Source organism: Thalassophryne amazonica, chromosome 6 (genome assembly GCF_902500255.1).
Source record: "Thalassophryne amazonica chromosome 6, fThaAma1.1, whole genome shotgun sequence".
Classification (NCBI taxonomy): Eukaryota; Metazoa; Chordata; class Actinopteri; order Batrachoidiformes; family Batrachoididae; genus Thalassophryne; species Thalassophryne amazonica.
Window position 1 is genome coordinate 99045554 of NC_047108.1, and position 69533 is coordinate 99115086.

A 69533-nucleotide genomic window follows, 5' to 3' on the forward strand; every position below is an offset into this window, starting at 1 on the left:
TATCTGTTAACTGGTCATACAACTTCTGAGAGTGTTTTAAACAGCTCAGTACACTTGCACACTTGTTGGAGACCGATGGACCGTGATGGAGAGTGCTGGCAACCAAGAGGGATCTTTTTTCTGTCCATGGAGACCCCATTGTGACCTGCCTGCGATTATAGTGGGAGTTGGTGAGAGTGCCGGCAAGCAGAGGTCATTTTTTGATTGCAACTCGGCAGTGGAGTCGGTGTAAACAGGGTGTTATGCTCATTGTTAAATATGGATGTGGACATGGATGGAGTTTCTAAAAAGCATTTGTCCTATCAACTTTCCATTTTTGTAGCGTTCATCCTTGACCCAAAATACATAAGCATACCAAACGGCAAATGTCAGCTCTCCCCAGTCACACGCACGCAGAGCTTTTTGTTATTTCTGCATTCTGCTGTAAGTAGGTGCTTTTCATTTTTAGACACATAAACAGAGCCATGGCAGAAGAAATCAAAAGTAATACTCTTTTCACTCATGGTAATGATAACATGATACTTAATTAAACTGACTAAACCAACTGAACTACATAAACACAATAAATCAATAACACTAACAACAATGTTAAACTAGCATGAACCACAATAACAACATTTAAAACCCCAAAACCCAAACTCCCATGGTGCAGCACAATATCCATTGTTTACTGGTTAGCTAAAATTGCTAGTTTCTCCAAAAAAATATTAGTCTTATGAACTTTTCATTTTCGCAGCATTCATCCTTGACCCAAAATACATAAGTATACCAAATGGCAAATGTCAGCTCTCCCCAGTTTTTGTGTGATCAAAGCCAACCACACGCACACACACAGAGGCCACTTGGCTATTGGCACTTGGTTACAAGCTGCATTAGTAAATCATTAGCCAATTCATTGATGCAGCAAGTCATCTCCCACAGCTGACCCCAACCCAGATGGACCTCCAACCCCTTCCCAAGGTGTCTCATCAACCAGCAATGTGAGTTCCAAAGTTCCAGTGTACAGATATGAATGGATGGTTTTAACCGCTCTTGGATGAGATAACCATAATCTCATCTCCAACCTATTCAAAATCCTTAATTCTTCCAATAACGTATATCCAGAGTCATGGTCAGTCACACCCCAGCGACTGACACTCGTGATTTTTTCCAAAGATGGCATCTGTCTTGGCAGTTATCATATGCAGCTCCTCCTGGAGAAGGCTAATATGTGCATTTGTGGTTTCCAATACACTCGGTTGGGGCCTCTGTATCAAAGCCAGCTTGTAGAATAGTGAGTAGTGGGTGGTCGAGGTCATCTGTCAGCATGGGCAGCTGTGAGGTAGACAACAGCAGCTTGATCATGCTCTGGCAAATTGCAGAGGAGATGCAGAGAGAAGGTTCCCCCAGGAACCGAACACAGTTACGCTTGAAAAAACATCACCATTGTAATGTCAGTTTAATGTCTATTTAAGGTTCTTCACAACTGATGTCATCAATTCTATTTTGCAACCTTCTTATGAGATTCAGATCATCAACCTTGAAAGTATTTTAGCATCATTTATGGACAATTCTGTCAAGATTCACTCTGTTAAGGGTCATAGAGGAGCTGGGGAATATCATAGTGGTCATTGGGCGAGAAGCAGGTTTCTTGACAGGCTGCTAGTCTATCGCAAAGCAACACATATAGACAGACAAACACATTCACAGCCACGGTCAGTTTAAATTCAGCAATCCGCCTAACCTGAATGTCTTTGGAAATGGGAAAAAGCCGGAGCACCCAAATGGAACCCACACAAACATGAGGGGAACATACAAACTCCACCCAGAAAGGACCATGTTGGAAGTCAACCTGGGACCTTCTCACGGTGAAGCAACAGTGCTAATCACCGCATTGCCCTATTCCATCAACAATAATGAATCATTCAAATCACTGCTATTCACCATGAGATGCAGTTTGTGGTTTCATTCGTGTGTGTTATTAAATGACCACATCTACTGCTATAAAAATGCAAATGACCTGAGCTATCTAATACGACTATAATGTGTGAAAAAAAATTCCAGTTTTATAGTGGCAGAAATACATTGTTTTTCTTGTTGTCCAAGTTCACTATTGAGTTCACTTGGATTGATATCCTGATCAATCAACTCATTAAAAACTGAACAATTACTATTTTGACGCTACTTGTAATTTGCTATATGTTTTCATGACTCACTATATATATTCTTCATGAATGGAGGGTGGGAATTCTCGTGCATTTATCAAATCCATCTTATCTCTATGGATGGGACAGTTGTTCTAATCTGTTATTTCACAGTAGCATGCTTGCGTAATTTTACAGGGTTATGAAAGCCTTTTGATTGTCTGACAGCATACTCTTGAGTAAATCAGAACATTTTGCAATAATGTATAATTACGCCTTACTGGAACACAGCCTTTGTCCCTGTCATATCACTGACTATAAGAAGGGTGGACCAGAGGCATATTCAGCCACTCCACAAGGACCAGGTAAGTCCTCCTCAGCACTGAAGGACTTAGGACTCCACATTTTAGAAACACGTAACTGTTGATACATTACTGACGAAAAGATTTACACACCTTTACCATGTTGAAAATATTAGAAAGCTCATGGAAATTTGCTTATATTTCTGAATTTAAAGTCAAGTTTTGTCTTTAAAAGTACATTTCTGTCAGGTGGTCTACAAATTGGGGTTGCATTATTTATGTTTTTACAATTTTACGTGATCAACATGGAGCTGTGTTTGTGTTGTGATGTACCAGGTGGTACACCAAATAAGGATTAGTTTCTTTGCTGAACTAGACACAAAAGCAAACAAAATCTGTACAACAATTTGCATTTTTTTTAACTGGAAAGCAACTTCAATATATTCACAAGTTTTTAATGTTACTGTTGCAGAAAACACAGGGAAACACGCGCTTGCTAACATCATGGCGCGACTAACAGTCTTGGCTGGTAAGTTTATCATTTTTGTGGCTATTTGATCTTTCAGGATCCCATAATGCAATGCGCGCTTGCAATAATTCCATCATTGTGGTCTCATTGACAACTGTGTTTATTGCAGTTAACGTTAAAATGAACATTGTTTTAATATAAGTGTTGAAAGATACTTAGGGACCTCATAGTACCATATCACCCCAATAGAGCGCTTCGCTCTCAGACTGCAGGCTTACTTGTAGTTCCTAGGGTTTGTAAGAGTAGAATGGGAGGCAGAGCCTTCAGCTTTCAGGCTCCTCTCCTGTGGAACCAGCTCCCAATTCAGATCAGGGAGACAGACACCCTCTCTACTTTTAAGATTAGGCTTAAAACTTTCCTTTTTGCTAAAGCTTATAGTTAGGGCTGGATCAGGTGACCCTGAACCATCCCTTAGTTATGCTGCTATTGACTTAGACTGCTGGGGGGTTCCCATGATGCACTGAGTGTTTCTTTCTCTTTTTGCTCTGTATGCACCACTCTGCATTTAATCATTAGTGATTGATCTCTGCTCCCCTCCACAGCATGTCTTTTTCCTGGTTCTCTCCCTCAGCCCCAACCAGTCCCAGCAGAAGACTGCCCCTCCCTGAGCCTGGTTCTGCTGGAGGTTTCTTCCTGTTAAAATGGAGTTTTTCCTTCCCACTGTCGCCAAGTGCTTGCTCACAGGGGGTCGTTTTGACCGTTGGGGTTTTTACGTAATTATTGTATGGCCTTGCCTTACAATATAAAGCGCCTTGGGGCAACTGTTTGTTGTGATTTGGCACTATATAAATAAAATTGATTGATTGAATTGATTGAAAGACATAGTTTAAAATTAAGTGATGAGCAGATTTTTGGATGTCAACAAATTTTATAAACTAACTTTCTGAATTTAATTTATTCCAACTCAGCTCCTTAAATATATTTAACTAGTCTTTTCCGCTCTCATTACTGTACACAGTAAAAATTCTGAATACCTGCATTGCTTCAGAAAGCCGTAAGCGACCGATTTTCGCACATCTGTTCACAGCCAAGTGAATATAGGCTGAGATAGGAATTATATCCTACACGCAAGGAATTATGGGCCTGTGAATGATTCCATAATAACCTAAAAGAAATTATCAAATTGCACAAACATCTCTTAAACTTTTTTTTTTTTTTTTTAGGATTGTCACTTCTGATGTGCCTTCAAATGGGTATGGATTTATGTTTAACACTTTAGTGTTGTTGTTATTTGTTTTGTATTAATAAAAGGACCATTAATCTAATTGTTCCTTTATTTTTTCAAAAGCATCTTCTTATAAACTGGTGTGCTACTTCACCAACTGGTCCCAGTACAGACCAAGCATTGGTAGATTTCTGCTGAATAATATAGACGCCAACCTCTGCACACACCTGGTCTATGCTTACTCAAAAATCAGCAAGACTAACGAGCTGGCCAAATATGAGTGGAATGATTATGAGCTCTACAGAACCTTCAATAATCTCAAGTTAAGGTGAGATGTACCAGCCTGTGGTGTCAACCTGCCATTCTCTCTGGTCCTGTCCAACCATGAGGATGGGGCTAGATATTTTTCTTGCCATCAGCTCAATTATCCACAAAACAACTTTGTAAAAATGTAACTGACTGCCTGAACTCATTGTCGATCTGCATGTTTATCCTCATCTCCTTCACAGAAACCCCCACCTGAAGACTCTGTTGGCTGTCGGCGGGTCGACTTTTGGAACCGAGCAGTAAGTTCATAAACACAATATCTTTCTTAATATTGAAGAACCACATAGAGTACTTTTAAATGGTTTCACATACAGATTTACCATCATGTCTGCATCTGCTGCCAACCGGCAGACATTCATACAGTCTGCTATCAGGATCTTGAGACAGTATGACTTTGATGGGTTAAGCCTGGATTGGGCATTTCCTGGAACACAAGGAAGTCCTCCAGAAGACAAGCAGAGGTACACTGTGCTCTGCAAGGTCAGTTTGGGAAAATAAGTCTCCCTCAAGAGTACCAAAGTGAATGCAGCATCATCAAGTAACACAGCCTTTGGTATTCCTGCATGGTTATTTTCAACTATGTCCTCTTTTGATGTAGGAAGTACGTGCTGCTTTTGAACAAGAAGCAGCTCAAACCCAAAAATCACGTCTGCTGCTGATATCTGCAGTGGGTGCAAGGAAGGATATAATTGACAAAGCCTATGAGATTGGTGAACTGAGTAGGTGAGTTGTGCAACAATTTTGTATATTAACTTTATTTTTGTCTTATTCTAAGCATTGCACAAATTGTAAACTCCTGCACATATAAAACACCCACCATAATTAGGGGTAGGAGGAAATTAAATTTTTAGATGCAGAACAACGTGGACGTGGATAATTTGCATCAGTTCACAAATGTCAATAATCGGTTACTATAATAAAAATCTCTTAGTTTTAGTTAATACTGTAGCAGCTGGATTATGAATGATTTGAAGAAAACTTGTATTCTTATGTGGAAGACCAGAAAATAACATTATTGTAATCCGTTCTGGAGGAGACAAAAGCATGAAACGTCTGTCATAAAACTCTGCTTTTTGTCAAACAGGGTCTTGGACTTCATCAATGTCATGACCTATGACTTCCACGGGTTGTGGGAGCCAGTCACTGGTCACAACAGTCCTTTATATCGCAGTAACATTGATCAGGCCAACAGCACTGACCTCAATGTGGTAAGTAAGATCTTGACCGAAGTGTTACCCAACAGGAGCCAAACACCAGACAACATGAATGAATTTGATTTAATCACACAGGATTTTGCCATGAAATACTGGCGAGACAATGGCGCTCCTGCAGGAAAACTCATTGTTGGTTTCGCAACATACGGACGCCCATTTCGCTTAGCTTCAGCAGCTAATGAACTTGGATCACCAGCTCAGGGATTACCCTCACTTGGCATCTACACCGGTAATCGCGGATATTGGTCCTACTATGAGGTTAGTGAATTGGATCAAAAATGAGTTTGTAGGCTTAATTAATGTGAGCTTCACCACACGTTCCACAAACATAATTACAGAAATGAAAGATGATGGCATTTATGTTTTGTGTCTACAGATTTGCACCTTCCTACAGGGAGCTGGTATCCATTGGATTGAGGAGCAAAAGGTCCCCTATGCCACAAAGGGAAATGAGTGGGTTGGGTTTGATAACAAGCAAAGCTTTTCTGCCAAGGTAATGAGGTACATATTAGCTCTCACATCTAACTTTATTGAGACTATAAAAAAGAAAAACATTATTACTACTGGATTGCTCCAAACTTGCCAGATTTTGTGACATATTGACTTCAGTTATGAATGACAAAGGATAAAGATGATCGAATTCAAACATAAACACACACATACAGAAAAAAAAAGTTTCTACATTTTCAATTTTTAATGTAATTCTGTAAGAAGGCACCGAGGGGAGCCTTGACACGTGGAGAATGACAATAATGTCACAATAAAAATGAAACTGAAAGTTAAGGCAGTTAACACTTGCAGTAATGTGAAAAAATGATGCAACTGTTGAAAGTCTGTATAAAGTCTGTCAACAATGTTGTCCTGTTACATTTATAACACATCCAGACCTATTAGTTTGTCTCTCTCTAGTACACAATTTGCACACAGTGCAACCAGAAAGAAGTCACAGTGCTGAACTTTTTTCATATTTTTTAAATGTTACAGCCTTATTCCAAAGTGGATTAAATTAATTTTTTTCCTCAAAAATCTACACACAGTACCCCATAATGACAATGCAAAAAAGTTTTTTTTTTGCACATTTATTAGTTATTTTTTTTTTATTTTTAATAAATTTGCAAAAACAATTAAAAAATTTTTCCTGTTGTCTTGGCACACACACACACAGACACATCTACATCAAAAAATGAGGTGGGCTTCATAGATAATTGACAAAGCTTCTGGGGAAAACCTGGTCTTGTTAGGAGAGACGGCATCCATCCCACTTTGGATGGAGCAGCTCTCATTTCTAGAAATCTGGCCAATTTTCTTAAATCCTCCAAACCGTGACTATCCAGGGTTGGGACCAGGAAGCAGAGTTGTAGTCTTACACACCTCTCTGCAGCTTCTCTCCCCCTGCCATCCCCTCATTACCCCATCCCCGTAGAGACGGTGCCTGCTCCCAGACTACCAATAACCAGCAAAAATCTATTTAAGCATAAAAATTCAAAAAGAAAAAATAATATAGCACCTTCAACTGCACCACAGACTAAAACAGTTAAATGTGGTCTATTAAACATTAGGTCTCTCTCTTCTAAGTCCCTGTTGGTAAATGATATAATAATTGATCAACATATTGATTTATTCTGCCTTACAGAAACCTGGTTACAGCAGGATGAATATGTTAGCTTAAATGAGTCAACACCCCCGAGTCACACTAACTGTCAGAATGCTCGTAGTACGGGCCGAGGCAGAGGATTAGCAGCAATCTTCCATTCCAGCTTATTAATTAATCAAAAACCCAGACAGAGCTTTAATTCATTTGAAAGCTTGACTCTTAGTCTTGTCCATCCAAATTGGAAGTCCCAAAAACCAGTTTTATTTGTTATTATCTATCGTCCACCTGGTCGTTACTGTGAGTTTCTCTGTGAATTTTCAGACCTTTTGTCTGACTTAGTGCTTAGCTCAGATAAGATAATTATAGTGGGCGATTTTAACATCCACACAGATGCTGAGAATGACAGCCTCAACACTGCATTTAATCTATTATTAGACTCTATTGGCTTTGCTCAAAAAGTAAATGAGTCCACCCACCACTTTAATCATATCTTAGATCTTGTTCTGACTTATGGTATGGAAATAGAAGACTTAACAGTATTCCCTGAAAACTCCGTTCTGTCTGATCATTTCTTAATAACATTTACATTTACTCTGATGGACTACCCAGCAGTGGGGAATAAGTTTCATTACACTAGAAGTCTTTCAGAAAGCGCTGTAATTAGGTTTAAGGATATGATTCCTTCTTTATGTTCTCTAATGCCATATACCAACACAGTGCAGAGTAGCTACCTAAACTCTGTAAGTGAGATAGAGTATCTCGTCAATAGTTTTACATCCTCATTGAAGACAACTTTGGATGCTGTAGCTCCTCTAAAAAAGAGAGCTTTAAATCAGAAGTGCCTGACTCCGTGGTATAACTCACAAACTCGTAGCTTAAAGCAGATAACCCGTAAGTTGGAGAGGAAATGGCGTCTCACTAATTTAGAAGATCTTCACTTAGCCTGGAAAAAGAGTCTGTTGCTCTATAAAAAAGCCCTCCGTAAAGCTAGGACATCTTTCTACTCATCACTAATTGAAGAAAATAAGAACAACCCCAGGTTTCTTTTCAGCACTGTAGCCAGGCTGACAAAGAGTCAGAGCTCTATTGAGCTGAGTATTCCATTAACTTTAACTAGTAATGACTTCATGACTTTCTTTGCTAACAAAATTTTAACTATTAGAGAAAAAATTACTCATAACCATCCCAAAGACGTATCGTTATCTTTGGCTGCTTTCAGTGATGCCGGTATTTGGTTAGACTCTTTCTCTCCGATTGTTCTGTCTGAGTTATTTTCATTAGTTACTTCCTCCAAACCATCAACATGTTTATTAGACCCCATTCCTACCAGGCTGCTCAAGGAAGCCCTACCATTATTTAATGCTTCGATCTTAAATATGATCAATCTATCTTTGTTAGCTGGCTATGTACCACAGGCTTTTAAGGTGGCAGTAATTAAACCATTACTTAAAAAGCCATCACTTGACCCAGCTATCTTAGCTAATTATAGGCCAATCTCCAACCTTCCTTTTCTCTCAAAAATTCTTGAAAGGGTAGTTGTAAAACAGCTAACTGATCATCTGCAGAGGAATGGTCTATTTGAAGAGTTTCAGTCAGGTTTTAGAATTCATCATAGTACAGAAACAGCATTAGTGAAGGTTACAAATGATCTTCTTATGGCCTCGGACAGTGGACTCATCTCTGTGCTTGTTCTGTTAGACCTCAGTGCTGCTTTTGATACTGTTGACCATAAAATTTTATTACAGAGATTAGAGCATGCCATAGGTATTAAAGGCACTGCGCTGCGGTGGTTTGAATCATATTTGTCTAATAGATTACAATTTGTTCATGTAAATGGGGAATCTTCTTCACAGACTAAAGTTAATTATGGAGTTCCACAAGGTTCTGTGCTAGGACCAATTTTATTCACTTTATACATGCTTCCCTTAGGCAGTATTATTAGACGGTATTGCTTAAATTTTCATTGTTACGCAGATGATACCCAGCTTTATCTATCCATGAAGCCAGAGGACACACACCAATTAGCTAAACTGCAGGATTGTCTTACAGACATAAAGACATGGATGACCTCTAATTTCCTGCTTTTAAACTCAGATAAAACTGAAGTTATTGTACTTGGCCCCACAAATCTTAGAAACATGGTGTCTAACCAGATCGTTACTCTGGATGGCATTTCCCTGATCTCTAGTAATACTGTGAGAAATCTTGGAGTCATTTTTGATCAGGATATGTCATTCAAAGCGCATATTAAACAAATATGTAGGACTGCTTTTTTGCATTTACGCAATATCTCTAAAATCAGAAAGGTCTTGTCTCAGAGTGATGCTGAAAAACTAATTCATGCATTTATTTCCTCTAGGCTGGACTATTGTAATTCATTATTATCAGGTTGTCCTAAAAGTTCCCTAAAAAGCCTTCAGTTAATTCAAAATGCTGCAGCTAGAGTACTGACGGGGACTAGAAGGAGAGAGCATATCTCACCCATATTGGCCTCTCTTCATTGGCTTCCTGTTAATTCTAGAATAGAATTTAAAATTCTTCTTCTTACTTATAAGGTTTTGAATAATCAGGTCCCATCTTATCTTAGGGACCTCGTAGTACCATATCACCCCAATAGAGCGCTTCGCTCTCAGACTGCAGGCTTACTTGTAGTTCCTAGGGTTTGTAAGAGTAGAATGGAAGGCAGAGCCTTCAGCTTTCAGGCTCCTCTCCTGTGGAACCAGCTCCCAATTCAGATCAGGGAGACAGACACCCTCTCTACTTTTAAGATTAGGCTTAAAACTTTCCTTTTTGCTAAAGCTCATAGTTAGGGCTGGATCAGGTGACCCTGAACCATCCCTTAGTTATGCTGCTATAGACGTAGACTGCTGGGGGGTTCCCATGATGCACTGTTTCTTTCTCTTTTTGCTCTGTATGCACCACTCTGCATTTAATCATTAGTGATCGATCTCTGCTCCCCTCCACAGCATGTCTTTTTCCTGGTTCTCTCCCTCAGCCCCAACCAGTCCCAGCAGAAGACTGCCCCTCCCTGAGCCTGGTTCTGCTGGAGGTTTCTTCCTGTTAAAAGGGAGTTTTTCCTTCCCACTGTCGCCAAGTGCTTGCTCACAGGGGGTCGTTTTGACCGTTGGGGTTTTACATAATTATTGTATGGCCTTGCCTTACAATATAAAGTGCCTTGGGGCAACTGTTTGTTGTGATTTGGCGCTATATAAATAAAATTGATTGATTGATTGATCTATCTATCTCTCTCTCTCTCTCTCTCTCTCTATATATATATATATATATATAGAGAGAGAGAGAGAGAGAGAGAGAGAGAGAGAGAGAGAGAGACATATATATATATATATATAGAGAGAGAGAGAGAGAGAGAGAGAGAGAGAGAGAGAGAGAGAGAGAGAGAGAGAGAGAGAGAGAGAGAGAGAGAGAATTTATATAAATATAGAAATATAGATAGATAGATAGATAGATAGATAGATAGATAGATAGATAGATAGATAGATAGATAGATAGATAGATAGATAGATAGATAGATAGATATAAATATATATATATAGAAATTTGCAATGCCAATCCTGGCATTGCAAATTTCTGGAGGGACTGACTAACGTCTTGCAGAAAGTTCTTGACCTTACTCAGGTACTCAGGTGGTCGGACGGATTATGGATTAACAGAACAGTCAGTGGGTTCGATCTATGAAGGCTCCTGATCGCCAGAGTGTTGAATATCAGACTTTTAAACCTTTTAAAAAGGGTCAAATCAGGAATCATTTCACCTGGAGGTGTAACAGTATAACCAAAATGTTTGATTTCCACATGGCAAGTGTTTTTTAAATTCTTTTTACCTCCGCCAAGGAGGTTATGTTTTCGGTCAAGTTTGTTTGTTTGTTTGTTTGTCTGTCTGTCTGTCAGCAGGATAACTCAAAAAGTTTTGAATGGATTTTGATGAAATTTTGTGGAGTGGTTGGAAATGACAAGAGGAACAAGTGATTAAATTTTAGCGGTGATCCAGATCACGATCTGGATCCAGGATTTTTTTAAATGATTCTTCACCATTGCGGGATAGAGGGAATTTTGACATTCTAGTTTCTAACTCCACAAAAACAAGGCAGAAAGGCTTGAAAAAAAATTAGGGTGTAACATAGTTAAATGTTCTATCAAATAACAAAGTTTGGTGATGATCGGATCCGGATTCCGGATCTGGTGATCCAGAATATGCAAAAATAAAGGGAAAATAGAAAATGTGTCAGTGTGAGGTGACAAATGAAGCTAGAGATGCACAACTAACACCAAATTGTAGCTGAATCTGTACTGATTCAGTAAGGTGTCAACAGATTTGATGTAGCTTCAAATGTTATGGAGCTAGATCCAGAAGAAAACCACCATTACCGAAAAATCATTTTTATACAATAACTTTTGAACTAATAATGACATCAAAGTGATTCCAAGTTCTAGTGGTATGTTTTCATGGTCAAGGATGTCAAATATAAAGGAAAGAAAAGTGCATGTATCATAGTTTTGGTTGTAACACTGAATTGTTGAATAGATCACTGTGCCAAAGAGGGAATCTCTTTAGGGTCAGTGACCCTATGGCCTTGTTAGTAAACGATGTCAAATACAACACACTGCAAAGAGGAAATCCCTCATGACAAACTATACAGGGCTGGGGAGCACAATGAATTTATTAGAGAAGGACTATCATTTGGCATTATTATGTTTTAGTGGCAGTGAATATCACTATCCAGATTACTTCACTTAGCAAAAGCAAAGTGATGAGTCAGCAGTATACTCAGCAGTGGTTAAGTTCTGGTTCAGTGCACATTACTGAACAAAGTACACAAGGTGCAAAACCCACTCCCGGGTGTTGATGAATCATGCCTAGGATCCAGAAAACCCAGAGGCTGACATCAGCACCTTACTGTCGCATATATTCTGCTTCGGTGCACTTCACTGAATATATAGAAGGTGCACTTCATTATGTAGCACATGCTTTATTTAGAGAAGTGTTTCATAAATGTTAAAAAATTCATATATTTGCAGTTTAGTTGAATAATAAATTGAATTTTGTCTCTTATTTGTTTTTGTCTATAAGCACATGCAATATCAATATCAGTGCTCAGATGACAGTAGCTTCTGGGAAAGGTGCAAGTTGCAATAAACTGTGATGCCAAGCGCTAAGGATACATGCTATTTAGTCACAGCAGATGAAACTTTTTTTACTACTGAGCAAACATCATTGTTAGACTTTTTTAGGTTCAATGATTCCACGGCGTGTAGATGTTATGGCGTCAGTGACCCCATGGCCTTGGCGGAGGTTTGCACTCTCTGAGTGCTTCTAGTTTTATTATTATTATTCATTCAGTTAGTTGCATCTTTAACAAAGCTGTGTGAAACTGATGCTAATTCTGATGCTCTGTAGGTCAAGTATCTGAAAGAAAACGGGTTTGGAGGAGCTCTTGTTTGGTCGCTGGATTTGGATGACTTTTATGGGCAGCTTTGCGGGCAGGGAAGTTACCCGCTCATTAGACACGTGCGCAGTCTTCTGGATCCAGGTGAACACAAATTCCAACATGAATGTAGAATTTTGAACTTGTCCCATTTATCATCTCACTAACTCAAATGTGTCTCATACTTCCAGGTTTTCCAACTCCACCTCCTGGCGTCAATTTCTGTTCTGGAAAACCTGACGGTCTCTATGTAAATCCGAATGATGCACACACCTTTTATCAGTGCTCTAACGGGTACACTTACATCCAGAGATGCCCAGCTGATCTTGTTTATAACGACAGATGCAAATGCTGTGTGTACAAATCACTTCCAGGTTTTCCAACTCCACCCCCTGGCGTCAATTTCTGTTCTGGAAAACCTGACGGTCTCTATGTAAATCCGAATGATACACAAACCTTTTATCATTGTTCCAACGGGTACACTTACATCCAGAGATGCCCAGCTGATCTTGTTTATAACGACAGATGCAAATGCTGTGTGTACAAATCACTTCCAGGTTTTCCAACTCCACCCCCTGGCGTCAATTTCTGTTCTGGAAAACCTGACGGTCTCTATGCAAATCCGAATGATACACACACCTTTTATCATTGTTCCAACGGGTACACTTACATCCAGAGATGCCCAGCTGATCTTGTTTATAACAACAGATGCAAATGCTGTGTGTACAAATCACTTCCAGGTTTTCCAACTCCACCTCCTGGCGTCAATTTCTGTTCTGGAAAACCTGACGGTCTCTATGTAAATCCGAATGATGCACACACCTTTTATCAGTGCTCCAATGGATACACTTTCATCCAGAGATGCCCAGCTGATCTTGTTTATAACGACAGATGCAAATGCTGTGTGTACAAATCACTTCCAGGTTTTCCAACTCCACCCCCTGGCGTCAATTTCTGTTCTGGAAAACCTGACGGTCTCTATGTAAATCCGAATGATACACACACTTTTTATCAGTGCTCCAATGGGTACACTTACATCCAGAGATGCCCAGCTGATCTTGTTTATAACGACAGATGCAAATGCTGTGTGTACAAATCACTTCCAGGTTTTCCAACTCCACCCCCTGGCGTCAATTTCTGTTCTGGAAAACCTGACGGTCTCTATGTAAATCCGAATGATACACACACCTTTTATCATTGTTCCAACGGGTACACTTACATCCAGAGATGCCCAGCTGATCTTGTTTATAACGACAGATGCAAATGCTGTGTGTACAAATCACTTCCAGGTTTTCCAACTCCACCTCCTGGCGTCAATTTCTGTTCTGGAAAACCTGACGGTCTCTATGTAAATCCGAATGATGCACACACCTTTTATCAGTGCTCCAACGGATACACTTTCATCCAGAGATGCCCAGCTGATCTTGTTTATAACGACAGATGCAAATGCTGTGTGTACAAATCACTTCCAGGTTTTCCAACTCCACCCCCTGGCGTCAATTTCTGTTCTGGAAAACCTGACGGTCTCTATGTAAATCCGAATGATACACACACCTTTTATCAGTGCTCCAATGGGTACACTTACATCCAGAGATGCCCAGCTGATCTTGTTTATAACGACAGATGCAAATGCTGTGTGTACAAATCACTTCCAGGTTTTCCAACTCCACCCCCTGGCGTCAATTTCTGTTCTGGAAAACCTGACGGTCTCTATGTAAATCCGAATGATGCACACACCTTTTATCAGTGCTCTAACGGGTACACTTACATCCAGAGATGCCCAGCTGATCTTGTTTATAACGACAGATGCAAATGCTGTGTGTACAAATCACTTCCAGGTTTTCCAACTCCACCCCCTGGCGTCAATTTCTGTTCTGGAAAACCTGACGGTCTCTATGTAAATCCGAATGATACACACACCTTTTATCATTGTTCCAACGGGTACACTTACATCCAGAGATGCCCAGCTGATCTTGTTTATAACGACAGATGCAAATGCTGTGTGTACTAATCACTTCCAGGTTTTCCAACTCCACCTCCTGGCGTCAATTTCTGTTCTGGAAAACCTGACGGTCTCTATGTAAATCCGAATGATGCACACACCTTTTATCAGTGCTCCAACGGATACACTTTCATCCAGAGATGCCCAGCTGATCTTGTTTATAACGACAGATGCAAATGCTGTGTGTACAAATCACTTCCAGGTTTTCCAACTCCACCCCCTGGCGTCAATTTCTGTTCTGGAAAACCTGACGGTCTCTATGTAAATCCGAATGATACACACACTTTTTATCAGTGCTCCAATGGGTACACTTACATCCAGAGATGCCCAGCTGATCTTGTTTATAACGACAGATGCAAATGCTGTGTGTACAAATCACTTCCAGGTTTTCCAACTCCACCCCCTGGCGTCAATTTCTGTTCTGGAAAACCTAACGGTCTCTATGTAAATCCGAATGATGCACACACCTTTTATCAGTGCTCCAACGGGTACACTTACATCCAGAGATGCCCAGCTGATCTTGTTTATAACGACAGATGCAAATGCTGTGTGTACAAATCACTTCCAGGTTTTCCAACTCCACCCCCTGGCGTCAATTTCTGTTCTGGAAAACCTGACGGTCTCTATGTAAATCCGAATGATACACACACCTTTTATCATTGTTCCAACGGGTACACTTACATCCAGAGATGCCCAGCTGATCTTGTTTATAACGACAGATGCAAATGCTGTGTGTACAAATCACTTCCAGGTTTTCCAACTCCACCTCCTGGCGTCAATTTCTGTTCTGGAAAACCTGACGGTCTCTATGTAAATCCGAATGATGCACACACCTTTTATCAGTGCTCCAACAGATACACTTTCATCCAGAGATGCCCAGCTGATCTTGTTTATAACGACAGATGCAAATGCTGTGTGTACAAATCACTTCCAGGTTTTCCAACTCCACCCCCTGGCGTCAATTTCTGTTCTGGAAAACCTGACGGTCTCTATGTAAATCCGAATGATGCACACACCTTTTATCAGTGCTCTAACGGGTACACTTACATCCAGAGATGCCCAGCTGATCTTGTTTATAACGACAGATGCAAATGCTGTGTGTACAAATCACTTCCAGGTTTTCCAACTCCACCCCCTGGCGTCAATTTCTGTTCTGGAAAACCTGACGGTCTCTATGTAAATCCGAATGATACACACACCTTTTATCATTGTTCCAACGGGTACACTTACATCCAGAGATGCCCAGCTGATCTTGTTTATAACGACAGATGCAAATGCTGTGTGTACAAATCACTTCCAGGTTTTCCAACTCCACCTCCTGGCGTCAATTTCTGTTCTGGAAAACCTGACGGTCTCTATGTAAATCCGAATGATGCACACACCTTTTATCAGTGCTCCAACGGATACACTTTCATCCAGAGATGCCCAGCTGATCTTGTTTATAACGACAGATGCAAATGCTGTGTGTACAAATCACTTCCAGGTTTTCCAACTCCACCCCCTGGCGTCAATTTCTGTTCTGGAAAACCTGACGGTCTCTATGTAAATCCGAATGATACACACACTTTTTATCAGTGCTCCAATGGGTACACTTACATCCAGAGATGCCCAGCTGATCTTGTTTATAACGACAGATGCAAATGCTGTGTGTACAAATCACTTCCAGGTTTTCCAACTCCACCCCCTGGCGTCAATTTCTGTTCTGGAAAACCTGACGGTCTCTATGTAAATCCGAATGATACACACACCTTTTATCAGTGCTCCAATGGGTACACTTACATCCAGAGATGCCCAGCTGATCTTGTTTATAACGACAGATGCAAATGCTGTGTGTACAAATCACTTCCAGGTTTTCCAACTCCACCCCCTGGCGTCAATTTCTGTTCTGGAAAACCTGACGGTCTCTATGTAAATCCGAATGATGCACACACCTTTTATCAGTGCTCTAACGGGTACACTTACATCCAGAGATGCCCAGCTGATCTTGTTTATAACGACAGATGCAAATGCTGTGTGTACAAATCACTTCCAGGTTTTCCAACTCCACCCCCTGGCGTCAATTTCTGTTCTGGAAAACCTGACGGTCTCTATGTAAATCCGAATGATACACACACCTTTTATCATTGTTCCAACGGGTACACTTACATCCAGAGATGCCCAGCTGATCTTGTTTATAACGACAGATGCAAATGCTGTGTGTACTAATCACTTCCAGGTTTTCCAACTCCACCTCCTGGCGTCAATTTCTGTTCTGGAAAACCTGACGGTCTCTATGTAAATCCGAATGATGCACACACCTTTTATCAGTGCTCCAACGGATACACTTTCATCCAGAGATGCCCAGCTGATCTTGTTTATAACGACAGATGCAAATGCTGTGTGTACAAATCACTTCCAGGTTTTCCAACTCCACCCCCTGGCGTCAATTTCTGTTCTGGAAAACCTGACGGTCTCTATGTAAATCCGAATGATACACACACTTTTTATCAGTGCTCCAATGGGTACACTTACATCCAGAGATGCCCAGCTGATCTTGTTTATAACGACAGATGCAAATGCTGTGTGTACAAATCACTTCCAGGTTTTCCAACTCCACCCCCTGGCGTCAATTTCTGTTCTGGAAAACCTAACGGTCTCTATGTAAATCCGAATGATGCACACACCTTTTATCAGTGCTCCAACGGGTACACTTACATCCAGAGATGCCCAGCTGATCTTGTTTATAACGACAGATGCAAATGCTGTGTGTACAAATCACTTCCAGGTTTTCCAACTCCACCCCCTGGCGTCAATTTCTGTTCTGGAAAACCTGACGGTCTCTATGTAAATCCGAATGATACACACACCTTTTATCATTGTTCCAACGGGTACACTTACATCCAGAGATGCCCAGCTGATCTTGTTTATAACGACAGATGCAAATGCTGTGTGTACAAATCACTTCCAGGTTTTCCAACTCCACCTCCTGGCGTCAATTTCTGTTCTGGAAAACCTGACGGTCTCTATGTAAATCCGAATGATGCACACACCTTTTATCAGTGCTCCAACAGATACACTTTCATCCAGAGATGCCCAGCTGATCTTGTTTATAACGACAGATGCAAATGCTGTGTGTACAAATCACTTCCAGGTTTTCCAACTCCACCTCCTGGCGTCAATTTCTGTTCTGGAAAACCTGACGGTCTCTATGTAAATCCGAATGATGCACACACCTTTTATCAGTGCTCCAACAGATACACTTTCATCCAGAGATGCCCAGCTGATCTTGTTTATAACAACAGATGCAAATGCTGTGTGTACTAATTTTGAATGTTTGGAAGGAGTCTGTGATGAAAACACTCTTGCAGATGCCAATTTCTTTGCTTGAAACAATGATGTGTTCTTCTGCAACATGCTACACGCTGAGTCTTATATAAAACCCCCTGAAGAAAAATATTTTTAAACTGTCTGAGCTGGATTTCTATCAACAGATGCACATGCTTCAGTTTGTGTCAAAATGTGTGCATTATGCTACAAGTTACTGTTCCTTCTATTAAAATTACTGGACCATTAATGGATCATAAATGTTTTATACAAATCCAGCTCACATGATGTTATTAATCATGTTCACAATCGAATGTACCTACTGACAACAAAGGAATAAATGAATAAATAAAAATAAATCTTCTGCAGTGATAACAAAGAAACACTTTATTCTTGTCTGTGAATATTTCCTCAAGCATCTTCAAAATCTTAAATAATAATAATAAATTGGGCCATGAAAAAGATTTAAATTTGTGTAGTTTGCTTTAGGAGGTCAAAGGTTTCTCCGATGCTTTATGACGTGATGAAGCAACAGTTCAATGACCTATGTTTTAAATTGTACAATTTGTTCAAAGTTAATGATTATCATGGATGTGGGGAGGCAACTGCACAAGAGAGCAATCATGTTCTGTTTGCCACATAGAAAGAGTTCGGCCAAACACATGCACCATGTCCAAGTTCTTTTTTATAGCAGGTAAGAAACAACCCAATGCTATGAACCACTTTCTTTATCTAACTTACTTTTTTCTTACTTATTATGTCTTACTGACTGTATTTGTAACTTTTAAGGTGTCTGTTTTACACTTGGAAGCTTGGGTGAGTTCTATAAATAAGTCAGTATCTCATATTATTTTAGCAAAACAGGCACATTATGTTAAGTAGCAGTTATTCTCAAATAATTAAGCTCTCGCATTTCAGCCTCGTCCTTTAGACTTGTGTGTTATTTCACCAACTGGGCCCAATACAGACCAAACATTGGGAAGTTCACGCCATCAGATATTGATCCAAACTTGTGCACCCACCTGATTTATGCCTTTTCTGCTATTAATAATGCCTTTGAATTGGTCACTGTAGAATGGAATGATGACCAACTCTACAAATCCTTTAATGGACTCAAAGCGAGGTCAGCTCTTTACCCCCAAATATTCTGGCTTTATATACTGCTTAACATACAGTGTTGTTAAATGTTTGTGCACCCTTGAGTTTTTACATGTCTGAATTTTTTATGACATCAAAAAACAAAACACAAATAAGTAGGTGCACCCTCTAGTTTAACACATGTCAACCATCACTTTACCATCATAACAATCTGTTAGGGCCCCTTCACACAGTACAAATGTTGGTCAAATTGTGCATGAAAGTGTGCATGAAGCAGGAATCGTATGCAATATGTGTAAAATCACCTGTTGCTACAACTATTTGCGCACAGCAGCGGCTAAAAGACAGAGTATGCGCTGTGAGAGCCCATCAAACCCTCTCGGGGCAGGTGTTGGCCAAATTCCAGCTGACACACATGAACATCTGACACCGCTCACTTGGCACTAGGGATGGGTATTGATAAGATTTTATCGATATGATACCATTATCGATTCCGCTTATCAATCCGATTCCTTATCGATTCCCTTATCGATACCTCTTGTGAATTTTCTGTGCACTAAAAGTAGGCTTTACAGGTTTTCTATGTCAGCAACATTTTATTGAATGTTAAAGTAAATAAATATAAAATTGGTCACTGGATCCTTAAACACTGCACATAATAAACTTTACATGGTGGATCCTTGATCTCTGAACATAAATAGAAATAAACAAAATCTGTAGTTTTTGTCAAAAGCATTTCCTTTCAGACATTATTGAAATGAATGTCTTTCCATACATCTGCGCTGAGCTCTTGCAGCTGGCTGTGCTGAACCTCAGGATGTAATTCATAAAGAATGCAGGACATCTCATTTTGGGAGGAAAATACATTTTAGTTGATTGCAGTTTATTGTCTGTATTACAGTGCAGTATTTGGAGCTGTGTGAATGGAACGGAGGATGATTCTCATTTCTTGACTGCAACAAGAGTCCCAGTTAGTGACTTTAATCCACACAAAACTAAGTCACGATTGTCATATTTTAATGGCTTTGAGAGGGGTTAAGAAGCGGACTTGCCACTTTTGAAGAGCAGCGAATCAAAGAACCAACAAAGCAGCAGATCGAAGCAATGCTTCATTGGTTCACGCTTCAAAGTGGAGTCGTGCTGCAGAAGCGGTTGATTACAGACCCGCTGCGGGGTCTGTAATCAACGTAGAGAAATGATCATTTTCCCGACAAACACCCTCAAAAACAACGGCCGCTCAGAAGGACCGATAAGGGAATCGTTAAGCAAAAGACTATTGATATCGGTGCATCGAATCATTTCTTAACGATACCTGAAAAGAACCGGTTCTCAATACCCAACCCTACTTGGCACTTAGAAAATGTGTGGCCATTTGTGCTGTTAGCACAAAAACAGTCAGCAGATGATCATTGTCGCGCTAGATGTGAAATTTGTCTAAGTGGCCCACGAGCATGTCTTTGCAAACAGACACAGTGAGACGTTGGTGTGTGCGCTCAACTAACAGGGGGTGTGTCCACCGACAGGAGTGGCTGTGGAGATCTGTGGTTCTGGACGTCATGTACCATGTTTGTACAGACATAAACTAACAACTGTCCACTGTGACGCGCGTGTCTGCTTGCTGTCCTCACATGGACATACATAAAACATATCGCTGTTGCAATGGGCTGGAACGAGCAAGCGCACACCGCGCACATTGACAGGCTACACCAGATGAAATGGACCATCAGATCATAACACGCAGCAGGCGATCTGAATGTCATGTCACCCACGTGAGCTCTGTTTCACGTGATGACGTGGAACAGAGCTGCATGTCAGGCAGGACACGCGCATGGGGCCAGCAGGACATGCCGCCAGCAGATGTGGACATGATAAGAGCACTCTGTTTCTCATTCATGTCATTTCATGACTGTACGTCTGTGACCATGGGTCATCTACAGAGGAACAGACAGTTCATACTTGTATTGCCCGTTTGATAAGAGGGATTCAATAAAATGCAGTGTTTTTATACGGTGTGTGATTGTATCCTTTTTGATATAAGGCATTTTCCCGCACCTTTTACAGGACAGCGATGGTAGCTCAGTGCTAAAATTTCTGGCTGGCACTCAGAGCTTTTGGAAATTTCAGGTTCAAATCCTGTGGGTGGCAATGTGGTTTACACATGCTGCAGCTGCTTGCACTGTGTTCCCTCATGCACGAAACTGTCACAGCATGTATTTTTTATTTATTTTTCACAGCAGCTGCACAATGTGGTCACACATTGCATAGCTCCTCGCACTGTGTCCCACATGCACGAAACTGTTGCAGCGGCATTGTCCATGCCTGCCCATCGCCTCAATGTTTTTGTGGTTCGCTCATATGAACTGTTCCGCCGTGATTCGCCCTGATCTGTACTTACTCGTACTATGTGTGAAGGGGGCCCTTAACCTTGCACGGTGGATTAGTGGTTAGCACTGTTATCTCACAGCAAGAAGATCATGGGAGCACTTCCCACCTAGGGCCTTTGTGTGTGGAGTTTGCATGTTCTCCGTGGGTTCTCTCCAGGTGCTCCAGATTCCTCCCACATCCAAAGACATGCAGATTAGGTGAATTGGAAACTTTAAATTGACCGTAGGTGTGAGTACGGGTGTGAATGTGTCTACATGTGGCCCTATGGTAGACTGGCGTCCTGTCCATAGTGTACCCTGCCTCACGCCCTATGACTGCTGGGATAGGCTCCAGCCCCCCTGCCCCAATTACCCTTAAAAGGAGTAAGTGGGTATGGAAAATGGATGGATGAGGTGAATGAAATCCAAGACATAGTCAATGTATTGGAAATGTTCATATCCATCACCTGACTTGTCTGAAGAAGACTGAATGTATAAGTGAGGGTTTACATATGTTAATCTAGAGTGTGCACTTAGTTATTCACACCATTGTTTTGGCTTTTAGATTTGTATTTCATTTAAGATGTGTAAGATTACTTTTCACCATGAGTTTCAGGGGCATCATTTTAGAAATTTTAATAGAAAAAGAAATTGGTTTTTGCTTGTTTGTTTTTTGATAATAAATTCAAATTATTTCAAACATGTAAAAGCTCAAGGGTGCACGAACTGCATTCCTACTGGCAACTATTTGTTTGTCCCCACAGCAATCCAAACCTTAAAACACTTTTGGCAGTTGGGGGGTGGAACTTTGGAACACAAAAGTGAGTCATTCACGAATCAAAATAACAATACTTATGATTAAAGCTATGTCTTGATAGGTGTACATTTTTCTCATAGATTCTCTGCAATGGTGTCAAGACAAGCCAACAGAGCAATATTTTCCCAGTCGTCAATTACAGTACTGAGAAAATATGGCTTTGATGGACTTGACCTGGATTGGGAGTATCCTGCTGCAAGAGGCAGTCATCAGGAAGACAAGCAGAGATTCACGGCTTTGTGCAAGGTCAACACTGAAAATGAACCAACTTAAAAAAGCGTTGCAACTGATAATGAATTAAGTTGTTTGAACTTACATTTCTGAGTAATAGTTGATCTAGAGTTGATCTAACTTACAAATTTAAGTTCAAACAAATTAATTCATTCAGGTTTTAGCTATTGTAAGACTTTTTTAAGTTGGGTGAACTATTATCTTTTTTCAGTGTAGATCGTAGAGCTCCCAATATAGAGGATACTGATGTTTAACGTGTAACATTGCTGTCCTGTCTGATTTTGTGTAGGAACTCATGGAGGCTTTTCAGGCTGAGGGCAACGCGACTGGCCGTGCCAGACTAATGCTGACTGCTGCTGTGGCTGCAAGCAAAGAAACCATTGATGCTGGCTATGAAATAGCTGAGATAGCAAAGTACACTGACATTTTACATATAACTCACATCATTTAAAAATGGTGAACACCTGCAGTGCAATGGCTCTTACATCCATAACTGTTACGTCTCTGAGCTAAACACAATGTAATCACCAAAATGCACCTGTTAGGGACATGATAACTAGAACTGAATGAGTCATATGTTGACACCTCTTGTCGTCAAGGAGAATCATATGTTAGATATTCATAAAAGCTTTATACGTATGTTTCAAATGATGTATAACATACAAAACAAAGACATTTTTCATGCAGCACTTCAGGATGTTTCTACTTGTGGATCACTATTATACAACCCCAATTCCAATGAAGTTGGGACATTGTGTAAAATGCAACTAAAAACAGAATACAATGATTTGCAAATCCTCTTCAACCTATATTCAATTGAATACACCACAAAGACAAGATATTTAATGTTCAAACTGATAAACTTTATTGTTTTTGTCCAAATATTTGCTTGAATATAGGTTGAAGAGGATTTGCAAATCATTGTATTCTGTTTTTATTTACATTTCACACAATGTCCCAACTTCATTGAAATTGGGGTTGTATAACATTATAATATAAAAATGCAGGGTTGGTATGTGTGGCTCTGCTATTTTTGTGGGTTTTCCACATTCAAATCCCATTAGAGCCTCATTTGACTGATACGCACTGCTGTGTTTCGAGTGCTTGACTTAGTACGTAGCACAGATCAGCAACCCTTATCTTGTACGAGTATTTTATAGTATATCTCGTATTTTTCATCATAGGTTTGTATAGTCTTCATTATCATCATCTCATTATTTCTTCTCAGGGTTTCATTGTGGAAATTATTTAATCTATTCTGGGATTTGAACCCCTAATGGGGGTTATGAGGATACTTCTTGTACTCTGCTGTATACACTAGGAAAGTATACAATTAAAATACAACATTAATAATACGTTTATTTTTGCTGAGATTTCAAATAAATTAATTAATCAAATATGGATGTTTTCTGAGAACCTCCAGATTTCTAAAAATAGAATGGAGTGCTATTTGTATTTGTTAACATGGAAAGGAAATGGCATCTGTGGCTAACATTAGCAAACAGGATAATGTGGTAGTTATTAGCATTAGCCTATGCATCACATTAACTGTGCATGCTAATGACAGGCAGTTGATGATGACCTCAGTTCCAACCATTAGAACATTCAATTTTACATACTAATGCTAACCACAGTTAGCATGGCCATATATGCTAATGGTAGCTGTTGATCACATTTTAGTTTAATATGGGTAGTCAGGAATTGTGTGCAATTCCAACATAATACTAACATAGTAATTAGCTGTCTGTTGCTTTGATCTTGTTATGGTGGTGTGCAGGAGATAAAATACTCTTATATTCCTATTTATCAGATACTTGGATTTCATCAGTGTGATGACGTATGACTTTCATGGCACCTGGGACACAGTCACGGGGCACCACAGCCCCTTGTACAAAGGGTCCCATGACACCGGGGAACATATTTATTTAAATACTGTGAGTAATGCAATTGATATTTTAACTGTATCATTCATTTCTTTCTCTCTGTCTGGATATGACACTTAAGTTTCGGATGTGGATCCATGGGTTTACTACCGGATCCAGACCACCAGATCCAATGTAGCGGATCCACATTGAGCCGAACTACTTTCTTTCAGCCATCTTTGTTGGCTGAAGGACAAAAGTTCCACATAACATGAATCCCTGATCTTGTTTAACATATCATTTTCGAAAAAAATACAGTAACTGGCTGAGGTATAAAAACAAAACACCCCTTGCCTGGGAAGCAATATGAGCAGAGGTTCCAGTTTGTTGGGGATGGCGGATCACCTACACCTCTGGCTCAGGTGATCCTCCGCCATCCCCAAATCACTGGATCCACTCACATTGCTCCCCACACTCAGGGTGTTTTGTCCTTTTATGCCATGTTTTATTTGTTTTTGGTCTCACTCCTTTATCATATTTTAGGACTATGCCATGAGGCATTGGCGGGACAATGGAACACCTGTAGAAAAGTTAAACCTGGGGTTTGCCACTTTTGGAAGAACATTTCATCTCACCAGTCAATCCAGTGACGTTGGAGCACCAGCTCAAGGTGGCGCTGCTGCAGGCCCCTTTACGAGAGAAGTCGGCATATGGTCCTATTATGAGGTGGAATGATCAACTATGTGTTTATTAATTTTTAACTTTACACAGATTATTTCTGATAAGAGCCAAACAACTTCACCAACCAATAAAGGAGGGAGAGCAGTTATGTTTATATATGCAATCTATGATCAGACTATTTATTTGTGTGTCTGTCTGTCCAAAGGCAGAATATGATTAAACTAGCAGAGGTACCCGTCTTCACCCAGATAAACAATGATTTAAAAATTTTTCATTAAAAAAAAATATATATATATATATATATATATATATATATAAAAAAAAATAGAAGCACACCGCTGGAGCTGGCGGATTAACACAGTGGTTTTTGACTATAAAAAACTACAGCACTTACAGCGTGCTCTTGTTTACTCTTTTTAAAAGTACGTAATGATTTTGTTAAAACTATCAATGTTAGCTTATGCTACCTGCCTGTATCCTTGGACAAGACACTTAATCTATATTATCTCAGTCCACCCAGCTATAAATGGATACTGGCCTTGGCTCGGAAAGTAACCTGCGTCGGACTGGTGTACTATTCGGGGGGAATAGTGTACTCTAATCCGCTTGATGCTACAGAATCCAGAGAAGAGCGCCGGTGTCACAGACCGAACGGTCCCCCCTAAAAACTGGTCCACCCTGCCTTCACTGCGCATGCGTCATCAGCCGCGGTTCACTGATTATCACCATGTTTCTGCTTAAAACTGCACTCCAGTCATCATTTGTCTCAGCGACAGATATCTGAAGCTTTTTTACAATAATCATTTCCTCATAAATTCAGCATTATTTCATTATAAAAGACAGAGGAAGCAATCAGAGTGATGCAGCTACGTGGGATGCTAGCTGTTGCATTCACTGGGCGTCCGTCATTTTAAAGCGTCACAGAATATCGCCTCGTTTCTGCTCAAAACGTTCTCGTTTTGCTTAAAACTGACTTCAGAATGATTTAAGAGGTTTTACCTTGTCATCTGATGGTTAGTAGTCACATTAATCCATTTGATCGCTTTGGGTGAAGAGACTCCATCTTAGATGTACTGCTGTGGTCTGAAATGATGCATGCACAGTGGAGGCAGGGTGGACCAATTTTTAGGGGGGACCGTTCGGTCTGCGACACCAGCACCAACAGGCCTCAGGGCCTATATGACTTACTTATCAAATGTGTGCTGTTTCCTAATAGTGTTAAGATATTTTATGTACTTTTTAATTATTTAATTTTTCATTTTATTGTTTCACGTTCAGTATTGTATTGACTTAGAAAATTTTATTCCATGACTCCACACAGCTTTACGTATGCACTGGTTGTCATGTTTCACAGGGAAGCTGGGCACAGCAGGAGTTATGAGGCACAATGCAGACTCACAAGCAGGTGGTAGGATATAAAAGACTTTATCGTTAGTGCAGGCAGTGGGTCTGGGATGGGAATCAGGTGTGGTGAGCTGGCAGGAGGACAGCGTGGACAAACAAAGGTGAGAGACAAGACAAGTGGGCAAGGAGATGACAAACAAAACGAGGCGTTGCCAACTGGAATGAAGGGCAAGAGAGCATAGTAATCAGAGAGCGTGACAGTGATACAAATTAACCTGGGTGTGAAACATGAGAACACAGATGAGGAGGGACAGACAAGGGAGTGCAGTGACAGCAGGGACATAACCAGAAAACAGAAACTAACAATACAAAAATATCCAGGCCAACAAAAACAAAAAACTAAAGGCAGAATGGAATCTTAACATGAACAGAATAATATGCAACAAATGGCTAAGACTGAAAACAAGTAAATCAAAAGGCTGAAACTAGAACGGGACTAATGAGTGGAAAATGTATAAAACACAAAATAATTCAACCAAAACTACAGTGGTAGGTAAACCTGTCAAATAAAACCTCTGACAAAGCAATCATGAACAAAAAGACAGTGGATCAAAGACTAAACTAAACAAGAATGGCACTAATCATGTGGCTGATGTGTGAAGAACAAACAAGCTGTGAAAAGATCAAAATAAACAGATGATCAAAAAAGCAAATAAAAGATATCAATAAAGAAAGACTGACAGAAAATAATGACCAACACCTGAGCGGGGGCAAATCCTGACACTGGTTTGCGATCTGCTGATAAATACAAAGAAGAAGACTTTTGTATATGTGTTAAGGTTATTTTCAGACTGTGGCCAAAAACGTAACCAAGTTGAGTGCCTTAAAGCATTTATAATGGATTTAATCATTCACCTGTCTTGAAAATGGCATGATCTTTTAGATGTCACTTGCATCACATAACATACTAATGGCTAATGTTAGCATGACCAAATGGGCCATTTGTGAGCATTTTATTACAAATATCTGTAATAATATGGCTTGGTGTGTGTGTAAGGGATCATCTATGAAACGTGCTCCAGTTTTTCCATTCGGTACTTTAACAATTCCCATAATTCCCCTGCGCTTCCCAGAATGCACAGCGACGCCAGCAGAGTTCCCATGTAAACAATGGCTAGCGAGGATGTGGATGGTGCCGATTTAGCGAGTTCACGAGTGAGTATGATGATGACATGTTCTTTCAGGATGAGAAGGTTATCTAGAAGAGGTGTAGCACCTGTAATGAACTTCTGCTGTGCCCCAATGTTGTCTTGTTGTCCATACTTCACGAGGTGTGTTTACATTGTGCCCTAAACCGGAAATCTGCTGAAACCGACCTCTCGCGTGAGTCACAGACAGAGAGACAGTGCGAGATTCACAACTGTGAAACAGCGAATTGGGTGAGGTGACTGTTACATACCAGCCCAGTCTCACGTTTTTTTTTCCTCCTCCTGTCATGAAATGATTCAAAATTTCATGATAGGGCCTTTTTTAACTCACTATTACTAATCCTACTCCTACTACCAACCATAACCTAACCCTAACCCCCCCGTTACATTTTAATTACGTGCACCCGTCACGGAATGAATTAGAAAAAATTTGTGCTCCCATGATGAAAATTTTGCACTTTTCGTGACAATATGATGAACCAATAGATTAATGTATATTTCATGCTGCTGAATCACGACATGCCGTGAGACTGGGTTGTACATACACAGAAAGCCACTATACTGAGAGTGCGGCCTTCACTGCGGACACAAATACAGAGTCAACACATACCAAACCACAGAGACACACGTGCTGTCCTTTGTAGTACGAGGTCTGTTAGAAAAGTAATGGACCTTTTTATTTTTTGCAAAAACCATATGGATTTGAATCACGTGTGATTGAATCAGCCAAGCTTGAACCTTCGTGCGCATGCGTGAGTTTTTTCATGCCTGTCGGTTGCGTCATTCGCCTGTGAGCACGCTTTGTGGGAGGAGTGGTCCAGCCCCCTCGGCGGATTTTCACTGTCAGGAAAATGGCTGAGCGACTGCCACTTTGCTGCATCAAAATTTTTGAGAAACTGTGAGAGACAGCCAGGTGGAAAGCATTCGGAAAATTCAGATGGCTTTCGGTGAAAATCTTATGGGCATCACACAGATTAAGGAGCATTACAACTGGATTAAAGACGGCCCACAGCGGCTGAGGGCGCGCCGCGCTTCGAGAGGCCATCGACAGGTTGAAACGACCAGATCATTTCCAAAGTGAAGGCTGTGTTGATCCGGGACGTCGTCTGACTACCAGAGAAATGGCAAGAGAGGTGGACATAGCACTTTTTCGGCACATTACACTGTTACAGGAGATTTTGTAATGAAAGACTTCACGCATCAGGACGGAGCCGCTAATGGCGCAGAACAAAAAGCACCTCTGTGTTGGAAGTTTCATGGGACATGCTCAGCTCTTCCACCATTCGGAAGATTCATACGGCTTTGGGTGGCTTTTCAGTCGAGTGAGTATCCGAGAAATTGTCGAAGAGCTGGGCATGCCACAACATGTCCTGTGAGACCAACACGGACGTGCTTTCGTTCCGCGCCATTAGCGGCTCCGTGGCGAATTCCTCCGCTCCTGTTTTCATGACAAAATCTCCTTTAACAGTGGAATGTGCCGGAAAAGTGCTATGTCCACCTTTTCTGCCATTTTTCTGGTAGTCAGACGACGTCCCGGATCAACACAGCATTCAATTTGGAAATGATCTGGTCATTTCAGCCTGTCGACCGCCGCTCTGAGTGCGGCGCGCCCTCCGCCATTCTGCGCCATCTTTAAACCGGCTGTAACACTCTTTAATCTGTGTGATGCCCATAAAATCGTCCCTGAAAGCCATCTGAATTTTCCGAATGGTGTCCATCTGGCTGTCTCTCACAGTTTCTGGAAAAATTTGGTGCAGCGCTGCTCCAGCCGTTCAGACATTGTCCTCACAATGAAAATCCGACGAGGGGGAAGGACCAGTGCTCACTCAAAGCCTGCTCACAGGCGAATGACGCAACCGACAGGCGTGAAAAAAACTCACGCATGCGCACGAAGGTTCAAGCTTGGCTGATGCAATCACACGTGATTCAAATCCATAAGGTTGTTGCAAAAAATAAAAAGGTCCGATACTTTTCTAACAGACCTCATATAGACAGGGTTCGAATTGACCAGTGGCTTTCAGGGGTGCCCTATTTTCGAGTGAACTCCATGTCTTCCCAAGTACATACATGCATGCACATACATAAGTGGGTAGCACTGCAATCGATAACAGGGTTAAACATTCCATTACTACTGCAAGCAGGTCCAGTCCTCACCAACAATTATTTAGTGGGAAATTAGCTGTTTCACAATGTCTAAATGTAGTAGTAGTAGGCAGAGGTGGGACGAAGTCACCATCAAGTCACTCTCAAGTCATGAATCAGCAAGTCCAAAGTCAACTCTCAAGTCATAATGACCACCAATTGTTTGCAAACTGACTTGATACTTGACTTGGGACTTGCTGATTGATGACTTGAGATTAAGTTGACAGTGACTTCGGCCCACCTCTGGTAGTAGGTAGTAATTTGCAGTATATTAAACATCTCTTTGCAGATTTGCACTTTTCTTAAAGGAGCCACCGTTGAGTTGATTGAGGATCAGAAAGTTCCATTTGCCACTAAAACTAATGAGTGGGTGGGATATGACAACAGGAACAGTTTTGAAACAAAGGTACTCGTTTTTTCAAGAAAAATATTGCTCAAAACTCATCAATAATTATTGAATTTACAATGTGCCTGTTGTGGTGATTTAAATGTAATGTTAAATCACATATATTGCTGATGTTTTTTCTGTTCTTATTGTGTCAGGTCCATTACCTAAAAGCCAACAGCTTTGGAGGTGCTTTCGTCTGGGCTCTTGATTTGGATGACTTTGCTGGGCAATTTTGTGCACAGGGAAATTACTCCCTCATCAGTTACCTTCGCTCTCTTTTGATATCAGGTGAACATTTAAATGTTGCAAGTTTAAAGTCCTTCTGCACAAATTTGAAAAGTTATGGCATGAATGAGCCCGAATGCTGTGTGAATGAAGATTCCAATGACAGTCATGCAAATTCAAGCTGCACTCGAACACTTCATACAGCATTCAGGATATTCGTGCAGCCAGAGCACATGCACTGTACATTCCTGTTACATGCGTGTTTGAAAACATTCGACTGGTGATCGAGTTGCAGTCGTACAGCATTCTGACTGCCATATGAATGCAGTACGACATTCGTTCGCAATTCAAACCATTCAAACTGCGTTTGAGGGTCTGTAGGAATTGTTCGAGCAAGCTGAATCCTGGCCAAATGCCTTGACTGTCCTCCCTGTCACACTTGAGCAAGGGTGGGCATCTTGTTCCAGAAAGGGCCAAGAGGGTGCAGGTTTTCTTTGCAGCCACTGACTCCACCAGGTGATTTCACTGATTAACTGATTCCATCTGCTCAAAGTGATATTAATCAGTGAAATCACTTGGTGGAGTCAGTGGTCCAGTCAGTCAGTTTCCAGAACAAGTTGCACACCCCTGCAATAGAGCATGAATGAGCATGAATGCCGTACGAATGGACATTTGAACGACATTCATGCAATTTGAACTGCAGTCGAGCTGCATTCAAATTCCTCGAACAGCATTTTTGTAGCACTTAATGAAATCTGCCAAATTCGTACCGCCAGCATGAATGTAGAGAGCATGCACACCACTGCAATGCTGCAATAAAACTGGGGAATGTTGGAATAGCAGTCGTACTGCATTTGTGCTGCATTCAGAGCATTCTGATCGTGGTCGAGGGAACCTCGAAATGGATTAGGCACACCAAATCCTACCATCATATCTTGATTGTGCCACTGATGAGCCGGATCCCCTAATCCATGCATCCTGTTCAGGGCGTGCAAAGGAAATATTGTAATGTGCAAAGTCTGTGACACACAATCATTATGTGCACTAGACGTGAACATTGCGCAATCACACCAAATACATTGTGTGTCACAGTGAGTCAGCTTGTCTCCATGATGCACTGATGCACAGTGCAGCCTTCTGTTCGGGATCTAAAAACCATGTTAACATGATATTAGAGATACATCCTCTGACACCTGAGGTGGACTGACAATGGATATGTGGTACTATTATGCTGGTGGTGTGCTGTCTGTCCTTCTGGGCCAAAGGAGTTGTAGAATTTGCAGTATGTCATGTTATGCAGCAATGGGTGCACCTCCTTGATAATGCCTTTCTTTACTGCTTCTTGGAAAATCCTCTGCACATGGAACAAGTTGACACATCCGCCTGGTTCATGACTGCAACTCGGCTGGAAGGTGTTGGACAAAGTAATCCTGCCTGCACCCTAAAGCTGATAATAATTGTCTTCCCTTGTTAAGCATCTCTGCTCAATGCCACAGGTGGCTTAAGAGCAGTCTTTAATATCCTTAACAGGATGTGAGCACATGAAGTGCGAGACCAAAAGACTCTTTTGAGTCGCAGAGTTCCTGCAAGGATCTAATCTTACTTTCACCCCTGCTGGTAATAACAGCTGTGGGTGTGCACATCAGCAGTGTGACACGGCAAGTCTTCTAAAGAGCAGACCACAGCGCTCGCCCTGCCACGCACCGCCCCCTCCCGCTTGCGGAAGTACTGCTCTCCGAATGTGTACAAATCATTCGAGAAATCTTAAGCAGTATGCTGTATCCATCATAAATTCCTTGCCTTGCATTATCTTAAATATTTGTAAATGATGACAAACTTTCCTCTTATTTTGACAGAACTTCTTCCTCTTCCAGAAACCACTTCAAAGCCAGAGACTCCACCTACAGCCACACAACTACCTCACATTACACCTACGACCATAACTCCAACTAAAGTACTTCCCAGCAACTTCTGTGCTTCAAGGACCAATGGTCTTTATGCCAATCCTGATGTCCCTGGTTCTTTTTACTCTTGTTACAATCATATTACTGTGATACAACACTGCCCATCAACTTTAGTGTTTCAAGAAAGTTGCAAATGCTGCAGTTATGCCTGATGGCTTTGTTGGCTATGGTTATTTGCAATATCAGCAAATACAGTAGTTGTTTGCTTTAAGATTTGCTATACAAGGAAAGCCCTGCGACATATTTGCAAAACTCTCAAAACTTTTTTTCACATCATCATTATGGGGTATTGTGTGTAGAAATTTGAGGATTTTGTAGTAAGACTGTAACATTAAAAGGAAATGTGGAAAAAGTGAAGCATTGTGAATACTTTCTGGGTGCACCATACTACTTAAGATATTCATTTATCACATTCAGTCACTAGGATACTAAAGACTACACTCTTGATCTCAAAGGCAGAGTCCCCAGAGTCATGAACATCACTACTGAGATAAATTATGCTGGCTGTACACTACACAATGATATGACGCAATATTCCTGTATCAGTGTAACACAGTACCTCCTCAGCATAGTGCAGAAGAACTGTAAAAGCTCAACTTTTTGAATTGCATAGCATGCTTATGTTGCTACTTATTGGGACATTTATTTTACATCAGGGGAATCCCTGCTCCAAGGGCCTATTTACATGAAATTGCATATTTAAATGGGGCGTGGCCAGGGAGTTTGGTTCCACGCTCAATTCCACGTTCACAGTGGGATGTACAAATGGAACATGTGCAAAGTCATGCCTATGCACACTTTCATACATCTAAATATATTTGTGCTTACGCCAGATTCAGGGTTTTGGTGTACGCCAACTTTTAGCAGAAAGTCCACGCAAGACTTTGTACATGAAGCCCCTGGTCCTTTGAGTGTGGATTTCACATGTCCTCCCTGTTTTTACATGGAGTCCCTCCATGTGTTCCGGCTTCCTCCCACTCTCAAAAACATTCAGGCTTGGTGAACTGGTGACTCTAACACTGAAAGTCAATACGTGTGTATGTGTCAGTTGTGTACTAAACTACTGAATTGTCCAGGGTGTATGACACCTCTTGCAAAATGACTGCTGGAACAGACCCTGTGACCCTTAAATGTAATGCATGGATTTAGAAAATGGATGATGAAATGCCAGCCCTGCCATATCAGTTTTACAAATAACCACATAATACAGTACTTGCAGTATATTATTTTATTTTATTTTACTAAGAGCCCAAACTTAAAACAGTTGTTCTGTTGTCACATTTAGATGTGTGGTACAATGCAAATATAATATTATATATATATATATATATATATATATATATATATATATATATATATATATATATATATATATATATATATATATATATATATATATATATATATACAGTTGCTCAACATTTGCTTTTGTAATGCTGATGTCGTATAAATATAATATTTAATGGGCAATTTGTCCAGCAGAACTATAAGAGGTGGACACCCCAAATAAAATTAATGTATTCAGAGAGGAAGGCAAATTGGGTTGTACAGGGCAGTCAGGTGCTTAAGAGTTGAGAACATAAAGTAGCTGAAGAAAGGGATTAAATAAACAGAGATGGCCAACACATATAGAGGGCTGGAAATTTGAATCTGCCTGGTCATACCCACAGCCTCAGCCTAAGCATGTTGTTTTGCTGAGTGTGCTGTGGCTGTTCTGTGCTGTGTGTGCTGTAGAAAGGGATTCAATAAACAGAGATGGCCAACACATATACAGGGCTAGAAATTTGAATCTGCCTGGTCAACCCACAGCTGGCTATTTTGGGGGTAATTTTTAGTTCATCTTTTTAAAAAATGGTACCAGTTTGTTCCCCATGTCATGAGGATTCAGAATATATATAGTTTTTAGGGCTACATATTATAGTTTGGGAGTTTATCCCGGACAGACAGAAGTGGCAGCATGAAAAGCACATGGTACAACACTGTATGGTCTCACATAAATGGCTATTTTGGGGGCAATTTTCAGTTCAACTTTTTTAAAAAATGGTACCGCTTTGTTCCCCATGTCATGATTCAGAATATATATAGTTTTTAAAATTAGCAAGACTAACTAGCCTTGATAAATAGGGTTTTTTTTTTCTTGTGTATCAAGTTGTAACTATGATTATGTTGCCAAGTGTTGAAAATATTTAACATAAAGACTGGTATTAAATTAGCTGTGCTCATGTACATTCATTAATAACAGGTGTGTATTTGTCATATTTTCTATGACATCATTGAAGCCCTTAAAACTGCATAACAAAGAAGGGTTGTGGCATCAAGAAGTGGTGTGGCGTCAACAGAACTACAGCACCCTTTGGAAATGAATTAATTAAATTACACCCCAGGAGAGGAATGTCCTAAAATACGGCTCACAAGAATTATGTGTAAGAGAGACCTGTTTCACCACATATAGACAAGTACAACATGGCAATGCACCAAGCTGGTGTACAATACATACATAATACACATTCAAGGGTTTTCCTTTTCTTTAAGTCAGTCTTTTACATTTATATCATCACTATCATCAATAGGTGATACTTGCCACAGTGTTGTGAAATAAGAGAGATGAAGGACATAAACATTTTAAACATACTTTCTATGTTTTTTCACAATCTCAAAAAGCCTGGATATAGTTCTTTTTACTATACTAAATACTAAAAGTCAAATGTGTACAAGGTTCCGAAAATAACAAAAAAGTTAAGTATCACGCGAGACCTTTCATTTTCATTTTCATTCAAAAGTTTTGAATGATCTGTAGTTGGTTTCAAATTTTCGTATGTAAAATAATAAAAAGAGAAAATAAAGGAAAAAATAAAATAGTTGTATCACCAAAGTTTTGACAAACACAGTCAACAGGTAAATTCACCACAACTTGCCCCATTAATGTAGACCAAGATATGTCAGAAAACATAAATGTTTTTAACAGTCTATTAACATTTCTTTAAACAGTGAACAAATTCAGAAAATTATTCATTGAATAAAATATATACGTAGTAATAGTAGACAAGAATCATGCAAAATAACTGAATTGTGTGAGCCTGAGGACTGATACACACAATTTAATTATTTGATTCTGTACATCCCATTATGTCAGGTATGCTCTACCCTAATTTTTGTAATGCCACAAGAAGACTAGTTATAATACCAAATTAAAAAGTATTTACTATTCTGTATCAATTAATCTATTAAATGGAAAAAGAAATTTGGCACAAAATTTTATATCCTTTGGCCCACGAAAATGTATGGCTCTCGTAAAATCAATCAATCAATCAATCAATTTTTTTTTTATATATATAGCGCCAAATCACAACAAACAGTTGCCCCAAGGCGCTTTATATTGTAAGGCAAGGCCATACAATAATTATGTAAAACCCCAATGGTCAAAACGACCCCCTGTGAGCAAGCACTTGGCTACAGTGGGAAGGAAAAACTCCCTTTTAACAGGAAGAAACCTCCAGCAGAACCAGGCTCAGGGAGGGGCAGTCTTCTGCTGGGACTGGTTGGGGCTGAGGGAGAGAACCAGGAAAAAGACATGCTGTGGAGGGGAGCAGAGATCGATCACTAATGATTAAATGCAGAGTGGTGCATACAGAGCAAAAAGAGAAAGAAACAGTGCATCATGGGAACCCCCCAGCAGTCTACGTCTATAGCAGCATAACTAAGGGATGGTTCAGGGTCACCTGATCCAGCCCTAACTATAAGCTTTAGCAAAAAGGAAAGTTTTAAGCCTAATCTTAAAAGTAGAGAGGGTGTCTGTCTCCCTGATCTGAATTGGGAGCTGGTTCCACAGGAGAGGAGCCTGAAAGCTGAAGGCTCTGCCTCCCATTCTACTCTTACAAACCCTAGGAACTACAAGTAAGATAAGATAAAACAATAAAAGATAAAACAAATGGAACAGTATGTTTTAATATTTGCTTATCTGAAATATCAGAACAAAACCAGTCTACACGTGCTTCGTGGACTTGGAGAAGAGGCGGTGGACTGTGAAAGTTTGCAGTACAGGGACCACTGCAATGCAGGATCCAGTTTCTATGCAACCACAGTTGCAGCTTGTGTCCACATTCTTGCCATTGCATCAGATCTGTTCCCAGTGACTCTGCAAGGGCTGCCCCTTGTCACCAGTTGTGTTTATGATTTTCATGGAAGGGATTTCAAGGTGCAGTCAGTGATTGGAGGGTGTTCAGTATGGTGATCACAGAATTACATCTCTACTTTTTGCAGATGATGTGGTTCTGTTGGCTGCATCAGACTGTGACCTTTGATGTGCACTTGGCAGGCTTGAGGCAGTGTGTGTAGCAACTGCTATGAGAAGCAGCACCTCCAAATCTGAGACCATGGTCCTCTGTCAGAAAAAGGTGTGTTGAACCCTCTGGGTCAGGGGAGAGTTTTTTCCCCAAGAAGAGTTCAAGTATCTTTGGGTCTTGTTCACGAGTGGGGGGGGGGTTCCAGAGTGAGACTGATACCTGGACTGGAGCTGCAGTAGATGGCAGTGTTCTATCTACTTGATGGGGTGTAAATAGCATCCAGCTGTCACATGGTCGCCATGTAATTATGCATAAATGTTATTTTCTACAGTATTCTTGTTGTGAGGGTGTGTACTTCTTGTTTTGTAATTATCCACCTTCTAATTAGCCCTGCCTTACATGAACACACTGTTCATGGCGTGACTTAAGTGTGAACTTGAGCATCATATACGTGTGTGTGCGCATGCGTGCCCGTGCGTGTGTGTGTGTGAGTGCGTGCGCACAGGTGTGTGCTTGTCCATGCGAGCATGCGTCATGCATGCATCTCAAAAACTTAAATTTGAATTAAAATTGAGGTACTTTTTTTCTGATATTTCAGAAGCCAAAATTGTATATATTCTGGATGCTAAACATATAAACTAAAATATCAAGATTTTTTTTTATTTTAATTTGATAATTACAACTTACAGCTCCAAAAAAACAAAACAAAACAAAACAAAAAAAAAAACAGAAAATGCATATCTTAAAATATTACAATGTTTCACATTGAGAAGATCAATCAAAAGAATGAAATTAAAGGAACTTTTGAAAAGCATGTTCATTTGTGCCCTCAGTACTTGGTTGGGGCTCCTTTTCAATGAATTACTGCATCAAAGTGGCGTGGCATGGAGGCAATCAGTCTGTGGCACTGCTGAGGTGCTGTGGGAACCCAGGTTGCTTTGACAGCAGCCTTCAGTTTGTCTGTATTACTTTGGTATCTCTCAGTTTCCTCTTGACAATAGTCCACAAAGAATCTATGGGGTATTGTCTTTTGGACCACTGAAGTATAGTAATACCATGGTCATGGTAGTACTGGCACTGTGGACAGGTGTCCTGCTGGAAAAGGAAAATCAGCATCTCTTGTCTGCAGATGGAAGCATGAAATGTTCTTATTCTGCTTTTATTTACACTTTACACAATGTCCCAACTTCATTGGAATTGGGGTTGTGTAATGGCTGTGGCCTGCATGACACATTACCGTTTTGTTTGTTATGTCATTCCAACAAGGCTCATACCAATAATTAATTGCCGCACCTTTGAAGTGTTTTTTTGAAACTGTGCAGGCTTAAACATTCATTTCAGAAGAACTGGTCAAGATAGACAGACCAATCATCTATGTAAGTACAACATTTAATTCTATTAAATTTTGCTTCCGCTAATTTGTCAGTTTAGAAATGGGGAATGCTATTTCATATTCCACTTGTGCAAAGATTAGAATTTTGCCTAGGCTGAAGAGGATTACTCTTCAGCCTAGGCAAAATTCTAATCTTTTTTTACACATTTCACAAACTTCATGTCCTGACAGTAGCAAGGCTCCCATTTTGACTTAAATGGGAATTGGTCGGTAATTCATGCAGATACAGTTTGTCCACAGTAGGTTCTGTGATGAATGATATGTGCTCAACTTAATCATCGGTCTTATCAGACGGTTTTCACTGTGCAGCAAAGTACAGATTGTGGGAGGGAAAGGATGAAGTAGTGAACTTGTCTTTTTGGAGCATCTTATGAACAATGCTAGGCTGCTTTTGTGTTTGACAGTCTACATTATTAGGTTACTGTAAGCAAACATCAAACAATCATTTTTGGATCAAGACTAACATTCAGGATTTCTAAAACATGCTGGGCTCATTCATCATCTTTATGTTGAGAAAGGGTTTAAAGTGTCTAATATGTTGAGAGATTCGCTTATCTCAACCCTGTACTCAACATTTCAGCAATGGCATTCATGTCTCTCGGAGTTCAGCCTTTGAGTTTCCAAGATATCTGAGAAGACCTTGAGGTTGTTGAACAGAGGTTTATGGTGAGACTCAAATCTTTGTAGAAGAACAAACATCCAAGTCTTCAGGGGACTGCTGCTTTTAGTTTTACTGTATGGTTGTTAGACTTGATTTCTATTCAGTGACCTAAGATGACAAGTGGATACTGGATGGCTGTTGAGCTCTCTAGGTCATGGCAATCATAATGTGGTTGGAAGTAGCAATGCGCAGATGAACAAAAATACACGTACTTTTTTTTTACTTATATGAAAAAATCCCATTTACAATGGCATTCCTGGGCTTTTGAATAGCCCCTGACCCTCTAAAATGCAGTGAGTAAATATATAAATGAGTCCATCCACAATGGCCCAAAAACAATTAAATATCATGTTGAAACTCACCAATTATAGGAGAATATAATAACAAGAAATATCTTCACACCTGGATTCAATCTAAATCTTCTGACAATCTGAATTTTTATGCACTGATCAACTGAAATATCAACTTAATTTTGCTTATTTAATATCCCATAGACATGTCTGCCACCTGCTGGATGATTAGTGAATGAGGAACAAAGAGGGCAAACAGTGTTGTAAAGAACAATAATCAAGATGTTAAAGAGCAAACTTCACTTTCTCCCAGAACGACAGGAAGCGATTGTTGCTCACAGCAGCTCCCATTGAAAATAAGGGCGAGACAGCCTGTGATTCTCGCATGTTTACATAAAACAAACGCAATAACAATGTCTAAAAACCCAGAGAATATATTCACGAGAGTTTTAGGCACAATATAATAATATCGCAACATTTTATGTTAATGGTGCTGTCCGTGTGCAGTGGTTAAATTGCAGCGTGATCAGAGCGTCTCAAAGCAGTTCTCAATGTTACTGAGATCTCGCAGCACGGCGACCTCTCCAAGATTTTGCAGGATTTGAAACCTGAAAAGCCTCAATGGCCACATTTATTGTGGCTCACCATGACAACTGGAAAATTTTCTGCAAATTAATACATTACTTTTAAGAAAATGAAACAACAGTGTATATATTATTTCCAGAATTTTTTTTTTTTTGAGAATATTACATTTTCATAAACTACAGTACATTTAATTATATTATACAATGCATCCAGAAAGTCTTCACAGCTCCTCACTTTTTCCACATTTTTTTTTTAATGTTACAGCCTTATTCCAAAATGGATGAATTTTTTTCTTCAAAATTGTACACTAAATACACCGTAATGACAATGTGATTTTATTTCAAATGTATTAAAAATAAAAAGTTTAAGTTTAATGGTTTAAGTTTAACTTTTTAAAAAAAAATGTTAGCTGGCTTAAAGTTAGCAGCTAATTGATCCACCAGTGGTTTTCAGAGTTGGCTAATAAATTAATCTGCTAACAAAAAGTTTGCTAATTAGCTCTTAGCTGATTAGCTTACTGAACTTACTGAACATCTTATGTTGCATGATTAGAGAACAAAATCATTTGTAACGTGTCCTATTGTTCTGTGGGAAATGTAAATAAACCATTATTTTTTCTTGTTGTTTGTTTTTGTCTTCTTTCTTCTAATCCTGCTCAGCAACAACATGAGGAAGCTCATTATAGGTAAGACACATTGAAAAGTGTTTGTGTTAATATTTCCACAAGCTGTGTTTTAAGTCTAAAACTAATCAAGTGTATGCATTTGCAGGTCTTATATGGTCGTGTGTCGTCGTCAACAGTTTGGGTAAGTCACCTGTTTGTATTAATCAACAGAGTTCTCTGACTGTTGTGAATTAATTTGGTGCAGGATGTCGGTCATCTCGTGTGCTTTCATTTCCTCTCTGTTCCTTATACCTCCGTCACACATAGCCAGAATGAGGCCAAATGGTGTCAGAATGATGATGTGCCCCACATCCAAAAAGTGTCCAGTTGCAGTTCAAAAACGTTCTGACAGCCATCTGCGAGAGTCCACACAGTTGGTCAAAATCAGCGGGCAGCCCCAAGGGTGATGCATATGTTCAAAACTCTCCGGGCGCCATCGAGATGGGACACTTATCCGACGGCGGTCGATGTGCAATCTGAGCACCATCTGACCGCAATTAACATATTCTGATGGCGTGATGGGGTGTACGAGGGATCCTCGTAATGGATCTGGCATTGCAAAGCCTGCACGTAAGGCCTGCATGTGCAGGGGCGGTCCTGGAGGCGGGCCGACCGGGCAGCTGCCCGGGGTGGCATCGCCGGGGTGCGGCACGAGCGTGCGGGGGAAAAAAAACCTTCCCCCCCACAAAAAAATAAATAAATAAAACCGGGCTGGGGGTGGAGGTGGGTTGTCCTGATGGGGGAGTTCGTGGTTACGTTACGGCAGAGCCTCTCCCCCATCTCACTTCTCGCAACGCTGCACAGTGCAGAGTTTGTGCAGGGGGAGGGGGGAATCAATCAATCAATCAATCAATCAATTTTTTTATATAGCGCCAAATCACAACAACAGCCCCAAGGCGCTTTATATTGTAAGGCAAGGCCATACAATAATTATGTAAAACCCCAACGGTCAAAACGACCCCCTGTGAGCAAGCACTTGGCTACAGTGGGAAGGAAAAACTCCCTTTAACAGGAAGAAACCTCCAGCAGAACCAGGCTCAGGGAGGGGCAGTCTTCTGCTGGGACTGGTTGGGGCTGAGGGAGAGAACCAGGAAAAAGACATGCTGTGGAGGGGAGCAGAGATCGATCACTAATGATTAAATGCAGAGTGGTGCATACAGAGCAAAAAGAGAAAGAAACATTATGGGAACCCCCCAGCAGTCTACGTCTATAGCAGCATAACTAAGGGATGGTTCAGGGTCACCTGATCCAGCCCTAACTATAAGCTTTAGCAAAAAGGAAAGTTTTAAGCCTAATCTTAAAAGTAGAGAGGGTGTCTGTCTCCCTGATCTGAATTGGGAGCTGGTTCCACAGGAGAGGAGCCTGAAAGCTGAAGGCTCTGCCTCCCATTCTACTCTTACAAACCCTAGGAACTACAAGTAAGCCTGCAGTCTGAGAGCGAAGCGCTCTATTGGGGTGATGTGGTACTACGAGGTCCCTAAGATAAGATGGGACCTGATTATTCAAAACCTTATAAGTAAGAAGAAGAATTTTTAATTCTATTCTAGAATTAACAGGAAGCCAATGAAGAGAGGCCAATATGGGTGAGATATGCTCTCTCCTTCTAGTCCCCGTCAGTACTCTAGCTGCAGCATTTTGAATTAACTGAAGGCTTTTTAGGGAACTTTTAGGACAACCTGATAATAATGGAATTACAATAGTCCAGCCTAGAGGAAATAAATGCATGAATTAGTTTTCAGCATCACTCTGAGACAAGGACCTTTCTGATTTTAGAGATATTGCGTAAATGCAAAAAAGCAGTCCTACATATTTGTTTAATATGCGCTTTGAATGACATATCCTGATCAAAATGACTCCAAGATTTCGTCACAGTATTACTAGAGGTCAGGGTAATGCCATCCAGAGTAAGGATCTGGTTTAGACACCATGTTTCTAAGATTTGTGGGGCCCAAGTACAATAACTTCAGTTTTATCTGAGTTTAAAAGCAGGAAATTAGAGGTCATCCATGTCTTTATGTCTGTAAGACAATCCTGCAGTTTAGCTAATTGGTGTGTGTCCTCTGGCTTCATGGATAGATAAGCTGGTATCATCTGCGTAACAATGAAAGTTTAAGCAATACCGTCTAATAATACTGCCTAAGGGAAGCATGTATAAAGTGAATAAAATTGGTCCTAGCACAGAACCTTGTGGAACTCCATAATTAACTTAGTCTGTGAAGAGGATTCCCCATTATATGAACAAATGTAATCTATTAGACAAATATGATTCAAACCACCGCAGCGCAGTGCCTTTAATACCTATGGCATGCTCTAATCTCTGTAATAAAATTTTATGGTCAACAGTATCAAAAGCAGCACTGAGGTCTAACAGAACAAGCACAGAGATGAGTCCACTGTCCGAGGCCATAAGAAGATCATTTGCAACCTTCACTAATGCTGTTTCTGTACTATGATGAATTCTAAAACCTGACTGAAACTCTTCAAATAGACCATTCCTCTGCAGATGATCAGTTAGCTGTTTTACAACTACCCTTTCAAGAATTTTTGAGAGAAAAGGAAGGTTGGAGATTGGCCTATAATTAGCTAAGATAGCTGGGTCAAGTGATGGCTTTTTAAGTAATGGTTAATTACTGCCACCTTAAAAGCCTGTGGTACATAGCCAACTAACAAAGATAGATTGATCATATTTAAGATCAAAGCATTAAATAATGGTAGGGCTTCCTTGAGCAGCCTGGTAGGAATGGGGTCTAATAAACATGTTGATGGTTTGGATGAAGTAACTAATGAAAATAACTCAGACAGAACAATCGGAGAGAAAGAGTCTAACCAAATACCGGCATCACTGAAAGCAGCCAAAGATAACGATACGTCTTTGGGATGGTTATGAGTAATTTTTCTCTAATAGTTAAAATTTTGTTAGCAAAGAAAGTCATGAAGTCATTACTAGTTAAAGTTAATGGAATACTCAGCTCAATAGAGCTCTGACTCTTTGTCAGCCTGGCTACAGTGCTGAAAAGAAACCTGGGGTTGTTCTTATTTTCTTCAATTAGTGATGAGTAGAAAGATGTCCTAGCTTTACGGAGGGCTTTTTATAGAGCAACAGACTCTTTTTCCAGGCTAAGTGAAGATCTTCTAAATTAGTGAGACGCCATTTCCTCTCCAACTTACGGGTTATCTGCTTTAAGCTACGAGTTTGCGAGTTATACCACGGAGTCAGACACTTCTGATTTAAAGCTCTCTTTTTCAGAGGAGCTACAGCATCCAAAGTTGTCTTCAATGAGGATGTAAAACTATTGACGAGATACTCTATCTCACTTACAGAGTTTAGGTAGCTACTCTGCACTGTGTTGGTATATGGCATTAGAGAACATAAAGAAGGAATCATATCCTTAAACCTAGTTACAGTGCTTTCTGGAAGACTTCTAGTGTAATGAAACTTATTCCCTACTGCTGGGTAGTCCATCAGAGTAAATGTAAATGTTATTAAGAAATGATCAGACAGAAGGGAGTTTTCAGGGAATACTGTTAAGTCTTCTATTTCCATACCATAAGTCAGAACAAGATCTAAGATATGATTAAAGTGGTGGGTGGACTCATTTACTTTTTGAGCAAAGCCAATAGAGTCTAATAATAGATTAAATGCAGTGTTGAGGCTGTCATTCTCAGCATCTGTGTGGATGTTAAAATCGCCCACTATAATTTTTCTTATCTGAGCTAAGTACTAAGTCAGACAAAAGGTCTGAAAATTCACAGAGAAACTCACAGTAACGACCAGGTGGACGATAGATAATAACAAATAAAACTGGTTTTTGGGACTTCCAATTTGGATGGACAAGACTAAGAGGCAAGCTTTCAAATGAATTAAAGCTCTGTCTGGGTTTTTGATTAATTAATAAGCTGGAATGGAAGATTGCTGCTAATCCTCCGCCCCGGCCCGTGCTACGAGCATTCTGACAGTTAGTGTGACTCGGGGGGTGTTGACTCATTTAAACTAACATATTCATCCTGCTGTAACCAGGTTTCTGTTAGGCAGAATAAATCAATATATTGATCAATTATTATATCATTTACCAACAGGGACTTAGAAGAGAGAGACCTAATGTTTAATAGACCACATTTAACTGTTTTAGTCTGTGGTGCAGTTGAAGGTGCTATATTATTTTTTCTTTTTGAATTTTTATGCTTAATAGATTTTTGCTGGTTATTGGTAGTCTGGGAGCAGGCACCGTCTCTACGGGGATGGGGTAATGAGGGGATGGCAGGGGGAGAGAAGCTGCAGAGAGGTGTGTAAGACTACAACTCTGCTTCCTGGTCCCAACCCTGGATAGTCACGGTTTGGAGGATTTAAGAAAATTGGCCAGATTTCTAGAAATGAGAGCTGCTCCATCCAAAGTGGGATGGATGCCGTCTCTCCTAACAAGACCAGGTTTTCCCCAGAAGCTTTGCCAATTATCTATGAAGCCCACCTCATTTTTTGGACACCACTCAGACAGCCAGCAATTCAAGGAGAACATGCGGCTAAACATGTCACTCCCGGTTTGATTGGGGAGGGGCCCAGAGAAAACTACAGAGTCCGACATTGTTTTTGCAAAGTTACACACCGATTTAATGTTAATTTTAGTGACCTCCGATTGGCGTAACCGGGTGTCATTACTGCCGACGTGAATTACAATCTTACCAAATTTACGCTTAGCCTTAGCCAGCAGTTTCAAATTTCCTTCAATGTCGCCTGCTCTGGCCCCCGGAAGACAATTGACTATGGTTGCTGGTGTCGCTAACTTCACATTTCTCAAAACAGAGTCGCCAATAACCAGAGTTTGATCCTCGGCGGGTGTGTCGTCGAGTGGGGAAAAACGGTTAGAGATGTGAACGGGTTGGCGGTGTACACGGGGCTTCTGTTTAGGGCTATGCTTCCTCCTCACAGTCACCTAGTCGGCCTGCTTTCCCGGCTGCTAGGGATCTGCCAGGGGGGAACTAACAGCGGCTAAGCTACCTTGGTCCGCACCGACTACAGGGGCCTGGCTAGCTGTAGAATTTTCCACGGTGCGGAGCCGAGTCTCCAATTCGCCCAGCCTGGCCTCCAAAGCTACGAATAAGCTACACTTATTACAAGTACCGTTACTGCTAAAGGAGGCCGAGGAATAACTAAACATTTCACACCCAGAGCAGAAAAGTGCGGGAGAGACAGGAGAAGCCGCCATGCTAAATCGGCTAAGAGCTAGTAGCTACGCTAAGCTAGCGGATTCCTAAAAACACGCAAAGTGAATAATGTGTAAATAATTTAGAGGTGATTCAGCAGAAGGAGTGCTTTAGTTAAGGCACGTAAAGATTACACTGGGAAACAAATCGTAATCTAGATAACTAGATCAATCTAACTGCGCAGATTAAACAGCTAACAGATACAGAAAAACACCGCTGTGCTCCGGAACAGGAAGTGATACAATACCGCAGTGAGAGCCAACCACCAGTAGAGGCAAGCCGATCAGCAATCATTCAATGTTTGGACGAGGAGGTGGTCAAAACGGAGTAAGACATAATCATGGATAGGAAACGATCAAAGCCATCAGGTGCCCAATTTCGAAAGAAAAAAAGGAGAAACGAGCAAAGAAAAAAGGTATGTATTGGTTTACGTATTCCCGCAGCTTCACAGTGCAATAGCGAAGCAAAGACTGCAGCGAAACGAGACGAGTCATTGGATAAATGCTGGGCTTTGTCCCGCCCATCGGACGCTCAGCGTGTCTGGGGGTCTATGGGGCAGTAGGCTGGCCTCGGCTGGCCCGGACGCTCAGCTTCTGCATGATGATTGGATGATCTGTCTGAGGCTGAATCCCTTTTTGATTGACAGCGAAATGAGTGAATCAGCGATCTTTTGGTGTAGACATCCGTGGGAGCATTTTTTAATTTTCATTCTGTTCTGAGTTGAACCGGAGACTTTCCTAATCCTCTTAGCGGCATTTTCTTTGTTAAAACAACTAGCGACAAATTGAGCTTCTATTTCTGGTGTGTTTTTTTGTAGCTGCTTGTGTTTGGAGACTGACTTCTATCACTCTTTCTGACTTCTATCGCAGTTTCTGTCCCTACCAAGCAGCGGGTGCTGCTGAGCTCCTCCACCGTCACAAAGCACTCAGAGGCGGACAAACTTCACACTAGCCTCGCATCAGTCCCAGCTAGCGAGCTAGCTAGGTAGCAAGCTGCACATAATGGCAGACAATTTGAATGTTGTGGACTGGATTTTCCATTTGATAGTCTTCCTTACGAAGAAGCCATGGCTGCTGTCATGGCTTCAGCTCTCAATGGTTTGCAGGCCAAAGTTAAAGCAATAGCCCCCAGTGCAATGTTTGTGCATTGCTATGCACACAGACTGAATCTGGTTCTGTCTCAGGGGGCTAAATGCTTATCTGAGTGCAGAATATTTTTTGCATCACTCTCTGGGTTTGCCACATTTTTCTCAAAATCCACAGAGGATGTCTTTTCTTGAGTCTGCAGGCTGCTCAAGGTTGCCCAGAAATGCTCCTACTCGATGGAATTTCACATCACGGATAGTGAGCACTGTGGCAAACAATTATGATGCCCTCCTGCAAACTTTTGTATATACACTGTTTTCCTCTTACTTCTTTTGCACTTCTTGTTATTTATGACAAATTATTGTAGTTTGCCATTTTTGCCTTTAAAGAGTGTTAACTTCTTCACCTGTTGCTTCCTGTTACTTATGATACACAATAGTGTTTGTTATTTCTTCTTATGTGTACAGTAATGGGTATAGAATTTACCTCTATCGTTAGTTCATTTATTTATGATACATGATTGCGCTTTACCATTTTTGCCACTTTAATGTATAGGGGTTTTTGTACATTTTTTGTCACTTCATGGTATTCTGTAATATACAGATTGTTTAACTTCTTTTGTTATTTATATGGTGCCACTTTAATGGAGGTTTAAGTCTTGTTCATTATGGTGAATGGTACTCTATGATACTGCAAAGTGCACTCTGTTGGTAAAACTGAATGATGTGCAATATTTTGACCATCGGGTGGTGCTGTAGAGCAATTGTGCTTTCTTAAATACCTGTACTGTACATAGTTGTAATGTGAAGTCACTGAGTCTTTTGTTTTTTTTATGTTCAAAAACTTTATTGAAGTAATTATTGTTTATCTTTGTGTTATTGCAGTAGTCATTAAAACCGGAAATTTGTTCTTGAAAATAGCTGTTGTGAGTTAATTTGTGGGATTGTGGGTGTTCTGGATGAAGTTAGTGTTTTCATGGGTGGTGGGGCGGAGGTGGTGGCCACGTTATTGTGCGCGGGGAGGGCACGCAGGGGGTTTCGCCCAGGGAGTACATCACTCTAGGACCGCCACTGTGCATGTGTCACGTACAATAATGTCCACCCGCCCCACCTCCACCCCCCGGAGCGCAAAGGAACTGTTGAAATGTTGCTCTGGGGATTGGTAAGGTTGTCGGGCTGGTTCCTGCACATTCTTGCTATGTGTGACGGGGGCTTTACTGTTCTTGTCCAAGCCGGTTAGGTGAGGTTATAGCAACCCTCCATCCTTTCCTCTGCCCTCCACTTCGCATTTGCATACTCCAGGTTGCCTTTCCGTCACTTGATTTGTCCTATTTTTATTTTCAAAGCAAACTGAAGTGTCATTCAGGTTGCTTGGAACCCTTTTTTTTTTTTTTTTTAGTGAGCTCAGTTAAAAACTCATGGTTCTTGATGTCTGCTCTTTCCGCCGACTTGCAAAGCAAAAATATTATTTACCTCCTATCAGCTGCTCGATATTCTTTTCTCCCTTAATACTTGGTTGTATAAGATGAAAAACCTAAAACGCCGTCTTACAAAGCTATTTCAACTTTTGTTTTCGTAATATTTGAAATGTTATCAAGGACTGATGAAGCTGTAGGTTCCTTCTGTTCAGGTGTTTCTTGCTTAAAGCTGTAAGTCTTTTTTAAAATGTGTGCATACTTTGGGTACCTCTCCATTTCAAGTGAGATTTCCCTCTCTTCCATACTATCTTCTGAAGATTTGTTTGGATACTTTTCTAATATTAAAAATTTCTGGATTTGTTCTTGCCTTTTTCTTTTGTTTCTTTTGTGTTATTGTTTGTTTCTTTCTTTTTCTTGTTACTTGTTCTTCCTACCTACTCATTGCTTCTGTGAATTATATACATGGTGTACTTTTTGGGAAGTATCTTTCTGAGTAATTATGTTTAAATTTCTCTAACTTTTTTAATTACCTACCTCATTATTGTAATGTTTCTTTCATTTTCCATTACCATGTACATTCAACCCTTCAATTTTGTTTTTAAGGTTGAGTTGAATTTCATCCTTGTGCTCTCTCTAGGTTTGAATATGTTCACTTGTTGCTGTTTTTCTCTTTTAATCTGCCGTTCTCTCTCTCATTGTCTCTTAACTTTCTATGTATTTTGATGGTTGCACTGATCATCTCATGGTCACTACTGATATAAACATTAGTATCACTATTTATGTGATTTGTGCCATTCATGCTTTGCCACATCTCTTTGTGTTTTTTTGAAATATGTATCTGTATTCTCAAGGACATTTAAAGGTTCAGATTCAATCAGTGTGTTAGGTTGTTACAATGTTCTACTCAATAGCTATCCATTATTAATTCCTTGGCCAATTTGCTGTGTCTCCTTTTGGCATTAAAGTGCTCTATCACTGTTGCAGACTTGTATTCTGACACGTTTGGCAATTTTATAAGACAAAGTTAAAAATTTAAATAACTAAATGAAAAAATATTATGAAACAGTTATCCTAATATAATTGTTGTATTAAAAACCTGATGAACATCATGGTTTTCTTCAATGTTTCAGCACCTCCCTTCAGACTGGTGTGTTACTATACTAACTGGTCTCGAAACAGAGAAGAAGATGGAAAGTTCACAATTTCAGATATTGATCCAAACTTGTGCACCCACCTCATCTATGCCTTTTCTGGCATCAGTGATGCCAATGAGATGACACCAAGTGAGCCAACTGGCAAATGGCGCTACATGTCTTTTAATCGACTGAAAAAAAGGTATGCAACAGTATCATTTTTTTAGAACTTGTCTTTTGAGTTAAAGGCTGATAAACATGTATATTCCCACAGGAATCCACATCTTAAAACACTTTTGGCAGTTGGTGGCTTTGAAAGTATGGCACAAAAGTAAGTCACGCACAATTACAGAACATTTAGGTTAATTTAGATGCACCTGCACCCACCCACACACACATCTAGGTATGCAGCTAGCGAGTGCACATGAAAAACTGTTCATTGCATTTAACCCATCGTATTTATAACTCCATATAAAAAGGAACTGGGCATGAGTACAGTGCATCCAGAAAGTATTCACAGCCCTTCACTTTTTTTCACATTTTATGTTACAGCCCAATGCCAAAATGGCTGAATTTTTTTTTCTTCAAATTCTACACACAATGCCCCATAATGACAATGTGAAAAGTTTTTTTTTAGATTTTTGTAAATCCATTGCAAATCCAATTTAAAACTAGTAATAATAATTTATTAAAAAAAAAAAAAAAAGAAATCACATGTACAAATACATGCATGTGTTACAACAGCGTGGCTTCATAGTAAAAGAGTGCGAGTACTAGACTGGCCTGCCTGCAGTCCAGACCTGTCGCCCACTGAAAATGTGTGGCGCATTATGAAGCTCAAAATACAACAAATGAGACCCCGGACTGTTGAACAACTGAAGTCGTATATCAAGCAAGAATGGGAAAGAATTCCACCTACAAAGCTTCAACAATTAGTGTCCTCAGTTCCCAAACGCTTATTGAGTGTTCTTAGAAGGAAAGGGGATGTAACACAGTGGTAAACATACCACTGTCCCAACTTTTTTGAAACATCTTGCAGACATCCATTTCAAAATGAGCAAATATTTGCACAAAAACAATAAAGTTTATCAGTTTGAACATTAAATATCTTGTCTTTGTGGTGTATTCAATTGAATATAGGTTGAAGAGGATTTGCAAATCAGTGTATTCTCTTTTATTTACATTTTATACAACGTCCCAACTTCACTGGAATTGGGGTTGTATTCAAAGCCTTTGCCATGAAGCTCAAAATCAAGCTCAGGTGCATTATGTTTTCACTGATCATCCTTGAGATGTGTCTACAGCTTAATTGGCATCCACCTGGGGTAAATTCAGTTGATTGGACATTATTTGGAAAGGCACATACCTGTCTACATATAAGGTCCCACAGTTGTCAGTGCATGTCAGAGCAGAAACTAAGCATGAAGTCAAATGAATTGCCTGTAGACCTCTGGGGAAGGGTACAGAATCATTTCTGCTGCTTTGAAGGTCCCAATGAGCACAGTGGCCTCCATCATCCATAAAAGGAAGATGTTCGGATCCACCAGGACTCTTCCTCGAGCTGGTCGTCCGTCTAAACTGAGCGATCGGGGGAGAAGGGCCTTAGTCAGGGAGGTGACCAAGAACCTGATGATCGCTCTGTCAGACCTCCAGCATTCCTCCGTGGAAAGAGGAAAACCTTCCAGAAGGACAACCATCTCTGCTGCAATCCACCAATCAGGCCTGTATGGTAGAGTGGCCAGACGGAAGTACCTCCTTAGTAAAAGGCACATGACAGCCCGCCTGGAGTTTGCAAAAAGGCACCTGAAGGACTCTCAGACCATGAAAAACAAAATTCTCTCGTCTGATGAGACAAAGATTGAACTCTTTTGCGTGAATTCCAGGCATCATGTTTGGAGAAAACCAGACACCATCCCTACAGTATAGGGAAATGATGGGGAGTTGATGGTCTAGTGGTTAAGTGTTGGGCTTGAGACCAGAGGATCCTTAGTTCAAATCCCAGCCTGACCAGAAAATCATTAAGGGCCCTTGAGCAAGGTCCTTAATCCCCTAATTGCTCCCGGTGTGTAGTGAGTGCCTTGTATGGCAGCACCATAACATCGGGGTGAATGTGAGGCATTATTGTAAAGCACTTTGAGTGTCTGATGCAGAATGGAAAGCGCTATATGCAGGACATTTACCATTTTACAGTGAAACCTGGTGAAGCACAGATGAGTGCAGCAATGTACAGAGACGTCCTGGATGACAACCTGCTCCAGAGCGCTCTTGACCTCAGACTGGGGCGACGGTTCATCTTTAAGCAGGACAGTGACCCTAAATACACAGCCAAGATATCAAAGGAGTTGCTTCAGGACATGCTCCCCATCCAAGCTGATGGAACTTGAGAAGTGCTGCAAAGAAGAATGGGCAAAACTGCCCAAAAATAGGTGCATTAAGCTTGTGGCATCATATTCAAGAAGAGTTGAGGCTGTAATTACTGCCAAAGGTGTATCAACAAAGTATTGAGCAAAGGCTGTGAATACTTATGCACACGTGATTTCTTAAAGAAAAAAACTCAAACAAGTTTTTTTTCATGTTGTAATTATGGGGTGATGTTCGTAGAATTTTGAGGGAAAAAAAAAATAATTTCCTGAATTTTAGAATAAGGCTGTAACCTTGCCTTGCAAATGGCAGTTTATGACGTATGGCATTAAAGTTCACAGTTGAACTCATAAGTCCTCTTTTTGACACACCCACATGGTCTGTTGGAGGAAGACAAACCTGTTAGTCAATATGTTGCTCCTGTTCCGCTCCCTTTGGAATTGGGGTGTAATGACCAACAGCTCGTTACCATTTAAAACCACAGGCAAATGGGTTGATTCACAGAGACCTGAAAATGTTTTTAAGATGCATCACTTTATTGTCTGAGGTTTTTTTACCTGCAAACCTCAATGCCCGTTTTTCAGCCCTGGTTAACTACAGTATCTCATCAAAATGCAGTTTGTAACATCTTTAGGAGACTAATTTATGCAACTGTTTTGACAGGTTTCGAACAATGGTGTCAACAAAAGCAAACAGACAAAAGTTCATCAAATCTTCTGTCACTCTGCTGAGATCTTCTGGATTTGATGGACTGAACCTCGACTGGAGGTTTCCAAGAGGAGATGGAACAGATCAGCACGATAAGCACAGATTCACACTATTGTGCCAGGTTAGGCTTGTATATATGTTCCATCTGTGTATCACATGTGTTCATATGAGCAGTACGAGACTGTATCAATCAGCTGACACTGGTCCATTCTTCCACTACACAGGAACTCAAAGAGGCCTTTGAAGCTGATGCAACAGAAACTCATCGTCCCGTATTAATGGTTACTGCTACTGTGGCTGCTGAGAAAAGCCTAATCGATACTGGTTACATGGTTCCAGAGATTTCCAAGTAATATTTAGTCCTCACATTGTCTCAGTGATTATAGAGCAAATTCTAATTAAGACAAGAGCGTGTGATGATGTTTTTTTTTTCCCCTCAGGTACCTGGATTTCATTAACGTCAAGACATTTGACTATCATGGACCATGGGAAAATGTCACTGGACATCACAGCCCGTTACACAAAGGACCTAAAGACACTGGAGCCCACATTTATTCGAACACTGCAAGTGGAGAAATTTACTGAATTGTAACTCACTCAGCAGATTTCTATTTAGAATGTATTTCACTCTCATATATATTTTGGTTTCTACATTTAAGGACTATGCCATGAAGTACTGGCAGGAGCAGGGATCATGTACAGAACAGCTAAATATGGGGATAGCTGCATATGGACGAGCTTTCAGCCTCTCTTGTGAATCCACTAACGTCGGAACCAAAACCAGTGGTCCTGCAGAAGAAGGCTGTTACACCAATGAGCCGGGCTTCTGGAGCTATTATGAGGTAACTGTGAAAGCTGTGTACTCCATTTCAATAGTATAATATTTAAATGATTTTATGTAGAGCCCAACTGATATGGATTTTTGGCGGCCACTACGATACGATATTAGCGAGTAAACCGTTTATGATATGCATTAACAATGGCAATTACTCCTGATCAACCCTTATGACAAAGAAATATATCTGAGGCTTGAAGTTTTAAACATTATCTTTATTATAAACTAGCTATAAACATAAAAATTAAAAATAACACACAAATTTCTGCCTAAAAAATTTGCATTACATTTTGGATTAGATTTTTTGATGCATTCTTTGGTTTACTTGTTGACTCTGTGTTGTGCTGTTATGACTCTGCCCACACCCTGCTCAGCATGCCGCTCTCACTGGACCGACATCTCTATTATTTTGGACTTGTGGGATAGCTCGTGCCCACAGATTGAGCTTGCCAGACTTCTTTCACCACCCTGCTCAGCGCGCCGCTCTCGTTGGAACCACAATACACAGAATGTGTCTTGTCCCACATAGATCTTTCAGTGCAGCTTCTTGTTCTGACTTTAACACGAAGTTAACACCCATGTCTTTCATCGCCAACTGTAAATTGCAATCAAAACATTCCAATCGTATCTTTCTGAACTCTTCCGCAGCAAACTCCATCGTGTCAATGTTTACAATGTGCTTGAGCAATAACAGGTGAAGCTGCTTTTCAACTTTAAGTTTCTTAAATATTTATTACGGCCACTCTTAAAATTTCAGTTATCTTTATAATTTTATTACTGGTAAATTTTAGAATTAATTTAGAGGAGATATACTCATTATCTCACAGGAACTACTTTTTGCACAAGCACGTCGGCCGTGGGCGCGTAGTAACACAGAATACACAGAAACTGGCTAGAAATTCAGCTGAAATGAGAGCGTCCACTTTTAGCTTGCCATAAGCTAAGCTAGTGGCGCTCGTGAGAGTGTGCTCTGCCCATTCACTCCCCTTGGGACGGGAACTCACGATCTCTGGCATGGAAGTCAGACTCTCTAACCAGAAGGCTAAAACCCAGGGCTCTGGCCTTGTGACCAGAGAATTATTTTAAGCTGTTGAGCGTGAGGTTTACTAACTACATATGCACAGCGACACCTGCTGGCCTCCGTTACATAAACTCAATTAAAATGAGTGAATGGAATGCACTAGAAATACATCACCAACACTTAAATGCCCCAAAACTTTAAATGCACTTAAAGGAACTGCGTTGTTATGACAACAATTAATTTTTGAGTTAGTTTAATTAATGGAAATGAGTGACTATAACTTTTTTCAAAGTTTGAGTTACATTAACTTAATTATTGTATTAAAATGGAGTGTTCGGTTTAACAGTGTAACTATAAATATAACCAACAACCAATGCGTCATGCTGCCTACACTCAAACTGGAAATCGCATCAGTCAGCATTTGCATAAAATAGACTTCTTGTCTATTTTGGGGCCACCTAGCTGGCAACATAGTGACTTTTCTCTTGTTATTGTAAAACAGCCATTCAAATTAAAAATGACTGGCAGTTGCTTCACTTTGTTTCTGTCTCTTCCAGCCATATTTAATAGCATTGAAAGAATGTCATTGGAGCGGCCTCTGGTGGACAAAATATGTAATGACAAGAGTTCCACGAGTCAGTGTGTTTCTGCATTAATTGCCTGTTGTGTTTTTAAAAGTACTGATATCAGTGGAATAACACTGACAGCAATATGCTGGTGAAAGGCTGATATCAGCTGATATTATCAGCCAACCGATATATCGGTCAGGTTCTAATTTTCCGTGTATGCCATGACAAGTGTCCTTTTATATTAATACTGTTGTGACATCAACCTCTTATCATCCAGATTTGCCTTTATCTTGAGGGAGTTTCAGTCCAGTGGATTGAGGATCAGAAAGTTCCATATGCCACCACAGAAATGCAGTGGATTGGATTTGACAACAAAGAGAGCATCAGTGCTAAGGTACTCATTTGTTTTAAGGGAACAAGCACAAGTGTCACAACTAATTTCTTTCACTGATAACACCATCTTAACTTGTACCATGCACTTTTATATCTTTATGCTAGTGCAGCATGCACAGTGTAAATGTGGAAGTATAATTCATGCACACATAGATGGGGAGGTGGACTGCAATGCATAATATGTAATTATATTTGTAAGCTGTCTGTACTGGTTAATGAATTCATTGTGAGATTCTTATGCATTGCTGCTTTACAGTTCAGTTAACAGTTCAGTTTATCCAGTGATTAGCATGCTTACACCATTAGTACAGAGAGGTTTTACAAAATAAATAATGAGTAATGTACAAATTTTACTTCTTTGTTGTGTTACCAGGTCAATTACCTAAAAAGAAACCGCATTGGTGGAGTCTTTGTTTGGGCACTAGACCTGGATGACTTCAAGGGAGAGTTCTGTGAGCAAGGCAGATACCCACTAATCAAGCACCTGCACGATCTCCTGATTCCAGGTAAACTAAAAGAGTGCAGAGACTGCCCAGTCTATCCTAGGGTATGGTAACAGTGGGGAAATGTTTAGAAACAATTTGTTGGCCATTGTATGAAATGCAACCTTCTGAAATGTGCGCCCTTAGTTTTATCATGCAGGGTGAAAATTTGTCCATTAAATAACATTTGCATTGAATTTTCAGGATAAAAGCACATCAAAGTACTGCAGCTACAAAAACAGATAAGAAAACATTAATTATATACACAGTGTAAACTTAAAAATCTATATAAGTTAAGTAAGTCCTTTTGGCTGCTCCCTTGCTTTGGGGTTGCCACAGTAGATCCGAGGTTGATCTGCATGTTATTGGTCAAGTTCTAAGCTGGATGCCCTTCCTGACACACCTCCATATGACCTGTAGAAAGTATCAATCAACTCAACTTCAATCAACTTTTTTTTTATATAGCGCCAAATCACAACAAACAGTTGCCCCAAGGCGCTTTATATTGTAAGGCAAGGCCATACAATAATTATGAAAAACCCCAACGGTCAAAACGACCCCCTGTGAGCAAGCACTTGGCAACAGTGGGAAGGAAAAACTCCCTCTTAACAGGAAGAAACCTCCAGCAGAACCAGGCTCAGGGAGGGGCAGTCTTCTGCTGAGACTGGTTGGGGCTGAGGGAAAGAACCAGGAAAAAGACATGCTGTGGAGGGGGGCAGAGATCGATCACTAATGATTAAATGCGAAGTGATGCATACAGAGCAAAAAGAGAAAGAAACAGTGCATCATGGGAACCCCCCCACAGTCTACGTCTAAAGCAGCATAACCAAGGGATAGTCCAGGGTCACCCGATCCAGCCCTAACTATAAGCCTTAGCGAAAAGGAAAGTTTTAAGCCTAATCTTAAAAGTAGAGAGGGTATCTGTCTCCCTGATCTGAATTGGGAGCTGGTTCCACAGGAGAGGAGCCTGAAAGCTGAAGGCTCTGCCTCCCATTCTACTCTTACAAACCCTAGGAACTACAAGTAAGCCTGCAGTCTGAGAGCGAAGCGCTCTATTAGGGTGATATGGTACTACGAGGTCCCTAAGATAAGATGGGACCTGATTATTCAAAACCTTATAAGTAAGAAGAAGAATTTTAAATTCTATTCTAGAATTAACAGGAAGCCAATGAAGAGAGGCCAACACGGGTGAGATATGCTCTCTCCTGCTAGTCCCCGTCAGTACTCTAGCTGCAGCATTTTGAATTAACTGAAGGCTTTTTAGGGAACTTTTAGGACAACCTGATAATAAAGAATTACAATAGTCCAGCCTAGAGGAAATAAATGCATGAATTAGTTTTTCAGCATCACTCTGAGACAAGACCTTTCTGATTTTAGAGATATTGCGTAAATGCAAAAAGGCAGTCCTACATATTTGTTTAATATGCGCTTTGAATGACATATCCTGATCAAAAATGACTCCAAGATTTCTCACAGTATTACTAGAGGTCAGGGAAATGCCATCCAGAGTAAAGATCTGGTTAGACACCATGCTTCTAAGATTTGTGGGGCCAAGTACAATAACTTCAGTTTTATCTGAGTTTAAAAGCAGGAAATTAGAGGTCATCCATGTCTTTATGTCTGTAAGACAATCCTGCAGTTTAGCTAATTGGTGTGTGTCCTCTGGCTTCATGGATAGATAAAGCTGGGTATCATCTGCGTAACAATGAAAATTTAAGCAATACCGTCTAATAATACTGCCTAAGGGAAGCATGTATAAAGTGAATAAAATTGGTCCTAGCACAGAACCTTGTGGAACTCCATAATTAACTTTAGTCTGTGAAGAAGATTCCCCATTTACATGAACAAACTGTAATCTATTAGACAAATATGATTCAAACCACCGCAGCGCAGTGCCTTTAATACCTATGACATGCTCTAATCTCTGTAATAAAATTTTATGGTCAACAGTATCAAAAGCAGCACTGAGGTCCAACAGAACAAGCACAGAGATAAGTCCACTGTCCGAAGCCATAAGGAGATCATTTGTAACCTTCACTAATGCTGTTTCTGTACTATGATGAATTCTAAAACCTGACTGAACCTCTTCAAATAGACCATTCCTCTGCAGGTGATCAGTTAGCTGTTTTACAACTACCCTCTCAAGAATCTTTGAGAGAAAAGGAAGGTTGGAGATTGGCCTATAATTAGCTAAAATAGCTGGGTCAAGTGATGGCTTTTTAAGTAATGGTTTAATTACTGCCACCTTAAAAGCCTGTGGTACATAGCCAACTAACAAAGATAAGTTGATCATATTTAAGATTGAAGCATTAAATAATGGTAGGACTTCCTTGAGCAGCCTGGCAGGAATGGGGTCTAATAAACATGTTGATGGTTTGGATGAAGTAACTAATGAAAATAACTCAGACAGAACAATCGGAGAGAAAGAGTCTAACCAAATACCGGCATCACTGAAAGCAGCCAAAGATAACGATACATCTTTGGGATGGTTATGAGTAATTTTTTTTTCTCTAATAGTCAAAATTTTGTTAGCAAAGAAAGTCATGAAGTCATTACTAGTTAAAGTTAATGGAATACTCAGCTCAATAGAGCTCTGACTCTTTGTCAGCCTGGCTACAGTGCTGAAAAGAAACCTGAGGTTATTCTTATTTTCTTCAATTAGTGATGAGTAGAAAGATGTCCTAGCTTTACGGAGGGCTTTTTTATAGAGCAACAAACTCTTTTTCCAGGCTAAGTGAAGATCTTCTAAATTAGTGAGACGCCATTTCCTCTCCAACTTACGGGTTATCTGCTTTAAGCTACGAGTTTGTGAGTTATACCACGGAGTCAGACACTTCTGATTTAAAGCTCTCTTTTTCAGAGGAGCTACAGCATCCAAAGTTGTCTTCAATGAGGATGTAAAACTATTGACGAGATACTCTAACTCCCTTACAGAGTTTAGGTAGCTACTCTGCTCTGTGTTGGTATATGACAATAGAGAACATAAAGAAGGAATCATATCCTTAAACCTAGTTACAGCGCTTTCTGAAAGACTTCTAGTGTAATGAAACTTATTCCCCACTGCAGGGTAGTCCATCAGGGTAAATGTAAATGTTATTAAAAAATGATCAGACAGAAGGGAGTTTTCAGGGAATACTGTTAAGTCTTCTATTTCCATACCATAAGTCAAAACAAGATCTAAGATATGATTAAAGTGGTGGGTGGACTCATTTACTTTTTGAGCAAAGCCAATAGAGTCTAATAATAGATTAAATGCAGTGTTGAGGCTGTCATTCTCAGCATCTGTGTGGATGTTAAAATCGCCCACTATAAGTATCTTATCTGAGCTAAGCACTAAGTCAGACAGAAGGTCTGAAAATTCACAGAGAAACTCACAGTAACGACCAGGTGGACGATAGATAATAACAAATAAAACTGGTTTTTGGGACTTCCAATTTGGATGGAAAAGACTAAGAGACAAGCTTTCAAATGAATTAAAGCTCTGTCTAGGTTTTTGATTAATTAATAAGCTGGAATGGAAGATTGCTGCTAATCCTCCGCCCCGGCCCGTACTACGAGCATTCTGACAGTTAGTGTGACTCGGGGGTGTTGACTCATTTAAACTAACATATTCATCCTGCTGTAACCAGGTTTCTGTTAGGCAGAATAAATCAATACGTTGATCAATTATTATATCATTTACCAACAGGGACTTAGAAGAGAGAGACCTAATGTTTAATAGACCACATTTAACTGTTTTAGTCTGTGGTGCAGTTGAAGGTGCTATATTATTTTTTCTTTTTGAATTTTTTTGCTTAAATAGATTTTTGCTGGTTATTGGTGGTCTGGAAGCAGGCACCGTCTCTACGGGGATGGGGTAATGAGGGGATGGCAGGGGGAGAGAAGCTGCAGAGAGGTGTATAAGACCACAGCTCTGCCTCCTGGTCCATAGGGGTGGGTTTTGAACTGGGAACCTTCTACACTGGAAGCAAGTGTGGAAGACAACTCTAGATGTTGGACTGTGTTGACTTGGCCTTAAGATGGATGTTGCACTATTATACTCTTTTTGTAACTGCTTCTAACTTTGTAGCTGTTGGCCTAAACAGTGCCTAAACTCCTCTGAGTCTGTTCTGCTCAAAGTTTCTTCCTCAAATATGACTGAAGAAGTTTTTCCTTACCACTGTCACCTGTGTGTTTGCTCAGAGAGGTTGGTAAGGTTAGACCTTACATGTGAAGCTCCTTGAGACAGCACTGTTGTGATTTGTTACTATATAAATAAACTGAATTCCATTTATTTATGTAGTACCAAATGGTGGCCAAATGGTACCAAATGGTACCATTTCTGCGTATGCAAGTATAAATTATTAAGGTTAAAAGATTCAACAAAACTTGACAATTCCACCAGCAGATTGAGAATGTAAGATTGGAGTGCAATTTTCACTTTCAATTTATTTTCATTTATATGGCACCAAATCACAACAAGGTTGCTTCAAGGCACTTAACACAAGTAAGGTCCTCACAATCTTTTTCCGCCTCTGCAAAATTCATACAAACTCCTTTCTGCTGGGTTGTGTGTTCTTGTTCTGTTATTTGAGTGTCAGGACATATCCAGTGTTAATGGTTTATTTATCAAGCCAGCATTCACCCACCATCCAGCAGGTGGCAGGCATGTCTATGAGATTGTAAATGTTATGTGTCGATGCGGGTTGAGGAACGGACCTGCGTCAGACAGGACCCAGCGCTAAAAACAACCAGAAAGCGGTTCCAAACAGAAACTATTTATTATTCACCTGTGCTTAAAAGTGTAAAAACATAAAAACAACGTCCCTCTGGTGGAGTGATTCGTGGCTCGCTCTCCAGCGCCCGCAAGGATTAAAGCCGGCGCTCCTGGACTTCCTACCACCGCCAAACACCCCCCAGGTGGACACGACAAACTGATTCTCTGTGAAGCAAAGAGAAGGTGAGGTAAGTCAACAGATACAACTATATCTTCCAATAAACACACGCTATCAGCAACACACTCAGGTCAGTGTCCTTTTTTTACTTTATGCAAATGAGCAGCTTCTCACAACAAGTGGAGGATCACTTATCCTTCACGCCACAGCAGTGAGAAGCAAACTGCACAATTCTCTTCACAATTCCAGTATACTGTGTAACAAAACACCAAGTTACTATCAACAATTACTTAAACACTTAATTACCTTTAGTGTGTGCTGACAGCATGTGTCCTCACCCCTCCCTGCTTCACGGGCTCGATGTGTCAAAACCCAGGCGCGGTCCTCAGCGTCTCACAAACGAACGTCACAAGGTCGAATTCCCGGCAGTTCTGCTCAAGTCACACATGACTTAAATGCAGAACGCCATCCAATTATCTGCTTCAGCTGCAAGTCGTCCAGGTTGCACGTGAGCACCAATCACAGGTGCTTTCCATGATGTTGATGAGGGTGAAGACTCTTCAGCCAGCACCTTCTTCACAGACAAATCAGCCCTCATGCCACCTGGAGAGCAAAGAAAAGAAAAGAAAAGAACACCAAAACATCCAGCCACGCCCCCCCAACACACAACAGTAAAAGTAAAACAAGTTACTTTTTCGAATGATCTCTTGCATCAAAGTTCACCAAATCTTAAAAGGTTTCTCCTCATTATCATCTTCTTCTTCTTTGGAGATGTACACAATGATCGTATTCATTGTTTTTGAGTTATAGCATTTTCAGGCTGGAGGGGATAAACACATTCATTCCATCTATCAGTGCATTTTAGAGGGTAGATGCCTCAATAATTGCACAGATCCGATGATAAAATAATTCCAAATCAGAGTCAGGGAGGTGACCAAGAACCCGATGGTCACTCTGTCAGACCTGCAACTTTCCTCTGTGGAGCGAAAACCTTACAGAAGGACAACCATGTGCAGCTTTCTGTGTGGAGTTTGTGTGTTCTCCCCGTGTTTTGTGTGGGTTCCCTCAGGATGCTCCAACCACATCCAAAGACATGTAGGTTAGGTGGATTGGAAACTTTCAATTGTCCGTAGGTGTGCGTGCGGATGTGACTGCTTGTGTTTGTTTGTCTATATGTGGCCCTGTGACATACTGGCCTCCTGCCGTGCGCTCTATGACTCCTGGGATAGGCTCCAGCTCCTCGTGGTCCCTTAATTGGACTAAGCGGTTGAAGATGAGTGTTGAATAAGGCTGTAAGTTAAAATGTCAAAAAAGTGAAGCGCTGTGAATACTTTCTGGATGCACCGTACAAATTACTGCTAAAACACCACTGTATCTTTGCATGATAGGAACTTTTGCACCTTAGGTGACAATACAATATATTTATGGTTATTAAAGCAAAAATTAGTCATGTCCAAAATTTTTGGTCCTCCCTAAAACAGTGCATCATGAAAATTGATATTTTCTAAATTCTAAAAAAGGGAATCCTATTTGCAACATACCTATGCTTTGGAAAACTCTAATCATGCTATCATCTTTTAACTCAGGAAATTAAAGGGACACAGAATGAGGACAAAGTCTTTCACGTGAACTTTTATGCCCCAGATAAATCAAAAAGAAACTTTGTCTGAACTATGAAATATCTCATAGATGTGTCTGCCCCCTGCTGGATGGTTTCTGGAAGTTCAGTTTCTGACAGATGAGGAGCAAGTGTGGTTATTAGTGAGAAACCATTTACACACACAAATGTATGAAAACAAAGAAGTAAGCCATTACTTTCTTATTATTCCACAGCACTTACATGGTCAAACTCAAATAACAGTCACATACTGCTTCACTGCGGTGCTAAAGGGATTTTGTAAAAATCTAGCTGCAAAAGAAAAGAAAGGGACATTGATTATTCAGACAAATAAACCTTTATTTGCAGGTTGTTCAACAGTGATTATGTTCTAAAATGCTAAAAAAAAAATAATAATAATATGGTTCTACATCCACACAGTCCTGTGGAAAGGACTTCTGGATGAATTAATCCATTAAAGACAAAGAACAGGGGCACAAAATGGGGGCTATGATAAAATGAGTGCTTCCATGCAGATGTTGATAAAATCAGGCAATTAAACCTTTAATTTATGCTTGTTTACCAGCAGTTATGTTTTAAAACTCCAGGTCTATGGAGCGAATTTTATATGAATGAAGACAAAGAAGACACTCCCTCCTTCTCTCTCTCTCTCTCTCTCAACATACTGTATGTATGGTTTTGAAATTACTTGAAGCTAGAAAGGAACTTTGACTTCTTTCAATAGGGCTGCGCAGTCTCATTTGAACCCTGCTTGCTACTGCGGGATTTGACCACTTATGGGTACAGCCGCTCCCGTTGTGCAATATATACACAGCATAACTTCACATGAAAAAATGGTGTACGGTTTTGTTTTCGGCTGCAATCACCAAAGCAATCGCGAAAGCTGTTTTTTTTTTTTCGGTTCCCAGTGGAGAAGGGAAGATGAGGCAAATGGGAAACATTGTGTCTGTTAAGTGTTAGCCTACACGCCGAACCAGAGTAGCTCCGTTCTCTCGCCTGCAAAACCACCTTGATATGTTTGCGCTCCGGCTCAAAAACAAACGGCATCACGTCCACTTTCCCGCTTCATTGTCAATTTTTCTTTGCATTTTCACTCTCTTTGAGTGTAATTTGCCCAAAAACTGGTTTTGACCCCAGAAATAGATCAATTATGTCATATGCATCATATTTTACCCCTATAGCACCCGCTCTCAATTGAGAGTGCACTGCCCAATGTCTTTTCATTTCCTAAAAGCTGGGTCTGCTATTCATGTACATTATGCGACTATAGACTAGATCTTCATCAATACAATATTCTTTTGTGACTTTTTTTTTTTTTTTTTACCAAAAAGCACATGTGAAAGGATCAGACAATCAGTGCGAGTAAAACAAGATTCATTAGATCCATTAGACATACATACACATATTCAAATGCAGAACATCGACTACCCAAACATTTAACTCCATTTTTATATTATTTTTCAGGTTATCCTGGTTTAACGCCCCCTTGTCCAACAGAAGAGACTTCTACAATCAGAAACCAGAACACTGAACATGAGGCAACTACACCTACTTCAAGAAACACACCTGCTAACGCAACCAGAACCACTTCTCCTTCCACAAACACGGAGACCAGCACAACGTCAAGTGGACATGCTGCCACAAGTACGAGCACTGCTGCAACTACATCCACTACCACAGCACCACCGACTACAGCCACACTCAAAATGAGGACAACACCTACTGCCACAGCTACAACTGCACCCACAACCACCTCCACATCAAGAATCACAACATTTAAATATAATCCCACCACAACTACACCAATCATCACAACTACAACCATACACACTACCGCAAAAAACACAAATGCAGCCCCACAGACTAACAGAATGACAGCCACACCCAGCACTACAACTGCAACCACAACAACCACAGCCATCCTCATACAAAAAACTAAAGCTTTTGCAACAACCACAACCACTACTACAGCAATACCGCTTTCAATGACAAATGTGAATGCTGAAACACAACATGACAGATACAGTGACAGTAAATCTGGCAATGACTCCAATTCCAACTCAGGCAAGAATGATGCAACAGTTTCAAACAGACCCACCACCACAGCTACAACAATCACCACACCCGCTACCACAATCACTGCTACAGTGACACCAACGTTACTGACGAATATGAACTCTGACAAAAACAATGACAATGACAGTGTCGAGGACAACAGATGTGAAGATGACACCAAAGATGACTCTGACACACAGTCTGAAGAAGACTGTGATGATGCTTGTGATGATTCTGACAATGATTCCGCAGATTCAAATACAACCACCACTGCAACCACACATAGTGCCACACCAACAACCACACTCACTACTACACCTACACCCACAACCACAATCACAAATATGAACTCTGAGGAAAGCAGTGAAGGTCCGTGTGATGACACTGAAGATGACTCCGACACAAAGTCTGAAGAAGACTGTGACGATGCTTGCAATGATTCTGACGATGATTCCACAGATTCAAACACAACCATCACCACAATGACACATAGTGCCACGCCAACAACCACACTCACTACTACACCTACACCCACAACCACAATCACAAATATGAACTCTGAGGAAAGCAGTGACGGTCCGTGTGATGACACTGAAGATGACTCCGACACAAAGTCTGAAGAAGACTGTGACGATGCTTGTAATGATTCTGACGATGATTCCACAGATTCAAACACAACCATCACCGCAACCACACATAGTGCCACGCCAACAACCACACTCACTACAACACCTACACCCACAACCACAATCACAAATATGAACTCTGAGGAAAGCAGTGATGGTCCTTGTGATGACACTGAAGATGACTCCGACACACAGTCTGAAGAAGACTGTGATGATGCTTGCGATGATTCTGATGATGATTCCACCATTTCAAACACACCAACCACTGCAACCACAGTTACTGCTACGCCAACAACTAATGTACCTATTGGAACTTCACAAACAACCACAACAACAACTGAAAAGATACAGACTACAACAACTACAATCTCACATACGCCAACAGCCCACCAAATTACAACTACTGCAACAACAACTACAAGCATATCTACTTCGATTTCCATAACCAAAACCACACCTGGAACTATCACACCAGACAGTGACTTCAGAAGCAGCTCCAGCAGTGAGTCCAAAGAGCATGATATAACAGCTGCGTCCAGACCCACCCCCACAATCACACCAACAATCCACACAAATAGCAACACTATGACAACTACACACACAGCGAAAATAACTGAAAAGACACCAACAACAACAACAGCTTTCACCACATCCGCCTATGTTCCCACACATAAAAGTACACTCGGAACTAGCACCACAGAAAACAATTCCACAAGCAGCTCTAGCAGTGAGTCCAAAGACCATGACACAACAGCTGCATCCCGACTCACCCCCATATCCACACCAACAATCCTCACAACTGACATTGCTATAACAACTGCGCACATAGCCACAACAACTAAAAAGTCACCTGCTCCTGAAACAGCAATTGCACTGTCGCCCACAACCATCCTAAAAACCACTGGTCCATCAACAGCAATTACAACAACATCCACTTCTGTTGCCATGCCAAAAATGACACTCGCAATGACATCCACAGACAAAGATTCCAATGAGGATGAGACCACAGGTGCCACCAGACCAACCACTCCACCTGAAATCATCACAAAAAATATAGCTATGACAATTGAACATAGGAGCACAGCTGAAAAGACACCTGCTCCAACAAATACAATCCCACGTAGCCATACAACCACCCAAAATACAAATACTCCAATGACGACAACAACAACAACAGCTATCAACACATCCACTGCTGCTCCCACACCTAAAAGTACACTTGGAACTCCCACCACAGAAAGCAATTCCACAAGCAGCTCCAGCAGCGAGTCCAAAGAGCACACCACAACTGCTGCAACCACACTCACCACCACAACCACACCAACAATCCTCACAAGAGACATCGCTATGACAACTGCACACACAGCCACAACAACTGAAACGACACCTGCTCCAACAACTATAATCCCACGTAGCAATGCAGCGCACCAAAAGACAACTACTCCAGTGATGACAACAACAGCTATCACCATATCTACTTCTGTACTCACAACCAAAACTATACTCAGAACTACCACCACAGACAGCAATTCTACAACCAGCAAGAGCAGTGAGTCCAAAGAGCATGATACAACAGCTTCATCCAGACTCAGCCCCACAACCACAGCAACAATCCTCACAAATAACATCAGTATGACAACTACATACACAGCGACAACAACTGAGACACCTGCTCCTAAAACAACAATCACACTGTCACCCACAACCAACGAAAAAAACACTGGACCATCAACAGAACTTACAATAACATCCACTTCTGTTGCCACGCCAAAAACCACACTCGGTACTACAACCACAGACAAAGATTCCAATGAGGATGAGACCACAGGTGCCACGAGAACAACCATTCCACCTGAAAACCTCACAAAAAATATAGCTATGACAATTGCACATACAAGCACAACAAATGAAAAGATGCCTGCTCCACCAACTACAATCCCACGTAGCAATACAAGCCCACAAAATACAATGACTCCAATGACAACAACAAGAGCTATCAGCACATCTACTTCTGTTCCCACACCCAAAACTACACTTGGAACTACCACCACACACAACAATTCTACAAGCAGCTCCAGCAGCGAGTCCAAAGAGCATGACACAACAGCTGCATCAAGAATCAGCCCCACAACCGCACCAAGAATCCTCACAAGTGACATCGCTATGACAACTACGCACACATTGACAACAACTGAAAAGACAACTGCTCTTAAATCAACAATCACACTGTCGCCCACAAACATCCTAAAAACCACTGGTCCATCAACAGAAATAACAACAACATCTACTTCTGTTCTCACACCTAAAAGTACACTCGGAGCTACCACCACAGACAACAATTCCACAAGCAGCTCCAGCAGCGAGTCCACAGAGCATGATACAACAGCTGCATCCAGACCCACCCCCACAACCACACCAACAATCCTCACAAGTGCACACATGACCACAACTGAAAAGACACCTGCTCCGACAACTACAATCCCACATAGTCCTACAGCACAGCAAAATACAACTACTCCAATGATGTCAGCAACAACATCTATCACCACATCTGCTTCTGTTCCCACACCCAAAACTACACTCAGAACTACCAACACAGACAACAATTCCACAAGCAGCTCCAGCAGCGAGTCCAAAGAGCATGATATAACAGCTGCATCCAGACCCACCCCCACAACCACACCAACAATCCTCACAAGTGCACACATGACCACAACTAAAAAGACACCTGCTCCGACATCTACAATCCCACATAGTCCTACAACGCCCCAAAATACAACTACACCAATGACGACAACAACAGCAGCTATAAACACATCTACTTCTGTTCCCACACCCAAAACCACAGTCGGAGCTACCACCACAGACAACAATTCCACAAGCAGCTCCAGCAGCGACTCCATAGAGCATGATACAACAGCTGCATCCAGACCCACCCCCGCAACCACACCGACAATCCTCACAAGTTCACACATGACCACAACTGAAAAGACACCTGCTCCAACAACTACAATCCCACATAGTCCTACAACGCCGCAAAATACAACTACTCCAATGACGACAATAATAACAGTTATTACCACAACTACTTCTGTTCCCACACCCAAAACTACACTCGGAACTACCGCCACAGACAGTAATTCCACAAGCGGCTCCAACAGTGAGTTCAAAGAGCATGATATAACAGCTGCATCCAGGCCCACCCCTACAACTACACCGACAGTCCTCACAAGTGCACACATGACCACAACTGAAAAGACACCTGCTCCAACGACAATCCCACATAGCCCTACATCGCCCCACAATACAACTACACCAATGACGACAACAACAGCAGCTATAAACACATCTACTTCTGTTCCCACACCCAAAACTACACTCGGAGCTACCACCACAGACAACAATTCCACAAGCAGCTCCAGCAGCGAGTCCAAAGTGCATGATATAACAGCTGTATCCAGACCCACCCCCACAACCACACCGACAATCCTCACAAGTGCACACATGACCACAACTGAAAAGACACCTGCTCCAATGACAATCCCACATAGCCCTACACCGCCCCAAATACAACTACACCACTGACGACAACAACAACAGATATAAACACATCTACGTCTGTTCCCACACCCAAAACTACACTCGGAGCTACCACCACAGACAGCAATTCCACAAACAGCTCCAGAAGCGAGTACATAGAGCATGATACAACAGCTGCATCGAGAACCACCCCCACAACCACACCAACAATCCTTGCAAGTGCACACATGACCACAACTGAAAAGACACCTGCTCCGACAACTACAATCCCACATAGTCCTACAGCACAGCAAAATACAACTATTCCAATGATGTCAGCAACAACATCTATCACCACATCTGCTTCTGTTCCCACACCCAAAACTACACTCAGAACGACCAACACAGACAACAATTCCACAAGCAGCTCCAGCAGCGAGTCCAAAGAGCATGATATAACAGCTGCATCCAGACCCACCCCCACAACCACACCGACAATACTCACAAGTGCACACATGACCACAACTGAAAAGACACCTGCTCCGACAACTACAATCCCACATAGTCCTACAACGCCGCGAAATACAACTACACCAATGACGACAACAAGAGCTATCAACACATCTACTTCTGTTCCCACACCCAAAACTCCAGTCGGAGCAACCACCACAGACAACAATTCCACAAGCAGCTCCAGCAGCGAGTCCACAGAGCATGGTACAATAGCTGCATCCAGACCCACCCCCACAACCACACCAACAATCCTCACAAGTGCACACATGACCACAACTGAAAAGACACCTCCTCCGACAACTACAATGCCACATAGTCCTACAGCACAGCAAAATACAACTACTCCAATGATGTCAACAACAAGCAGCTATCAACACATCTGCTTCTGTTCCCACACCCAAAACTACACTCAGAACTATCAACACAGACAACAATTCCACAAGCAGCTCCAGCAGCGAGTCCAAAGTGCATGATATAACAGCTGCATCCAGACCCACCCCCACAACCACACCGACAATCCTCACAAGTGCACACATGACCACAACTGAAAAGACACCTGCTCCAATGACAATCCCACATAGCCCTACACCGCCCCAAAATACAACTACACCACTGACGACAACAACAACAGATATAAACACATCTACTTCTGTTCCCACACCCAAAACTACACTCGGAGCTACCACCACAGACAGCAATTCCACAAACAGCTCCAGAAGCGAGTACATAGAGCATGATACAACAGCTGCATCGAGAACCACCCCCACAACCACACCAACAATCCTCGCAAGTGCACACATGACCACAACTGAAAAGACACCTGCTCCGACAACTACAATCCCACATAGTCCTACAGCACAGCAAAATACAACTATTCCAATGATGTCAGCAACAACATCTATCACCACATCTGCTTCTGTTCCC

The 69533-nt window shown here is 40.9% G+C and overlaps 3 protein-coding genes across 5 annotated transcripts; all 3 read left to right on the top strand.

The window, feature by feature from the left end:
- The first annotated feature begins 2861 nt into the window (after positions 1–2861).
- On the top strand, positions 2862–13204 carry LOC117511500 (acidic mammalian chitinase-like). The gene is made up of 12 exons (XM_034171518.1): positions 2862–2954; positions 4118–4147; positions 4243–4444; positions 4626–4685; positions 4761–4926; positions 5045–5169; positions 5531–5654; positions 5736–5918; positions 6037–6153; positions 12670–12802; positions 12889–13071; positions 13191–13204. Exons 1-12 carry the CDS (start codon positions 2930–2932, stop codon positions 13202–13204), a joined length of 1362 nt encoding a protein of 453 aa, XP_034027409.1. The 5' UTR covers positions 2862–2929.
- A 5300-nt stretch (positions 13205–18504) lies between these two features.
- LOC117512733 (acidic mammalian chitinase-like) lies at positions 18505–32541 on the top strand. 3 transcript variants are annotated; one of them, XM_034172916.1, is made up of 10 exons: positions 18505–18696; positions 18792–18818; positions 22228–22284; positions 22361–22526; positions 22801–22925; positions 24322–24445; positions 24917–25099; positions 30038–30154; positions 30292–30424; positions 32218–32541. In XM_034172916.1, exons 1-10 carry the CDS (start codon positions 18542–18544, stop codon positions 32475–32477), a joined length of 1347 nt encoding a protein of 448 aa, XP_034028807.1. In that variant the 5' UTR covers positions 18505–18541; the 3' UTR covers positions 32478–32541. The 3 variants fall into 3 exon arrangements, with proteins under 3 accessions (XP_034028807.1, XP_034028809.1, XP_034028808.1); XM_034172918.1 differs by lacking the exon at positions 24917–25099; XM_034172917.1 differs by lacking the exons at positions 18792–18818; positions 22228–22284.
- A 16619-nt stretch (positions 32542–49160) lies between these two features.
- On the top strand, positions 49161–65788 carry LOC117511501 (oviduct-specific glycoprotein-like). The gene is made up of 10 exons (XM_034171519.1): positions 49161–49237; positions 49310–49366; positions 52060–52225; positions 52329–52453; positions 52545–52668; positions 52764–52946; positions 54807–54923; positions 55296–55428; positions 63361–64877; positions 65702–65788. Exons 1-10 carry the CDS (start codon positions 49176–49178, stop codon positions 65786–65788), a joined length of 2571 nt encoding a protein of 856 aa, XP_034027410.1. The 5' UTR covers positions 49161–49175.
- Positions 65789–69533: the final 3745 nt, after the last annotated feature.

Bases quoted from the DNA above. Each gene is read 5' to 3' on its own strand.
- LOC117512733 (XM_034172916.1), top strand. From the start codon at position 18,542: ATGACCTATGTTTTAAATTGTACAATTTGTTCAAAGTTAATGATTATC. The intron at 24,446-24,916 runs GTGAGTAATGCA...ATCATATTTTAG, and splicing joins AACATATTTATTTAAATACT to GACTATGCCATGAGGCATTG. The intron at 30,155-30,291 runs GTACTCGTTTTT...TTATTGTGTCAG, and splicing joins GGAACAGTTTTGAAACAAAG to GTCCATTACCTAAAAGCCAA.
- LOC117511500 (XM_034171518.1), top strand. From the start codon at position 2,930: ATGGCGCGACTAACAGTCTTGGCTG. The intron at 4,445-4,625 runs AAGGTGAGATGT...TCATCTCCTTCA, and splicing joins ACCTTCAATAATCTCAAGTT to CAGAAACCCCCACCTGAAGA. The intron at 5,919-6,036 runs GTTAGTGAATTG...TTGTGTCTACAG, and splicing joins GATATTGGTCCTACTATGAG to ATTTGCACCTTCCTACAGGG.
- LOC117511501 (XM_034171519.1), top strand. From the start codon at position 49,176: ATGACACCAAGTGAGCCAACTGGCAAATGGCGCTACATGTCTTTTAAT. The intron at 49,367-52,059 runs GTAAGTCACGCA...CTGTTTTGACAG, and splicing joins TTTGAAAGTATGGCACAAAA to GTTTCGAACAATGGTGTCAA. The intron at 55,429-63,360 runs GTAAACTAAAAG...ATTATTTTTCAG, and splicing joins GCACGATCTCCTGATTCCAG to GTTATCCTGGTTTAACGCCC.